This window comes from Rhinatrema bivittatum, chromosome 9 (assembly GCF_901001135.1).
Source record: "Rhinatrema bivittatum chromosome 9, aRhiBiv1.1, whole genome shotgun sequence".
Taxonomy (NCBI): Eukaryota; Metazoa; Chordata; class Amphibia; order Gymnophiona; family Rhinatrematidae; genus Rhinatrema; species Rhinatrema bivittatum.
This window is the reverse complement of record NC_042623.1, coordinates 10,729,705-10,801,233: the sequence shown is the minus strand read 5'-3', so window position 1 is coordinate 10,801,233 and position 71,529 is coordinate 10,729,705. Positions and strand designations below refer to the sequence as shown.

General features: G+C 48.0%; 1 protein-coding gene across 1 annotated transcript; it reads right to left on the bottom strand.

Annotated features, from left to right (window-relative positions):
- Positions 1-18,679: 18,679 nt before the first annotated feature.
- CCDC3 (coiled-coil domain containing 3) lies at positions 18,680-68,406 on the bottom strand. Its single transcript, XM_029616702.1, has 3 exons — positions 67,973-68,406; positions 62,520-62,694; positions 18,680-20,300 (listed from the first exon to the last, which is right to left on the bottom strand). The coding sequence occupies exons 1-3, from the start codon at positions 68,347-68,349 to the stop codon at positions 20,043-20,045; spliced, it is 810 nt and encodes a 269-aa protein (XP_029472562.1). The 5' UTR covers positions 68,350-68,406; the 3' UTR covers positions 18,680-20,042.
- Positions 68,407-71,529: the final 3,123 nt, after the last annotated feature.

Genomic DNA, 71,529 nt, shown 5'->3' with positions numbered 1-71,529 from the left:
GCGCTATTAGGTTGGGGGGGGGGGGGTTGGACGCGCGTTTTCGACTGTATAAGAGGTAAAGCGCGTCGAAAACACGCGTCCAACCCTGGGCTATCAGCTCCTGCTACTTGGGAGCTATTCACAATGTACTGAACGTTAACGCCCACCGCCAGCCCAGGGGTCCCCGTATTTAGTGGCCCCTGGGCACCCCCATTTAGTCTTCCTGTTGGCTGGTGAGCTGCTGCCCTTAAGCCGCGACACTGCCTACCCCGGTCACTTTGCGGGAGCGGGCTACTGTCACTCCCGGCCTTTCCTACTTCCGGTCACCCCCACCTTCGTAGCTTTCTGGACTAACCCCTCCCCCACCCCCACCTTTCTCAGGCCCAACCAGACTTTGGCTACTGAGTGCCCGGGGCAGGCCACCCGTGACTTGTGGCCACCCAGCCTGGTTTCCCTAGCCCAGGGATTCCAACAGCTAAGCCTTGAGACCCCCCCACTAGGGCAGGAAGACCGAGGGGGGGCAGCGGCTGCGTTATCCACCACTGGTCACCAAGGGCCATGCGTGGTAAGGAAGCTGGCAGTGCCCATCAGTCACAGTCAGTGCAGCAGCAGGTGGAAGGGTCAGGGGCGTCCCTCCTTCAGCACGCGGTTTAATAGCGCACTCTCTCAGCTCAGCGCACGCTCTCAGCTCAGCACTCTCTCAGCTCAGCACTCTCTCAGCTCAGCGCACTCTCTCAGCTCAGCACTCTCTCAGCTCAGCGCACTCTCTCAGCTCAGCGCACGCTCTCAGCTCAGCACTCTCTCAGCTCAGCGCACGCTCTCAGCTCAGCGCACGCTCTCAGCTCAGCACTCTCTCAGCTCAGCGCACTCTCTCAGCTCAGCGCACGCTCTCAGCTCAGCACTCTCTCAGCTCAGCGCACGCTCTCAGCTCAGCGCACGCTCTCAGCTCAGTGCACTCTCTCAGCTCAGCGCACGCTCTCAGCTCAGCGCACTCTCAGCTCAGCGCACTCTCTCAGCTCAGCGCACTCTCAGCTCAGCGCACGCTCTCAGCTCAGCGCACTCTCAGCTCAGCGCACGCTCTCAGCTCAGTGCACTCTCTCAGCTCAGCGCACTCTCAGCTCAGCGCACTCTCTCAGCGCACTCTCTCAGCTCAGCGCACTCTCTCAGCTCAGCGCACTCTCAGCTCAGCGCACGCTCTCAGCTCAGTGCACTCTCTCAGCTCAGCGCACTCTCTCAGCTCAGCACGCTCTCAGCTCAGCGCACTCTCTCAGCTCAGCACTCTCTCAGCTCAGCGCACGCTCTCAGCTCAGCGCACTCTCAGCTCAGCGCACTCTCTCAGCTCAGCGCACGCTCTCAGCTCAGCGCAGTCTCTCAGCTCAGCGCACTCTCAGCTCAGCGCACTCTCAGCTCAGCGCACGCTCTCAGCTCAGCGCACTCTCAGCTCAGCGCACGCTCTCAGCTCAGCGCACTCTCTCAGCTCAGCGCACGCTCTCAGCTCAGCACTCTCTCAGCTCAGCACTCTCTCAGCTCAGCGCACGCTCTCAGCTCAGCGCACTCTCTCAGCTCAGCACTCTCTCAGCTCAGCACTCTCTCAGCTCAGCGCACTCTCTCAGCTCAGCGCAGTCTCAGCTCAGCGCACTCTCTCAGCTCAGCGCACTCTCTCAGCTCAGCGCACGCTCTCAGCTCAGCGCACTCTCTCAGCTCAGCGCACTCTCAGCTCAGCGCACGCTCTCAGCTCAGCGCACTCTCTCAGCTCAGCGCACGCTCTCAGCTCAGCGCACTCTCTCAGCTCAGCGCACTCTCAGCTCAGCTCAGCGCACTCTCAGCTCAGCGCACTCTCAGCTCAGCGCACGCTCTCAGCTCAGCGCACTCTCAGCTCAGCGCACGCTCTCAGCTCAGCGCACTCTCTCAGCTCAGCGCACTCTCAGCTCAGCGCACGCTCTCAGCTCAGCGCACTCTCTCAGCTCGCAGCTGCGCATGCTTGTATCCCAGGTCCTGGCTCTCGCAGCTCATTCAGTCACTAGCCAGATCCTTTAACCCATCACCGCCTCATTACTTCCCCTTTTTTTGATCCCTCGTTTGATCTTATTCCTATCATTTTTTGAGTGGAGGAGTAGCCTAGGGCTCCAAGCAGATGTTTGACAAGCGGGGAAGCTCCTACTGACCTTGGGCAAAGTCACTTCACCCTCCATTATCTCAGCTACAAACATTAAACTCCCTTGCTCGCCTTGCCAACGTTTGCTCAATGTAACAAGCATCAATAAATGTAAAATATTAAAAATCTCATTCAGTCAGCAAACTAAACACCCTCTGGGGAAGGGACCTGACCCTGTAAATCCCATTGATCTTGAATTTCGAAAGGCAAATACTGAAATAGAAAATTCAATCCCATGCGCTTCCTTTCTGTCTTAATATTTTGTATTCTCAATTTTGACTGCAAGCCCAATTTAAAAATATTCTCCAGAGTCAATATTGTATTCACGCTTCACCTGTATCAGTGTGTCACCTGAATAGGGGTCTGATTTGGATCTACACTTCATCTGTCCATGCTGTATTCATGCTTTACCTGTTTCAGTGTGACACCTGCATGGGGCTCTGATGAAGATCCACTCTTCAGTTGTCTGTGCTGTATTCATGCTTTACCTATATATGTGTGATGCCTGCAGAATGCTCTGATGAGAATCCACTCTTCAGCTGTCCATGCTGTATTCATGCTTTAGATGCATCGGTGTGATATCTGCATGGGTCTGATTAAGATCTTCAGCTGTCCGTGTATATTTATGCTTAATGTGTATCAGTGTGATAATGCATAGGACTATGATAAAGATCTGCACTTCAACTCTCTGTGCTGTACTCATGCTTTAAATGTATCAGTGTAATACCAGTATGGGACTCTGATGAATACCTACTCTTCAGCTGTCTGTGCTGTATTCATGCTTTACATGAATACAGCATATTTTAAATATTTTAAATTTTAAGTCTTCCTCAACTTTATCTATAAGTTCTCACGAAGTTAGCCTTGCACCCTCTTACTCAATGTAATTATCTTGTTTCTCAATTTTCCTGTTCGATGTAATTTTTCTAATTTTCTTGTTCGATGTAATTTCCAACTTTGGTTCTATGTAAACCGACGTGATATGTACCAGTACATGAACATCGGTATATAAAAGCTCTTAAATAAATAAATATATATATCAGTGTGTCAGATGAGGCTCTGATGAATACCTGCTCTTCAGCTGTCTGTGCTGTATTCATGGTTTACATATATCAGTGTGACATTCTATGAGGCTCTGATGAATATCAGCTCATCATCTGTCTGTGCTCATCTTTTACATGTATCAGTGTGACTCTGCATGAGTTTCTGATGAAGATCTGCACTTCAGCTGTTTGTGCTGTATTCATGCTTTACATATATCAGTGTGACATTCTATGAGGCTCTGATGAATATCAGCTCATCATCTATCTGTGCTGTATTCATCTTTTACATGAATCAGTGTGACTCTGCATGAGTTTCTGATGAATACCTACTCTTCAGCTGTCTGTGCTGTATTCATGCTTTATAAATAGAGGTGGCAGAGGCAGCAGTAACAGAGCAGGTGAACCTTGGGGAGTGGAGCAGTAGAGGCTTCCACTGCTCTGAATCTCCGTCTGGGCTCCTTGGCCAGCACCCAGGGCTTTGGGTCTGTGCTGTATTCCTCGGAGTGCAGTTGTTTGTAAAAGGAGGCTCGTGACTCTGCCTTTTTTTTTTTTTTGTAGCTGTGACCTGTTGCCCAGATCTTGTCATGAGATGGAATTGACGGGATGTTAATTTTATTGTGAGTTATATCACCCTATGGCTGGTGAGGGTTATTTTATATTGTTTTATTATGTTTATTTACCTATGTTTTGTTGTGGGGCTGCCTCGGATAGGGGCAGCATATAAATACATTTTAACCACAGCCGTAACCAGGTGTCTCCTGGAAAAGCAGGTGCACGGATAGGACGATGCCCACAGGCTTTTCCTCCCCTCACCTGGGAACCTCTTTTCCCAACGGGGCTACAAGCTCCTGCCCTGTGGAAGGCGAATTTCAGAGCTGAGCAACAGCCCAAAGCGCGTTGAACAGGGCCCTGCCCATGACTGCACCCAGCGACCTTCGAGCCTTCGAGCCTCCCGTGCAGCGGTCATCCCCCCCCCCCCCCATGTGCATCCCTTGAGAGGGGGGAGGGGTCGGTTTACAAAATTCTTTTTTGGTAGAAGGGGAAAAGCTGAGGTCTGAGGCTGAAAATACACAAAACCTCCTCCAGAGTGAACACCGGGCAGGGCTGCGGCAAAAACAGCGATTGGATCTTGTTCTTAATTTCATTAAAAAAGAGTAATGGATGGCAATAATTCTTCGGCGTCAAGGCCAAGCACAATAAACGCCAGCATCTTGCTGCGTAAGCAGAAATCTTACAGTAGATCACAAAGCGACAGCCTTACAAGTAAAGTCAACTCCGGCTGCACTGGCTGAGGTTGGCCCAAACCGCGAAAGCGAGAACCTTTTCTGTTTTTAATTTAAAGCCTTAGGACTTGCCGCAGAACGGGACAAAAGCTTTGGTCATTTGGCCAGGCTTCCAGACTCCCGGTTAAACATTCACAGCTTCACTAGCAGCAGCAGGGCACCCCTTACCCACCTGAATTTTCTGCCCTTGCCTTTTTGGCCTTCGCGCATTCTCGTTTAAACAAAATATACAAATTCTCAGCATTTGTTTTCCTGCCGCTACTGGACAGTACTTAGTACCGGCACCATGTTTTTCCCTCTGCTGCACTGAAATGCAAATTTGCCCTCGAGCATGACTTCACAGTAGCTTAACATTCATATTTATTCATAATTGCTCTATATGCAAATAACTGGAAAACTCCCGCTGAAGGGACTGGAATCGCCCTCACATCCACCCAAACCGTGACTGGTCAAAAGGACCCGAGTACCGCGTCAAAGTAGCGTTCCGCTAGATCCTGCACTTCAAGATCTCAGAGGGGTCATTTCCAGCCGCCCCAGGGATTTGCCCGGGTAGCGCTCTCTCTGAATACTGACCTCCCCGACAGCGCGGAAAGAACTTGCTCAGCTATGCTGCCAAAGTCTGAAAACAAATTATACATAAAATGACAAACAAGGAGAAGCACGTGATGCGGTGAGCCTGATGAGACGCACGTCATGGGGGCTCTTGGGTGCCACCCTTCGTGAACATCTTAATCTATAATTATCCCCAGGGCTCGATTACAGAATTACAACTATTCTCATGCTGCAGGGGATGTTATCGCTGCATTTTGGGAAATGGCCATGACAACGAAGCCGCTTCGAAGGAAAGAGAAAAAGGTAAAACGGCAGACCCCAGAATGGCGGATAAGCAGGACTCCCTAGGTATGGTCAACAGGGAGGAGCAGAAAGTGTTGAGACGTACCCAGGCGGTGGAGGCAGCATTACAGCACAAATTCCATACTATTAATAACTTCTTGGAGCTGAAGGAATCAATGGCGGATGATGGAAGACGAATGGACATAGCAGAGGGCTGGTTTTTGGTGGTGGAGGAAGATGACCCCCATGTGCTCCTTGGAAAAATATCTTGCAGCGAGTGAGGCAAAACTTGAAGATCAGGAAAACCGCTCATGTAGGAACAATCTTCGCTTCCTCGGCCTACCCGAAAAGAATACCAGAGAACGAGTTGCTGGAAACGCGCGAGGTACCCAAGTTAGAGGGGAAAATCATTATTGAGAGAGCACACCGGATCGGGCCTAAACAAGATCTAGAGTCACGCCCAAGAATTGGTATTGCCAGATTTCTAAACTCGTCCCAGAAGATGGCTGTATTTACAGCCTATAACAACCGTAAAGATTTTAAGTATAAAGATCAGAGACTTAATGGTATTTCAGGACTTTTTGACTGCCGACTTGGCTCCCTGGCAGACTTTCTCACCTGTCTGTAGTTTAATCACAAAGAAAGACGTTAAATGAAACTTTTCCACCTTTTATTCGTGAGTAGTTGAATGAAGGTTTCAGTCCCCCAACATGGACCGTGTTTCGCCACGTGGGCTGCGTCGGGAGGGACAGAGGCCCAGAAAATCAACTTATAATAATGGCAGAAGGTTTCCAATGCATAAACCATGTGCTGCAGTGTTGTCGATGACACTGACTCGCGGTTCCAGTTTCCTCTTTATGTTATCAATGTCGGAGCCTCCCCTCGCTTTGAATATCTTAGTTTGAAAGGTTAGCCTGATAGCCCGATACAGTGATCGGAAACTGTTTTTTTGTTTTGTTTTCACTACGCTTGGAAGCTCTCTCTACCCTGGATAACCCTCCGCAGGGCGCCCTGCACAAAGCACCGACGTTTTCTCCTGCAGCACACGGACACTATCAATGGTTCATGCATTGGAAACCTTCTGCCATTATTATAAGTTGATTTTCTGGGCCTCTATCCCTCCCGACGCAGCCCATGTGGTGAAACACGGTCCAGGTCAGGGGATCGAAACCTTCTTTCAACTACTCACGAATAAAAGGCGGAAACGTTTAATTTAACGTCTTTCTTCCCTTCATTTTCTCGACTAATTCAGTCTAAGGATCCGTGAACTCTCAGCGCTATACCATACCAACTGTGTATACCGCTCAGCATCTCCACTTCCTATTTGCTGTAGTTTAATCACAACATTAGATTTGCCATGATTTTCCCAGCAAAGCTAAAGATTTGGAAAGATGGCAAGGTGTTCACATGAGGCTTTCCAACCCAAGTAAAAGAGTTGTTGGCGAAATGAAGGCAACCTCGGAGAAACTTCGGAAACTGACGTGATGGAGGATCCTACTTAATTCTAAGAGTATGGGGAGAATTTCCTTTTTTTTTTTTTACTGCACCACAAAGATGATGAAAGACTCACGTGCAAGCAGTTTCTTTGGGAAGAGTTTCCCAAAGACTTAACGGCTCGATTTAAAGATTGAAAACCTGGTTCATGCTTGGTGGAGATGACATCAACATATGGAAAGAGTGGAAGCTTGAATATTAAGAAACTTGTCACAAGTGCCAGTTCAGTTCCTCATGTTGATATATTCGCAGTGGTTTCAGAGGTGTTGAAATCTTAAGTACTGAGTTTCCATTAGATACTACGATAATTGGGTCTAGGTGCTGGGGTAATGTTCTCCTACAACACTGATATCAGTGTTCATTAAAAATTTGAGAGTCAGCTGCTAAAGTATAAATTTGGATTTGTGATAAATTCATGTCACCAATGTATAATGCCAGTTCAAGCTTAATAATTAGAAGATATAGGATTGGGATATCAAGTTAGGGTAGAGGGGGTGGCACCCGATCGCAGGAAACACAGATCTCGGTCCCCAATCTTGGGGCAGAAAAAAAACATGACTTGGGGGAAGGCAGTTGGGGGGGGGGGGGAATGGAATTTGGATGAGCAATAAGAAATTAATCTTAACAGAAACAAGGAATAGAAGATGTTACAAACGGCCTCGAAAGGCCTTGCATTCTGTTACGTGACGGGGCGGTTTTAGTGTGCCCATGGGCCTCAGCTCGGGCCCAGACCTTCAGGACCGAGCCAAGTGTTGACAGTGGCTCTGCATGGCTGACGGTCTGACCCTCTGCCAGGCCGGCAAGCTCCCGAGGCCAACATCTGAGGATGTTGGAAGTTGAATGGTCCTCCGACCATTCTGAGCCCTTTCAGACCTGCTGTGAACAGCATGGAGCAGCAGGCCTGGCCTGAGGTTGATGGCAGACGGCCTTGACACCAAGACAGGACAGGGATTGATGAGACAGCATCTAGACGAAGACACTGGGTTGATGCAACGGCATCCTTGGACGAAGACAGAGGGTTGATGCAACGGCATCCATGACAAAGACACATGGCTGATGCAACGGCATCCATGACGAAGAACTTGACATCCAAATAGGCAAAACACAAGGCTTGGACATTGGCACTGTCTCTCAGGGCGCCCTACTCAGGCCACCCACGGGACAGCACAGGAAAGATCCAGGACATGACGGCTCGAGAGCGCAGGACACCAGTCCACCTGCAGGCCACTCCAACCCGGGAAAGATGTCATCCGAGGGAGTCCAGCCCACAGGACCAGAAGGCTCAGGAGCGATAAGACGAGATGCAGGAACACACATCAGGACGTGGAGGAACATGGCGAGACATCAAACATGGACTGGGACCTCAGGCGGAACACCAAGATATGAAGACATGGAAGAAGGCAGACGAGACGAGGAGCTCCACGAAGACAGAAGACCCTACAAGGCTCTGGCAGGCAGGAGCCTCCAGCGGGATGTCACCACGATGCAAGGTGAAGAACAGACTGACGAAGCAGCCCTATATAGGGCTAGAGCAGGACGTCCACTTGAAGGTGGGGCCAGCACACTTCCGGTGCCTGGCCCTTTAAATTCTGCAGAGAGGCGCACGCCGGCGCCTAAGGAGAGCAGCAGGGAGCTGTGCAGGACCGCGGACAGCGGCCTGCACAGACGCACAGCGTCAGAAGAGGCAGAGCTGAGCCTGGTCACAGGCTCAGACGTCGGCAGCGGCTCCAGCCGCTGCAGGAGGCCCCGGGGGCAGCTCCAGCCGCTACTCCAGCCCGGGGCTGCGGCCCTAGCGCCGCAAAGATGGAGAGCAGTGTCGGGGCGGTCCCGAGCCCCGAAGAAGGCAGGAAAGTCCGCGGCTCCGGCAGAGGAAGACCCAGGGCAGCCTCCAGGCCGTGAAGGGCAAGACCGCGGCTCCAGCTGCGTGGAAGGCCCGACGGTGGCGTCCTGCCGCGTCGGGTGAAGAAACACAGCATGGGGTGAGTGTCTGCTCGCGGGGAACCCGCGGGCAGCGAAGTCATAACAGAAGATTTGGTAGCATAGGCAGGTTGTTATTGTGGTACGATGCACAAGAGAGTAAATATGGGCAAAGGCTAAGGGCTCACCAGCATTGAGATCCAAAATTTTTTTCTGAAAGTATCAGATTCCTCTAGGAGGCAATACAATGGCAGATATATCCGGTGTATATCTCGGACTGTGGATGGTTTAGGGTCTCCTATTAAAAGGAAAAAACTATTAACGGCTTCACAAAGAAACAAAGTGGCTATAACTCAAATCCAAGAAACACATTTCTCAGAAGGAGAATGTAAGAAATGTAAACGCACTTGGGTGGGACAGGGTTTTTATGTACCTGCCGTAGGGAGCAATTCTAATACACAAAAACCTAATGTTTCAGCTAACCCAACAAGTGAGGGAGGCTTCAGGTAGATTTCTCATTCTGGTTGGGAAAATTAATGGGCAAGAGGTAACTATTTGCAACGTCTGTGGTCCAAACAACTACAGACATGTTTTTTTTCACAGATCTACTCAATCAGGTATTGCTAGTTTTGAGAGGGACTTTCAACTGTGAACATGATGTTTTAATGGATCGATCAGCCTCGTCACAAATGTCTAGGGGTAGAAGAAACAAGGGGATAAACTTCTTATGCAAAGTGCTTCATTTGATTGATATTTGGCGCACAGTCAGAGATTATACACATGTATCTACAGCACACTGCGCCATGTCTAGGACTGACTATATATTAATCTCTCATTCTTTTTTCCCAAAAACAATGAAGACTGAAACCGGACCCACTGAGGTTTTGGATCATGCAATGACCTGGATTAATTTCCAATTGACCACTGATTCCAGAGGGCCTAGAATCTGGAGATGCCCAAATTCACTTATTAGAAGATAACGAATTTAAAATATTTTTACAAAATAAATGGGCAGAAATTGAAAGTAACAATTCTATCCATAAAGATAATATGGCGTTATTCTGGGATATGAGTAAGGCAGTTATGAGAGGAGAAATAACATCTTTTACAATTGCTAAATCAAAAGCATTACTCAAAACAAACTGAACGAGGCAAAGACTAACTCAGACAGCACTAGGAAAGAATATAATTCTATGTGCCCTCAACTCTCATTTACATCAACGGGCTCAGAGACGATACAATATGATGCTCACAGGTATTTCCAATTTGGGAATAAAGCGGGGAAACTCCTGGCAAATTTGGTACACTTAGGCAGAGGGAAGACATATTGAAAAGTTGAGAGGTAAAGATATTTGTGTGATATTCCATAAATTTTATGAAAGATTACACATAGAATTTCAGATAAGAGAATGAGTTCTTCAAGAATTTAGAGAGTCCAAAAATTACAGACCAACAATTAACAATGCTTAATAAGCCTTTCTCATCCCAAGAAATTCTCAATATCATCAGGGCAAGTAAAAGTCACAAAGCTCCTGGCCCAGATGGTCTAAATGCTGACTTTGATAAAGTTCCAGCAAATCAGGTCTTGGGGGCCTTGCTTGACTTCTTCAAAGAGGCTCAACAAAGAGGGGAGCTCCCAGACGACTTCACAAAAGATTACATTACTGTATTGGAAAAGCCTGGGAAAGACCCGTTGATCCTGCCTCTTACAGACCTATATCTCTATTGAATTATGAGGCAAATCTTTACGCAAAGTTAGGTTCCATATTAGGAACTACCACCCAGGAAAAAGATCTAGGCATCATAGTGGATAATACTTTAAAAACGTCGATTCAGTGTGCTGCAGCAGTCAAAAAAGCAAATAGAATGTTGGGAATTATTAGCAAGGGAATGGTTAATAAAACGGAAAATGTCATAATGCCTCTGTATCGCTCCATGGTGACACCGCACCTTGAATACTGTGTACAATTCTGGTCGCCGCATCTCAAAAAAGATATAACTGCGATGGAGAAGGTACAGAGAAGGGAAACCAAAATGATAAAGAGGATGGAACAGCTCCCCTATGAGGAAAGGCTTAAGAGGTTAGGGCTGTTCAGCTTGGAGAAGAGACGGCTGAGGGGGGATATGATAGAGGTGTTTAAGATCATGAGAGGTCTTGAACGAGTAGATGTGACTCGGTTATTTTCACTTTCGAATAACAGAAGGACTAGGGAGCATTCCATGAAGTTAGCAAGTAGCACATTTAAGACTAATCGAAGAAAATTCTTTCACACAACGCACAATAAAGCTCTGGAATTTGTTGCCAGAGGATGTGGTTAGTGCAGTTAGTGTAGCTGGGTTCAAAAAAGGCTTGGCTAAGTTCTTGGAGGAGAAGTCCATTAACGGCTATTAATCAATTTTACTTAGGGAATGGCCACTGCTATTAATTGCATCAGTAGCATGGGATCTTCTTAGTGTTTGGGTACTTGCCAGGTTCTTGTGGCCTGGTTTGGCCTCTGTTGGAAACAGGATGCTGGGCTTGATGGACCCTTGGTCTGACCCAGCATGGCAATTTCTTATGTTCTTATGTAAGATTTTAGCAGACAGGTTAAGTTTAGTGTTTCCCATGATTATCTCCCCAAACCAGGTTGCATTTGTGAAGGGACGCTCGATCAGTATAAATATGACTAAAGTTGATCACAACAATTCAGGAAAACAAGAAAAGACAAAGCCCTGCTATGGTGGTTGGATTTGACTCTGAAAAAGCTTTTGATAGGGTATCATGGCCTTATTTATTTTGGATTTTTTCGAGGGGAGTGTGTATGAAATATATCCTTAATAGATAAGAACCCGAGATCTGCCGTTTTAGCAAATGGTCAAATATCTGAGGATTTTTTTCTTCCAACGTGGGGCGAGACAGGGCTGTCCACTCTCTGCTCTACTTTACGTTATTTCCATCGACCCGCCGTGAAGGAAAATTGATTCAGATAAATGGGTGAAGGGGTTTAACATACGTTCTGAAGAATTTAAAGTGGCTGCATTCGCGGACGACGTCCTCGTATTCCTTTGTGCTCCACAAGACCCATTAGAAAGAGTTCTTAGACTTCAGACAGAGTTAGGAGCATTCCCAAGTTTAAAAATTAATGTGGAAAAATCTGAGGTATTGGAAATAAGTGGAGACATTCAGAAAACGTGGAAAGGTCATTTGCCTTTGAGGTGGGTTGCACGGGAAATGAGGTACTTAGAGATTATGCTTTCCAAGGAGATAAAAAAAACCTGTATGAAGTAAATATTACACCGTTACTTAAAAACATGGGCCAGAAATTAAATAATTGGGCCTCCTTACCCTTGATAACTGGGAGACCTCTGATAACATTGATGGAATTGCCTAATTGGCTGGATCTTCTACAGCAACTTCCTCTATGGTTGAGAAAGTCAGATGTAATTTCAATTCATCAAATTTTGAGGAGCTTTTCCTCAAAGAGTTCTCCTTGATGATGGAGGCCTGAGCTGCCCAAACTGGAGGGATTACCATTTGGCCTGTCTGTTACGACACATTAAAGACGGGCTGTCAGATACTGGTTTCTTTTCCCCAGAGGCCTTTATAAAGCAATGGCTGATCCCATATCGGCCGGGCAATATCATTCAGATAAAACGCTTGGAAGTTCTCTCACAATTCAAGAATAGTTTATTAATACAGTCAGGGATAGTTGAATAGAGTAGATACTTGTTCCCCTTTTTTGACTCTGAGAGGTAATCCCCAATTATTACCAGGTTTAGAGAACAAGTTGTTTCGGAAATGGGAGAATAAGGGCCTCATAGGCCTACATCAATTTTTCATGGAGAACACTAAACACCATCAGAAATTTCAGGGATTTGCAAGAGGGTAAGAATTTAGATTCTAAAGATTTTTACGCCTTTCTACAGGTACGGCATTATATACACAGTCCCTATGTCATCATAACAGAATGTTCCATAATTTTGCAGATGTGAAGGAAATATTTCTATGGAAAGGGAAGGCAAATTCTTGAAACATAGAAACATAGAAATGACGGCAGAAGAAGACCAAATGGCCCATCCAGTCTGCCCAGCAAGTTTCACACATTTTTTTCTCTCATACTTATCTGTTTCTCTTAGCTCTTGGTTCTATTTCCCTTCCACCCCCACCATTAATGTAGAGAGCAATGATGGAGCTGCATCCAAGTGAAATATCTAGCTTGATTAGTTAGGGGTAGTAGGGGTAGTAACCGCCGCAATAAGCAAGCTACACCCATGCTTATTTGTTTTACCCAGACTATGTTGTACAGCCCTTGTTGGTTGTTTTTTTCTTCTCCCCTGCCGTTGAAGCAGGGAGCTATGCTGGATATGCGTGAAGTATCAGTTTTTCTTCTCTCCTGCCGTTGAAGCAGAGAGCCATGCTGGATATGCATCGAAAGTGAAGTATCAGGCACATTTGGTTTGGGGTAGTAACCGCCGTAACAAGCCAGCTACTCCCCGCTTTGTGATTGCGAATCCTTTTTTCTTCTCCCCTGCCGTTGAAGCTATGCTGGATATGCGTGAAGCATCAGTTTTTCTTTTCCCCTGCTGTAGAAGCAGAGAGCTATGCTGGAAATGCGTGATGTTTCAGTCTTCTCCCCTGCTGTTGAAGCAGAGAGCTCTGCTGGATGTGTGAAGTATCAGTTATTCTTCTCCCCTGCCGTTGAAGCAGAGAGCTATGCTGTATATGCATTGAAAGTGAAGTATCAGGCATATTTGGTTTGGGGTAGTAACCGCCGTAACAAGCCAGCTACTCACCTCTTTGTAAGTGCAAATCCTTTTTTCACATTTCCTCTTGCTGTTGAAGCTTAGAGCGATGTTGGAGTCACCGTAAGCCTGTGTATGTTTATTGAATAAGGGTATTGTGTCCAGGCAGTAGCCATCATTCTGGCGAGTCACCCATTCTTCATTGGCGGCCTCTTGACTTTATGGATCCACAGTGTTTATCCCACGCCCCTTTGAAGTCCTTCACAGTTCTGGTCTTCACCACTTCCTCCGGAAGGGCATTCCAGGCATCCACCACCCTCTCCGTGAAGAAATACTTCCTGACATTGGTTCTGAATCTTCCTCCCTGGAGCCTCAAATCGTGACCCCTGGTTCTGCTGATTTTTTTCCTACGGAAAAGGTTTGTCGTTGTCTTTGGATCATTAAAACCTTTCAAGTATCGGAAAGTCTGTATCATATCACCTCTGCTCCTCCTTTCCTCCAGGGTGTACATGTTTAGATTCTTCAATCTCTCCTCGTACGTCATCTGATGAAGATCCTCCACCTTCCTGGTCGCCCTTCTCTGTACCGCCTCCATCTTGCTCTTCCTTCAGTAACGATAAAGCCTTGGATGCACTGGCAGCCTCCATAATGTTCAGAAATCAGGCACAGGATCACCCAAGTATTTCAGAAAACGTAAAATCTAAGGGAAACAGGTTATAAACTGTTAGATTGCATGCAGGTGGCTAGAACAGGGCAATCTGCGCGAGAATGACTAATGCTTAAATTGCCTTAGACAAAGGCACTGGACATGGGAATGCGTGAAGAGAGTTTCATTTGGGCCTGAGATTCTTGTGGAACTGGGCTCGGGTTTGCTTGCTGGGATTATTTGATACTTTGAAGGAGGACGTAAGTGAATATAAAAAAACCTTTTCTTCACTAAAGCAGTCCAAACTATTCTGGCCGTATGGATGTCTTCCGAGGATGCGACGGTTACACAGTGGAAGAAACGCTGGCACCCGTTACTGCGATTTAATCAAATCGGCTGAATACGAGCAGAGGCTCATGAGCGTTTGGCAAGACGACTGGTCTACTCTACCTATATCGGCACAAGATCGTATTAAATAGCTGAAAAATCCCTAAAGATGATGCATGTAGATAAGGAGATGTGGGGGAGTGAGGGTGGCTGAGAGAAGGGGAGGGGTGGACTGTAAGAGCCAGATTGATGCTGCATTAGAAAGAGGAGAAATTTCAGTTATTATTGCTCTGAAGTTATTGTGTCCTTTCGTTTGTGAAAATGAATAAACACGATTGAAGAAAAAAAAAAAGACAAAAAACATACAGAAATCAACAGTGCAGCCCGCAAGCGTTAGTATTTTGTTCATTCTCTCCCGCGCCATAGCAAGCAGAAAGCTCCTGCCGTGATGTTCTTACATGTAACCGCGGTTCTCCCTGGGATCCAGCCCGTGTACCTGTTCTCCCCTTCCCGCCGTTCTGGGAGCTGTTACCCTGCAGTCACATCAGGCAAGGAGATGCTGCAGTAATTCGGTCCAGATTAAGGAGCCGTCCCCCTTCCAAAAAGGTCAGTCAGAATGAAATGCTTTCTTAAAGGCCAGATTCAAAACCAGTTGCTTCAAAGGGGAGTCATTTTCGGCCACCTTGTTACCCTCGCAGGTTAAAATTAAGCTGCATTGCACCTTTTGTTTCCATTTGCACCTCAGAAGCAGAGCTAAATGGATGGCGAAGTAAACCTAATTAGGAAATGGCCAGCACTGAAACAGTTTCTTGGCTTAGTTTTCCATAGGTATCCAGACCTTATAGCATCAATGAAGTAGTTAATGTTCATACAATGTTAGCACGTTATTATAGAAATGACCAAAATAGCTGCATTTGCAAACCAAATCATGAAACGTTGTTTGTGTTGGAAAAAACCAACCCCTCGGAAGTTTCAACCATAAACCGAGGCTGGTTCAGTCCGCTCTTGATTACCCCAAGCCACCTGCTCTACTTAGATAGAGCGATAGATGAGCAAGCGACTTGTGATCCAGTGGGGTCAGAACCACACCAGTGCTGGGGCCAAATCTTAGCCTCCTCAGATTTACCTCGGCTGTAAGAGATGTAAGGTCCAGTTGTCACCTTCCATTCTTCAACTATCAAAAATTCCCAGAGACGTCTAGAGCTGAAGGTTTGCAAATCCTTCTAGAAATTGCAAAATGGGATGACCCTGCTCAGCACAGCCAGATAGATAAATTCCAGACAAAACCCAGAAATGTCACAAATTTATTGGGTCAAATTTATGGTCCTTGACTGAAAGCTTTGAGGTAAGTGTAGATTTAATGACTTGATGGTCCCTAGTTAACCCCATCCCTCCTATTTAGTCTGATCTGCTTGCGCATGTGTGTTGAGGAATTAAATGCCTGTACAATAAATCCTGCCCCTTTCCAGACTTTACACAGTCACAGAGGAGGTGATGGCCCAATAAGGACTAATCGCCTCACCCAGTCTGTCCATTTGATCTCAAGGTAGGGCTCTCTCTCAGCTCTCAGCCATATGAGGTTCACCACCCGCTTCTTATCTAAGTCAGTTTTCTTGTCTTTCCCGTATGACCTACTCTCACTCTGGGCTGACAACCCTACGGGTTCCCATAATTAAATACTTATTGTACCTGACTAACTCGCCTTGAGCTAGCAATGAAGAGGGGCGAGCTATGTACACAATAAAATAAACCAAGTCCCCCCATTTCTTGTACCTGTCCTCTTACCCCTAATTTTACCACTGCCCTCCCTATCTGTCCCTTGCAGATTTAAATCTGGCACGGAGTTGGCTTCCACCATCTCTCTACTCCTGGCATCCACCTCCTTCTCTCTACAGACGTATTTCTTGCAGACGTATTTCTTGCTAATTCCTCTGACCTCCCTCCTTCCACCTTGTCCTTGAGTTGCCTTTCCTATGGAAAGTTATCCTCTCTCGTGGTCTTCTGAAACCTGCTAAATACTTGAAAGTTTCTGGCCTAATCCCTCGTTCCTCCAGCGAGCACATTTTGGGTACCTTAAGGCCCTGTATAGGGTTGGTGTCGTGGGCCTTGTCTGAACTGCTTGCGTTCTCTCGATATCCAGACCTAAACGCAGCGAGGCGAGACCCCACTCACCACTCAGGCGATATTCTCTCTCTCTTCCTGTCGAGTTTAATGAAAGGATAAATAAAATCAGCCCATAGCCCCCCCTAACACTCTGCTTGTCTTGTCCTATACCACATAGGCCTGCTCGTCCACTAAAACCTGCTGCCTCGGCAAACGCTTTTAGTGAATAGCCACATTTTCTCTCTCGGACACTTGTGTTGTATCTTCCTTTATTATCACTTCCAATCTTATAGCTATAAAATATATCAATGCCTTTTACAAAAGTTTACAGTATGTACACACACACAGACACACACAGACTATGAAACTGCGGCTCAAAGCTTGCTCCCACTCCTTCGAGCAGTGCTTTCCAGCGAAAGCGTTGTCTTATTAGACACGGAATCCCTAACAGAAGCAGTCATAAGTTAGTGATTGTCCCTCTGCTCCTCGAGACACCCCCCCCCCCCCCCAGCCAGTCTAGTTCTCAGATACCCACAACAGAATATGCACGAGACATGTATTCATCCCGTGCAGCCAGTGCGTGTAAACCTCTCTCATGCGTATCCTGAAAAGTCGCCTGGTCACAAGCAGCTCCAGAGGATCAGAGGTCTGACTTAACGTAGAACCCGTCGCCTAGGCCGGACGTGCTTCAGTGCAGCGGCAATGCAGGGGTAAATGAACGGTGCTCTCGCCTGCAGCCAGCTTTAGGTGTGCAACCCCAGGATTATGCAGCACCCATCATCCCTGGTGAACACAGAGGCACAATTCAAGAACTAAGTCTGCAGCGTACGTCAAAGGTTAGAATGGACCTCTCATCCCCACAAGATCCCTGCATTCTTTGCAGTGGAATATTCTGGAAACGTGCATGCAGCTAGTGTTTGGGCTGGGACAACACAATCCTAGGACCTGAAGTCCATGAGGCTATCCCGCTGGGCAACCAGAATGCAGGAGAGGCTAGTCTTGGTAAACAGAGGTACGGGGAAATAAAGCAACTTGTAGGGCGGCGTAGAGGGGAGGCTTGGATTCGCATGGCAGGAGAGTTCCTGCTTTTGGGGGCTGTGGTTTCCTGCTCTGAGCACTAGGGCCAGCGCTCTACTTACTGGATCCCAGTTCTCCCTTACTGGGTCCCAGAGGGTGCACTCTAGGCTAGGGAGAGCGAGGGAAGGAAAATGAGACATCAGGCAATGAGACGCATGATTCTGAAGGAAGAAAGGAATATGCATGGAGCAGGTTTGCATATATTGATGTGTGCAAGTATCTCATGCATATTCATAGGGGCTGGAGGGTGGGCACGGAACCTCTAAACTTTAAGAACATAAGAACATAAGAAAATGCCATACTGGGTCAGACCAAGGGTCCATCAAGCCCAGCATCCTGTTTCCAACAGTGGCCAATCCAGGCCATAAGAACCTGGCAAGTACCCAAAAACTAAGTCTATTCCATGTAACCATTGCTAATGGCAGTGGCTATTCTCTAAGTGAACTTTATAGCAGGTAATGGACTTCTCCTCCAAGAACTTATCCAATCCTTTTTTAAACCCAGCTACACTAACTGCACTAACCACATCCTCTGGCAACAAATTCCAGAGTTTAATTGTGCGTTGAGTAAAAAAGAACTTTCTCCGATTAGTTTTAAACCTCAGGGTTGAAAATAAAGTAAATTCAACGTAAATGCACCAATTCAAACGTAAACATTTTCTCTTCTGAAAAGGTACAGGAGTGTGCTGAAGGGTGGGGGTGTGTGTGGGGGGGGTGATTGTTTAATCCATCTCCTCTCCTGCCGGGGGCCAGCGTTTACATTACCCAGCGGCCCGAATTAGGATCCACGCTAGTCCGGTTCCAGAGAAAGCCCTGGTTTGCACGGTTGCTGCCATGGCTGGGGTCGTGGGCTGGGAGAAATACATTCTCCGGGGGAGCCGAAAAGGAAGGCTCGTGGCCGATCTGAGGCAGGGAAGGCAAAATAAAATCCACCCCCCACCCCTCCCCTCTATAAAAATATAGGGGCAGTCCTGCGTTAGGCTGGGGTAAGGCGCACCTCTCGTTGGGTTGTTCCTTCAGCCTCGCTGTTGGTGCTGTGTCCGTGCACGCTTTATCTCAGGTCATTAGATCGTCTCGTGCTGGGGGGAGGGGACTAACTGCGCATCGCTGACCACATTTTGAGATTTTTTTTTTTTTCTTTTTACTATTTTGTGAAGATGGGGGGGAAAAAAAATCTTTGGAAAACAGCTCGGACGAGTAGCACCGTTTCGGAGCGCCCAAATTTGGTTCTGAAGGCCCGTTCCCTCCATTCCCAACCTTAGTGGCAGCGACCATTTGTCCTGGCGAAGGTGAGGGGGACAGAGGGCAGGGAGGCGCTCCCAGGGTTACTGAGCAGCCGCGGGACACCTGCTCTTCAGACTTCCTCCCTATCTCTGCTCCACCCAGGACCTTCCCTGGGACCTGCAGAGACGAAAAACGCAGCCCGGCTGGCCCCTCAGTCCCTCCCCAGCAAAGAGAAAGTAAAAACCCCCAAATGAGACTAAAGCAGCGCTGCCTCCACTCTCAGCCAGAGGCAGGGCCACGTTTCAAAGGGGATGGCCCCCGAAGTTGGGCTCAGTGCCAAAAACCCAGGCTCCTAGTTTCACTGCCCTCCTAAACGGTGAGTAACGCTGAGGTGGAGTTAGGGCAGGGGGGGGAGTTAGAAACTAAAGCCCAGGTTTTCGGCACCAGACACCCAAGTTTAGGAATTGCAGGCTAAGGGCTAGGTCCCTAACTTTAAGGCAATTTTCAGCCAAAAATGTAAACGCCTAAGTTTGGCTGAAACTGTTCCTGAATGCAGGAGGACTCTTAGCTGCAGCGCGGAGCAGAACATTTTCACTTTCTAAATGGGCTGCACCCTGCTCTTCCGACGGCGTGACCCAGACATCGCGCGCAGCTGGCGGGAGCAGCAGCACAAAAATGCTTTCCAGAAGCCACGGTGAAGATTTCGTTCACAGCGGCCCTGCCTGTGCGATTCTCGCAGTTTTGGGATTTGTACCCTAACCCCACCGGGGCTGGGGGGGGTCAGGTCGTCTCCTCCCCACCCCCCCTCGCTCTCCTGGCTGCTGGGATCAAAGCAGAGGCCCACGTCTGCATATTCTGATTTAGGCGACACACCGTGTTGTACGAATCTTACCAGGAATACAGGACAAGGATGTCCGTGAGAAACAAACCGGGGCTGCGAGTGGCCGTCGAGGCCTGAGCCAGCAAGCGCTACTGAAGTCTCTAATAATCTACTTCGGCCAAGCCTTGAAAGGTAAAGCGGAGTGAAAAAAAAGATTAACGAGACGTGTCGCATCCATTTCAGGATCTCTGGGTTACAGTGTGTAATAAATATATCAAAATATATACGTATACTGCATATTCACGCCCTCCAGCGTAACATTGTAATGCCCACTGCCTGGGGTTTGTGCTTATGGAGTGGAGGATGCCAGCAACCTCTGCCTTCCTGCCAGCGCCGATCGGGCTGGCGGTGGCTGGGGGTCACACTTTCAGGTAGGTAGGGGGCGAGTTCCAGCGAGGGGCAAGACCAGCGCTCGCCGACAGCTTCTCGTTCAGCTTGCGGTTCAGCTGCCCCAGGTGCCGCCGGTTCTTCCGCGCGTGCCGCAGGGACCGCTTGACCTTCTTGAGGCGGTCGCGCAGCTGCTGGTTGCGTTTCTCCAGGGAGGCCACCTTCTGCTGAAGCTTCCGCCCTCGCTCCTCCTCCTCGAAGAGCGCCTTCTGCACCGAAGAGCACATTAGCTGGGGGAGAAGCAAAAAGGGCAATAGCGTTACAATCGGGATTGCACGCGGGCAGGTGAGCCAGACACACAGGTTCACTTTTAGCAAAATGCATTACAATTACAGCAGAAAATTGTTTAAGTTTAGCACAGGACTGACAGCTTATATTCGTGTGTGGCCCAAGGGACGTCAGCACTTACATAGAAACATAGAAATGACGGCAGAAGAAGACCAAACGGCCCATCCAGTCTGCCCAGCAAGCTTCACACTTTTTTTTTCTCATACTTATCTGTTACTCTTGGTTCTTAGTAACCTTTTGGTTCTATTTCCCTTCCACCCCCACCATTAATGTAGAGAGCAGTGTTGGAGCTGCATAGAAGTGAAATATCTAGCTTAATTAGTTAGGGGTAGTAACCGCCGCAATAAGCAAGCTACACCCATGCTTATTTGTTTACCCAGACTATGTAATTCAGTCCTTGTTGGTTGTTGTCTGTATAATAGATCCACTTTTCTTCATTCCCCCTGCCGCTGAAGCAGAGAGCTATGCTGGATATGCATGAAGTATCGGTCTTTCTCCCCTGCCGTTGAAGCAGAGAGCTATGCTGGATATGCGTGAGAGGGGGCAATCGTGCAAGCACCGAACACTATGCAATGCTTGGAAAATAAAATAGCAAGGAGGTGGGCCAGGCCGATGGCTCATCGGCAGTGCAATGGAGAAGGTCTCCACTCTCAGACACTCAACCAGAGTCTGAAAGCCAGAAACCTGGCACTTCTTCTGCCTTACTTTGGCGAGACCGTCCCTAAATCCTCCACAGCCCGGGCCATTTAAAAGCAAACTTTAAATGCAAACTTTAAAAGCACTGTAAGTACTAACATAACACTTCCCCGCCGAGCTCAGCAAGCACCCACAGTTCTCCAGGGAACCAGGGCCTGGGCAGATGATACCTGCAGAAACCCAGGACGGCCAAAGAAATTAACAATGGCACCAAGCACCGCCTGCCAGCTCCATTTATAAGCTACCTCTGGTGCCAGCTGTATTCTTTTGATTATGGCTGGTTATATTTGAAAATCAGCGGTTAGCCAGATAAGTTTGTCACGCCCCTTTTTCAGCCGGATCGAACTGACGGGCCGATACAGTACAGTGCGCTCCGATGGATGCAGTAAAAACTGCTTTTCTGTGCACCCTCCGACTTAATATCATGGCGATATTAAGTCGGAGGTCCCAAAAGTTAAAAATCGGCCTGCGGCTTGCAAACTGGACGCTCAATTTTGCGGTGTCCGGTTTCTGAACCCGTGGCTGTCAGTGGGTTTGAGAACCGTCGCCAGCAAAATTGAGCGGCGGCTGTCAAACTCGCTGACAGCCGCCGCTGCCCGAAAAGAGGCGCTAGTGTCCCTAGTGCCTCTTTTTACCGCGGGCCCTCAGTTAAATACTGCATCGCGCGCACAGGAGAGTGGCCTGGGCGCTCTCCCGCAACTTTTACTGAATCGGCCTGTGAGCTGGACAACTGAATATCCCGAAACGTTCAGTTGTCAGTTTAAATGGCTTTTGCATATTATCAACCCCTTGATTAATAGTGAATGGGAGCGAAGGCAAAACCTTTCTGGCAGCAGGGAGTGGCCAGATTAACAGAAGGACGGCAGGCCGCTCGTTTCCATTCTCCTAACCCTACTGATTATTCCGTATGAGAAAACAAAGCTATTCCGCACGCCTCGTTGTCTTATTAGTATCGTACAATGCACAGAACAGGCACAGGCTTGGGCCAGGTCTGTGCAAAACTGTAAAAGGAAGCAGGACGGGGCAGGAGAGGAGTTTCTGGTTATCAAAGGTTGCCCTGACATCCACACCTACTTACTCCGAGCTGACCTCGCCAATGGCCACTGCTGGCTCCACTCTTTTTACCTTCAATGCTACATAAACCAACCGCCCAGCGGCCATGGCGGAGCACCCAGAACACCCCCTGCGTGCCCCTTCTCTGGCCATACTGCCTCAGCTAGACGCGGGGATTTTATTTTTCCCCTCGGACACCTAATTTTTCTGTTTTGATCGCCCTGTAGGCTCTGCTCTTATCTTTGTCCTCATCATGAGCTCTGTCCATCCTGATGAAAATAGGCAGCCAGCTTGGTGATCCCTTTCTTTTAATCGTTTCATTTTATTTATTTATTTATTTAGAGTTTTTCTATACCGGCATTCGTGATTAAAAATCACATCATGCTGGTTTACATATTACAGGGGGTGTGAACACAGAAACAGAACATTAACAAGTGCAAAGAGTTCATAAAGTTACATTACAACAGGGTTCATATAACTGGGGAGAGAATTAGAGTAAGATAACTGAGCAGTTAGGATTAACTATTTACATTATATTGTGAAGTCTCTTATAAGATGTTGCTGTCATTCAATTGGGACCAGGGAAGGCTTGCTTAAATAGCCAAGTCTTAAGCCTTTTTCTGAAAGTAGGTAGGCATGGTTCTTGTCTCAGATCCGGGGGAATAGAATTCCATAGTGAAGGTCCGGCTGTGGAGAAGGCTCGGTCTCTGAAAGTTAGGTAGTGAGTGGTTTTGGTTTGGGGAACGAGGAGTGATCCTCTGTAGGCTTCTCTGATGGGTCTAGTGGATGTGTGTCGTCTAAGTGGGATTTGTAGATCAAGTATAGCATGGTGATGGATAGCTTTATAGATGATAGTGATAGATTTGTGGATAATTCTAAAGTGTATTGGCAGCCAGTGTAAGTTCTTAAGAGTGGGAGAGATGTGATCTCTTCTCCTGGTGTTGGTCAGAATTCTCGCAGCAGAGTTCTGGAGCATCTGAAGGGGTTTAATGGATGCGGAAGGGAGACCAAGTAAGATAGAATTACAATAGTCTATCTTAGAAAAGATAACTGCTTGAAGGACCGTTCTGAAGTCTCGCACGTGAAGGAGGGGTTTGGTTCTTTTCAGAACCTGTAGTTTATAGAAGCCGTCTTTTGTAGTTTGTTTGATGAAGGATTTTAAGTTAAGACGGTTGTCGATAATTATTCCTAAGTCCCTTGTTTGAGTAGTAAGTGGGTTGGTTAGAAGACATGGAGAGGGGTTACTATTTTCTGGTGAGATAAGAAGTTCCATCTTAGCCGTATTTAATATCAAATTTAGACTAGTGAGAAGGAGAGTGATTTCTTGAAGGCAGATTTCCCAAAATTCAAGAGTTTTGGTGATGGTTTCTTTGATGGGGATCAAGATCTGCACATCGTCGGCGTATAGGAAGTGAGTTAGTTTCAAGTGGGTTAGCAGTTGGCAAAGCGGAAGAAGGTATATATTAAAGAGCGTAGGGGAAAGGGAGGAGCCCTGAGGAACTCCTAAAGATGAAGTGTAGCGGGAGGATTCTTTATTATGGATTTTGACCTTATAGCCTCTATTGCTGAGGAATGTATTGAACCATGATAGTGCAGTTCCTGTAATTCCTATGTTTGCCAGTTGATTGAGGAGGATGGAGTGGTTAACGGTATCAAATGCGGCCGAAAGATCTAAGAGAATAAGTAGAAAGGATTGGCTTTTGTCAAGACCCATGATGATATGGTCTGTTAGGGATATGAGTAGAGTTTCCGTGCTTAAAGCTTTGCGGAATCCATATTGGGAGGGGTACAGTATTTTGTGATATTCAATATAGTTGGAGAGTTGGGTGTTGACCAGCTTTTCCATGATCTTGGCAATAAATCTTGGCAATAAATAAATTTTGTTAACACTCGGTTCTTTGTTCTGGAAGAGCGAGCATTTTTTATTTAATCAGTACATCAACGCTGTGGATCCACAAAGGCCCATGGATGGGAATGAAGAGAAGAGCCATGGGGGTGGCTTGCTGGAATGGAGGCTACTACCTGGTGATTACTACCTTTACTCAATAAGCCTTCACACGGTTAATGCAACTCCAACATTGCTCTCTGCTTCAACAGCAGGGGGAAATGTGGAAAAGAGGATTTGCATTCAGACAACCAACAAGGACTGAACTACACAGTCTGGGTAAACAAATAAGCGTGGGGGTAGATTGCTTATAACGGCAGTCACTACCCTAAACCAATTAAGTCTGATACTTCACTTTGAATGCATATACAGCGTTGCTCTCTGTTTCAACGGCAGGCTGAATGAAGAAAAGAGGATCTACATTCAGACAACATCCATCAAGGCAATGATCTGTGCAGTCTGGGTAAACAAGTATCGGGGTAACTTGCTTGATGCGGCAGTTACTACCCTTAACCATTAAGCCTTATGCTCACCTTTGATGCAACTCCAACATTACTCTCTGCATCAATGGCTGGAAATTCAAATCAAACAGTTACCAACAAGGGCCCTGAACTTGGTGGTTGGTGAAACAGATAAGTATGGGAAAATAAGTGTGGGAGCTTGCTGGGCAGACTGGATGGGCCAATTGGTCTTTTTCTGCCGTCATTTCTGTTTCTATAAAATTAATATTCCTGTCATGTTAGGTTTGGGGAGAAACTACTGGGGGTACTGGGCCTAGCAGGTGAAGTCAGAGGTCTCTTCCTGCAGCGAGGCGCGGGTGCTCTCCACTGCCGGCATTTCCTGTCGTTTCATTTCATGCTGGCCCTATCCATGGAAGGGATCATATTTCTGCCTCCCACGTTAGAGGCTCAGGCAGATTTCTTGCTGTGTGACGGAGTCTCGGCCCCCTGCTTTGTCTCCCCACCTGCTTGTTCATTTTTTCATCGGGCCAGGAGAAACGGAGATGTTCAAGCAAAGATTTGGGGCCGGGGAAGCACAGAAACAGGGGCTTGATCTTTTCAGCGTTAGTCCTTCCCAGGTGGCTGTCTGTCTGTCTGTCACAGGAGCTGTTCAGGACATGGTGCTGAACAGCAGGGGAATGCACTTCCCCCACGGCCGCCCTGCAGGTCCATTGTTGTTGTATTCTTAAAAGTAAGCACAGATAATGGCAAAAGGTAAGGGCTGTAACCACCGTAAGTGCACAGCGAGCACAGGAATTGGGCAGATGTGCCCGTGTGGCGACCCGAGTGCTACGCCATGAAAAAGTCAGATTTAGAACATAAGAAATTGCCATGCGGGGTCAGACGAGGGTCCATCAAGCCCAGCATCCTGTTTCCAACAGTGGCCAATCCAGGCCATAAGAACCTGGCAAGTACCCAAATACTAAGTCTGTTCCATGTTACCGTTGCTAGTAACAGTGGCGTAGCCACGGGTGGGCAGCTGCCCACCCAACTTAGACCCAGGCCCACTCATTTGGCACCGGAACTGCAAGGCTGTCGCGGGATCCCATCTCCGCGACAGCAAAAAGAGAACCCACGCCTCACGCACCATCACTACACACATGGGGAAGCGCTGCTGCGGCCGTATGGCCAACCGATCTTCCTGTTTGGGGGGGGGGGGAGAGCAGAAGTGCAGCGCACAACTTTCGCTTCTTCCCCCTCCCCCCCAAGCAGGAAGATCGGCGGGCCGTACGGCCCGACGATAGCAGGAGGCCGGTGGCAGCAGGAGAGGCCAGCTGATCTTTCTGCTTTGGGGGGAGGAAGCGGAAGCTGTGCATGTGCTTGAATATGTATATGTGGATGAGAATGGGAGTCTGAGTGTGTGTGTGTGTGGGGGGAGGTGAGAATGGAAGCTTGAATATGTGGGTGAATGGGAGTTTGAATGTGTGTGTGTGAGGGTGAGAATGGGAGCCTGGGTTTGTGTGGGTGAGAATGGAAGCTTGAATATGTGGGTGAATGGGAGTTTGAATGTGTGTATGTGTGGGTGAGAATGGGTGCTTGAATATGTGGGTGAATGGGAGTTTGAATGTGTTTATGTGTGGGTGAGAATGGGAGCCTGGGTGTGTGTGTGTGTGAAAATGGAAGCTTGAATATGTGGGTGAATGGGAGTTTGAATGTGTGTATGTGTGGGTGAGAATGGGTGCTTGAATATGTGGGTGAATGGGAGTTTGAATGTGTTTATGTGTGGGTGAGAATGGGAGCCTGGGTGTGTGTGTGGGTGAGAATGGAAGCTTGAATATGTGGGTAAGAATGGGTGCTTGAACGTGTGTATGTATGAGAATGGGAGCTTGAATATGTGTGTGTGTGGGCGAGATTGGGAGCATGGGTTTGTGGGTGAGAATGGGTGTCTGGGTGTGTGCATAAGAATATAAGCCTGGGGAGGGGTGAGAAACTGAGAGCTTGTATGTGTGTCTGCAGAGAATGTGAGTTTGTGTGTGGCGGGGGAGAGCATATGAGAGTGAGAGCATGAGTGTGTGAGGGGGAGTCTGTGAGAGAAAGCGTGTATGTGTGTGTGGAAGGGAAGAAGACAGTAATAGAAGAAAGACACTGAAAAGGAATTAGGAAATGAGCTATAAGGGAAAAAATGGGAAAAAGAGACCAGGACCAACCGATTAGAAAAATACAAAGATCGGACAACAAAGGTAAAAATATATATCTATATTTTGAGATGTTAGCAATTTAAATATAAGCAACACAACCGCTCTCTCAAAATTTATGGACAGGTAGGAGCCGTGTATAAAATTGTAATAATAAGAAGGCTAAATTACCACAAATCACCGTGAATTATGTTTGTATCATTAAGTAGACCTCACCCTTAGGCGTAGACGTGAATGCTATGCTGCATAACGTTTTACACCAGTAGTACAATCATGGGTCAGAAATGAATTTTATATGCTTAGTGAGTCCAAAGTGAAAAGAATTCAGAGTTGATGTAGCACGACATTTCCCATTGAATTCATTGTTGCAGAATTTCTTAACTCATCATAGTAATGACAACATTCAATTTCTTAAGATAATGTAGCTACTTAGCTTTTTTTGCATGTGAAGAAACGCCTGAGAGTTAAAGATCTTACAAGGCTCGAGGTACTAGCCCGACACGGACCGTGTTTCGGTGTCTGCCTTCATCAATCTATGTGAGATGATTTTCGTGGCATTTTCACCAACATGGAAGTAATGCGTTTCCTCACATTCCTACTTTATCTTAAGAAACTGAATGTTGTCATTACTATGATGCGTTAAGAAAGTCTGCAACAATGAATACAATGAGAAATGTCGTGCTACATCGACTTTGAATTCTTTTCACTTTGGACTCACTAAGCATATAAAATTCATCTCTGACTCATGATTGTACTACTGGTGTAAAACGTTATGCAGCATAGCATTCACATCTGCGCCTATGTATGAGATCTACTTAATAATACAAAAAAACTTAATTCACTAAGATTTGTTTTGTTGATAATCTGTGGTACTTTAGCCTTATTATTACGAGCAATTTAAATATGTCATCTTTGGGAATGTGCATTTCTTATATTTTTGTATTTTGCTCTTTCTTAAGTATTCAGAAATTTTAGTTTCTCAGGCTATTTTGGTTTTATTTGCATGTTTCTGTTTCTAATTTATATTCTCTTATTTCTATATTAGGTAAGGGTCGGTCTCTGGTTTGCCTGTGTGTGACTGAAGTGCAGTATTTCTGCTCACATGTAGTTTCTCTGTACTAGTCCAGCTTGTTCTGTTATTCCAGTAGGTGACGTATTAATGTTCTAGGGCCTGGTGTAGTATTTGCATTGCTGCTTTTTCATCAGGTTGCTGTTATGTGAATCCTGAGAGTCAATGCTGTGACTGTATGGTATGGCAAGGTTCTAGATGCCTCTTTCTTTGCAAGAGTTTGTGTTACTTCACAAAAAAGCAGTGGGGGGTTATTTTTTGCTGAGGTGACACCAGAGTTTGAAATTTTTTCTTCATGTTCGTTGTAATGTGAATTGCCCTAGCTCTGTGCTGCACCTGTTCTGATGATTAATTATATTGTATTTATGAATATTTCTGGTTTTCTGCAAAGATGGTTCATGAAAGAATACATTAATTTTTGTTTTATTACATGATTGGATGTGATTGTTTTCTATACTTGTGCATTTATAAACTGCAATAAATATAAAATAAATTCTGATTAATAAGGAATTTTTAATGCTGGTAAGTGCTAGAAATAATTGAAGTAAATTATTTTAAAGTTTCATACATGATGCATAATAGCTGTTGCAAATTACTTAGAAAGCCAATCTAGGGTGCAGTATATGGCATTATTTATCAGAAAAAAAAAGCAACTAGTACTTCTGCATGCCTACAGCCCACCCATGTTAACCTTGTGCCCACCCAAAAAATCAATTCTGGCTACGCCACTGGCTAGTAATAGCAGTGGCTATTTTCTAAGTCAACTTAACTAATAGCAGGTAATGTACTTCTCCTCCAAGAACTTATCCAATCCTTTTTTAAACCCAGCTACACTAACTGCACTAACCACATCCTCTGGCAACAAATTCCAGAGTTTAATTGTCTGAGTTTAAGATTTCTTTCGGTATTCACAAATGTTCGATAGCACCAGGCAGGAGTACGGCCCTCCGATGGAAACAAGGGGTGTACATTAAGAAAGAAAGGCGCTGGAAGCCATTTGCCCAGATAAAAGATTGGAAGATTGCCCGCCTTAGCTAACAGCACGGATTAAAGAGAGGCGGAGGAGGAGGAGGAGGACGCGTGTACTGGGCGCGCTCTTCCTCTCTCCCCCGTGTGCCACACACAGGTTTCTAATAGGCCGGTGCCATGCCCTGCGCTCGGCCCAGCGCACAAGTTAAGCCACGGTTAAGGATTAGCGCGTCCAAACCAGCGCAGAGCTCATAGCGCTTATCGCATGTAAACGCCATGTTGATGAGGCTGTTAGCTATTACCCCCTTGTGCAAAAAACAAAATGTATGCCCGATGCGCACATTTTTACTCTCAAAAAATAAACGCCAGCCTGGGAACTGGCACCAAGGCTTGAGGAGCCCCAAAAGTTTGCAAAAAAAAGCAGAAAATACTGCTTTTACCCGATTTCTCAGACTTCGTACTCTGGTGATATTAAAAGTTGGAGGAACCACAGAAAGCAGTAATGGCGGCGGTCAAGTTAGGGAATTTACCAGCGTCCGTTTTCAGAGAAGCCCGTAAAACTGAGCGACCGTTTTTCTAAGCCGCCGCTCCTGGGCGCCTGATGTCATGGACGCGCTAGCGCCGCGCAACGTAATCCCCAGTGCGTCCTTTTTTTTTAGCGCGGCGGCTCGTTGGCCTTACTGCGCCGAGCGCCCAGGAGAGCCGATCGTGTGCGCACTGAAGGAGAGCGCGGCCAGTTTGCTCGCACGTTTTTAGCGCACGGGCAGTGCCTCGTTTACTTCAGGCCTAAGCCTCAGAGTTTAATTTGTAGATGAAGCAGCAGCAGAAGCGGTGGGGGCTGGCCGGCACTCATTCGCCTGGGGGAGCCCTTCCTGCTCTCCCCCCTCCTCTCTCTCAGGGCCTTTCAGTTGCCCTTGCTTGGCTCTGCCACCTCTGCTTCGGTATCGCTCCCCCCTTTTTCTCTCGCTCCCTCTAGGAGGGGAAGAAGAGGGAATGGGGCTGGGTTAGAGGGACTCTTCCCTGCTGAGTCTGCTCCGGCCTCACCCTCGCAGGCTGCCTGGAGCACGCACCCACCCCCCCACCCCCCGAGAAGAGGTGGATCCTCCGTGCTGCAGGCCGTTCCCCCTCACATTAAACCCTGCTTCTTTTTAACACACTGGTGAACATGTGCAGTGCTGGACAATGCTGATCAGTGTTCAGCCGCAGCGAGTCCCTGCCCGAAGAGCTTACAATCTACGTGGCTACATGAGGCACTGGGAGCTGACGCGACTTCCCAGAAGGCACAAAGAAGAGTGAGGGGGGCAGGGGGGAGAAGCAGAATTTGAGGCCTGGCTTCCCTGGATCGCAGCCCATTTCTCTAACCCACTACACCGCCCTTAAAAGGTCCCACGAGGCAGGCACGGAAAAAAAGTCTCTGCCTATTTTGCAACTCTGCGGCCTCTCTGAAAGTGGCCCCTCAACACTCTGAGCCAGAACTTGGGCCTGGATTTCTTGCAGCAGCCGAGACTTGCGTATGGCAAAAGAAAAAAATAAAATCTCCAGCCACCGACCCCAGCGCAGTAACAGGAACGACCTCTGTCTGGGGCAAGGAGAGCCAAGATGCACAATCATCTGCCTCGCCAGATAAAAAGTGCACAGAGCAGCTGCAATCTCCTCTGCAGTCCCAGTCCTGCTTCCAGCCGTCTCGTCCCCCGGCTCTCTGCACGGAGGCAAAGGAGAGAATAAAGGAACAGAGGAACAAAGAAGAACCATGGAAGAGAATTCTTCATGGAGCGAGTTTCTAGTAAGACCGTGTCAGGCTAGCGCAGGTGGATCACGTACGCGAGGATCACGCCAGACAGAAAACGCTGTCAGACCTCCGATGCGCTCTTTTGGCAGGTCCAGTGGTTAAATAAGCCGAAGCAGCATCCCGGGCGCTGAAGCAGTGCAGTTTTTAGGGAAACGTGACCGAGAGGACATTATTATCCAGGCCAGAAGAACATCCAGGTCATGGCCCCTCCCAACCTGTCTGGCTTTAGGGAGCGGTAAATCCACAGCTCGGGCGTAAAGCACGGTCAGGCACAGGGCACACAAGCCCGTTGCAGTTGGACAGGGTCCAGCTCCTGCCCATTTCTGGCTCCTGTTTTCCCAGCAAACCAATGTCAGATTAAGTAGAAGCTAGAATTAGTGTCGCAGACGCCATGAGAGCAGCCGCGCGCCCAACCTGACTGCTGGCCTGAGGCAAATTTTCCTTGCGCCCCCAGGTCAGAGAGATCATCAGCTCAGGCTGGATCCATCCTGCTTCTTCTGTGTGAATGTGAGTGCGTGGTGCTGCTTTTCTCGGAGGAGTCCTGCAAGCCTCACAACAAGACCCAGACTGGATAAGCCATCTCGGCCTGACCTCATCAGGTAACCTTGCTTTCAAGCATTCCTAAGCTGTAAACTTTCCTTCCACAGAAATCAGAGTTACAAGATTAGAAAAACAATTCCAGGGTGGATGCGGGACAAGGGCTGATCCCCCCCCCCCCCATAAGGAGGAGCTGTGACAGTGTTTGGCCTGTCGGTTTCCTACCGGAAGCAAAGCCTCATCCCCAGATCTCCACCCACAACCTGCTTCAGAGGGAAAGCACTGTTGTGTCCGTCAGTTCCCGACGCCCTCATCGCCTCTTTGGCACCTCCTTCTTCGCCCGCAGGAAGATTGGCTGCCGCGGCGTTCCTCCTGCCGAGCTCCTCCGGCGTCCCCGGACCAGCTCCACGCTGCTGACCGCCATGTTTCTTGGAGGCCTAGGGGCGGGCGGGCGCGCGCGGCGTGGCCCCTGACTGAAGTACCAGCAATGGTGCGAACCTCGGGGGCGTCACCGCTGCCTACAACACCAGTGAGTTACCATCGCTCTCTCAGAGCCTTCCCTGGAACCAGGTACTCACTCCTCGAGGGCCTAATCCATTCCAGCTCCTGGGCTGCTTCTATGAGACATTGTGTGAGAGTTACCATCAGGTTCTGTTCCTGAACTCTGCATATCCTGCCTCCTCACTATATTCAGTTTCTCTACAGCTCAGTTATCCTGGGATCGCTGTTCCAGTGCCTGAGGGACTACAGCCCAGCCGGGCACTTCCAGCTCACTACTGCCACCTCTGGTGGTTCAGTATACTGTCTAATAACAGAACTAGTGTGCGTCTGTCTCCCAAATCCGAGCCTGACCGGTGGTCCCTCTCGGGATCTTTCCCCGGGGTCGTGGTCATCTGCCACCGGCCCAAGGATCCACCCACAACTCCTAAATACTACAGATTGCTAACTCCTATCTGATTGCTCCTCCCATCAGATAGCGGTTTCATTACAGATTGCTAACTCCTCACGGAGAATCATTACAAGCACCTGAAGTTGGGACCAGGGGTAAGTTAGCCAGAAGTATTAATGTATTAGCGGGCCAAATCTGTAAAGTCTGCTCGGCTGTGCACACTGATTAACACGCGGTTGGCCGCGCGTTTGTCGCATGTCTATTACCCCTTATACTGTAAGGGGTTTAGTGCGTCACAAATGTGCAGCCAACCCCCCTGGAGACTAATAGCGCTCATCACATGCAAATGAGGCTATTATTAGTCAGTCAGTCACCTGGGATACTGAAAGTAAAATGTGCGGCCAATCCACACATTTTATGCTCAAAAATTAACGCCTGCCCTAGCAATCCTAGCGATATTAAGTCTGAGGAACCAAAAAGGTTAAAATTAAAAAAAAACAAAAAAAAGTGCCAGCAGGTCCGGAGCACGGACGCTCAATTTTAATGGCATCGGTTTTCCTATCCGGTGGCTGTCAGTGGATTCAGAAAACCCGGACACTCGTAAAACTGAGCATCGGTTTCCTGACCCCGCTGCCAGAGCCCCTCTCCTGGACTATGGAGGCGCTAGGGGCGGGTAATCATCCCTAGCGCCTCCTTTTAGTGCGACCCCTCGTTTAAATACAGGATCGTGCGCCCAGGAGAGGTGGCTGGGCGCGCGTTGGGGGAGCGGGCGCTGAACACGGAGCGCTCGTTCTCCCGCCGTCTTTACTGAATCGGCCCGTGGGCAGGCTAAGGCTCATGGCACGTTTGAAACCTTCTTTAGGATAAACCGGCGCTCAGTGGCAAGGATGCTGGAGATACGTGTTATGTAGCAGACAGGACCCTGCATCCCTAAAACTTACTTACAAACGCACGCTCCTAGGATTGCCTCGCAATGCAACCAGAAACGGATGCACGCTGGACTTCTTGCTGGGTTTTTGGGGGGGAGGAGGGGCTTTTTACCCTTATAAATTATCTTCTAATTTACAAGCAAAAGTTTAGAAGGGAGAAAGGTGCTTTAGGGAAACCCTGAAAAACTGGCTGAGGCGGAACAGCAGGCAAGCACTGCAGGCTTAACTCGTGCAAGGCCGAGGTGCATTTCAGACTGGAAACCCTAGAAAGGCAGGCTGGCACCTGAGCAGCCCTCTTAGGACCTCTGCCTTGCCTCCGCTGCACGTGTCCAGCGAGTTGCATGCTGCAAAGGTGCCAGACGCCTCCCCTCCTGCTAGCGAGGCCCGCGACCTTCTGCCGGGTACACGGGGAGCTGCGTACGCTCCAGAACTGAAGGTCAGTTTGGAAAGCTCTCCACGTGTTAAGTTGCCTTTCCGTCTGAACAAAGCTTTAATGTGGGTCCTCTGCGATTTGTTATTGAAGACAGAACAGGAGAAATGTTTCCCCTCTCTGCAGTCTCCCTTGGCACCAACATGCTGCTTTCATATCTTTGTACGGGTTTGAGTTGGAGGACGTTAGGTAGGCCGTTAAGGATTGTTCCTCCCTGACAAGTGGCCAGCGCCGGTGGGGTCAGAGTGACCTTGACGGCGGTGCTTCGAGGACGCTGTTTGGGTTTTGGACCAGACAGCTTCCTGGATTGCTTTTTTTTCCCCTAGCGCCCGGTTTATTTACTCGGGAAGCCTCCTCAGTGCTGAGCCCGCGCGTTTCACATTGGCAAAAACGCAGGAGCGCGGTTGCTGCAGATGAAACCACCATGAATGACCTACATGAGTTGTAAAAGCGGTTTATAAACATTTTTAAATAAAATACATTTTCTCTTAATGCTTGGGCGATTCGGGCTTGTGCGTGCGCCGTTCCTCTGTAAGCAGAGTCTTTCCCTCGCGCTGTGCGTCCCGTTACGCGCTTTTGAAGGATAATAATTCAGGATTCACTGGCTACAAACAAAAATTGCTGGGGGTTTTTTTTTTTGCTTCCGAATAGCTCAGCCTGGGATAATTTAGGGGCATTAGAAACAGATCAGAGGGAAAGAAGCCAGAAGCAGTTGGCTTTCCGTTTCACGGGAGCTGTTACTGCAAGTTCCCCATCGCCCCTGCCTTCCCTGTTGTCATCTGGAGAAGAACAAGACCTTAGGAAAGATGAAGTCATTTTTTGGCTACTTCGGGCGTCCTTGGATATTGCGGCTTGAAAGACCGGGAGAAGGAATTTACCAAAGGAAGAGTAGGGGGGAGTCGGAAGCGCCAGTCTCTCTCCCACCTCCCAGGAAGGAAAAGCAAAAAACGGTGCCAGGAGCCCCCCAGGTTCTCCTTCGCCAGGAGCACAGCGGGATGGTGCAGATAAGGGAAGAGGGGCAGGCTCTGAGCCTCTGCTGGTGCCAGACACAAAAAATAAAAATCGCTCAGCATTTCAAACCTGGCTTTATTCAAAACCACAACAACATACCAGTAATATCCTGGGTTACTCAGAGCAGGATGTGACCAAACACAAGGCCGATCACATCAAAGGACTCTGCGCCACAGGGGCTTCAGCTCCAAGCAGACGCAGACCAGCCCAGCTCCCGTTACTTCTGTGGAGCCGGTCCAAGGTCAGAATATCCAGGCACTGCTCTTCCACGCCGCTTACTTCAGAAAATAAAAAACCTCAGAGCTCTCCTGCACGGCCCAACAGTCCTTGAACCGCTGGGAAGATGGCGTCGCTCCTCAGGGGCGGGGCTGCAGACTCTCAAACTTAAAACAAAAGAAAGTTCACCAGAGCCACTCGGAGGCTCCAAGGCAGAGCTCAGCCCTCCCATGCTTCGGACACGTGGCAGCGATTTTCAACCGTCCGTGGATGTTCAAGGTCCATGAGTACCCACGTGCTTTCCCTTTGAAAAACTGCAAACAAGTCACTTACCGCTTATTTTACGCCTGCAATCTCTGCCGGTGGCAGAACGGGGTAAATTTGAAAAGCAGATCTGCACCGGTTTCCCTCTCTTCCCCCAGGCCAGCCCTCTTATCGCAGGTAAAGATACCCCACTAAGGAAACTGGGCAGGGCAACACTTTCAGAGTGGGGGATTTTAGACAGGTAATGCCATTGTCACCTGGCTAAACACCTTTCACAATTCTCCTCCAAGACCACTGTCCTCCCCAGCCCTGCCGCTCACAGCCCGTAGCGTGGGCTAATAAGAGTTTTGCAAGACCGTCTTACGTGAGAGCAGGGATCTGGCCCCCAGCTCAGTTCTTCCACACTCTGGGTCAGCTGGGGATGCTGCGGAGGCAACGCGAGGAGCCACGCGAGGAGGCCTCCACCCTTCCTCTCCACCCGCAATAGGGAAAGGAAGCTCCGGGTCGAGGCCTGGGGTTCTGGCACGAGCCCCGGTGAACGGCTGCCGCCCTCAGGCCCCTCACTGCGATGAGCGGAGCAGGCACGGAGGGAGGGGCGAGTGCAGTACGGGGAAAGGTGTGGGTACTTCTGAATGAAGACTCGTGGGACCAGGGTCACAGCCCATCTCCTGCGCAAGCTAGAAAAGAAGGGAGGAGGGGAACCACCCAGCCAAATAAGGCCAAACATACAGAGCACAGGGTGTTACATTTGGATGCATCAGAGTCACTTTCTGATAGAAAATAGGTCTTGATAATAGAACAAGTTTTCTATTTCACCATGATTGTTTAAACATTGCGGATCCCTAAAGGCCTGAAGTTGGTAATGAAGAAAAGAGGTAACATATGTTAACTTTAGGTGTAACATTTCTGCATGGGGGTAACCTGCACAGAGCGGCAGTTTCTACCCTTAACAGAAACATGGGGGTAACCTGCACAGAGCGGCAGTTTCTACCCTTAACAGAAACATGGGGGTAACCTGCACGGAGCGGCAGTTACTACCCTTAACAGAAACATGGGGGTAACCTGCACGGAGCGGCAGTTTCTACCCTTAACAGAAACATGGGGGTAACCTGCACGGAGCGGCAGTTTCTACCCTTAACAGAAGACATGGGGGTAACCTGCACAGAGCGGCAGTTACTACCTTTAACAGAAGACATGGGGGTAACCTGCACGGAGCGGCAGTTTCTACCCTTAACAGAAGACATGGGGGTAGCCTGCACAGAGCGGCAGTTACTACCTTTAACAGAAGACATGGGGGTAACCTGCACAGAGCGGCAGTTTCTACCCTTAACAGAAACATGGGGGTAACCTGCACAGAGCGGCAGTTACTGCCCTTAACAAATGGCATGGAGGGTAACCTGCATGGAGCAGCAGTTACTACCCTTAACAGAAACATGGGGGTAACCTGCACAGAGCGGCAGTTTCTACCCTTAACAGAAACATGGGGGTAACCTGCACAGAGCGGCAGTTACTGCCCTTAACAGAAACATGGGGGTAACCTGCACAGAGCGGCAGTTACTGCCCTTAACAGTAACATGGGGGTAACCTGCAGGGAGCGGCAGTTACTACCATGGGCCACTTTCTGGGCAGACTGGATGGATCACGTGGTCTTTAGCTGCCATCATTACTATGTGACTCTTAGGTTACTGATATTTAGACCAGATTTGAACTAAAGATCTTTAGAATGTTAAATGTCACAGGACTAATTTTTTTAAAACTTTTCCTCATTATTATTCCTCACCAAATTAAGCCTGGTAAAATAATAAGTAAAACGGGATATTGTTGCCAGAACATAACCTTAAGAAGTATGGGACATGAAGGGTAACGCTAATTAATGGAGCAGAGAAGATTGCTGAGAGCACAGAATGGAAAGCGTTTTAATAAGAGCAGTAGTAATTATTGGAGGAGTTTAGGCAATTAAAATCCTGCCTGAAATGCAGTTTGCACGGAGCCATAAAACCGCCGAGTACATTCCCATCCGTCTGATAGTTTCCTCGTCTGCTGCTTTACATTAGACCTAGAAACATTTAGGAGGATCCATGTGCACCTGCGATCAAGCAAGTAAAAACAATGTCACGGGAGGAGGAGGAGGAGGTTATTACAGCAGTGAGTAAGCAGAGCATGGCTGAGGGTAGAAGGAGGTCGGCTCAGGGGATGACGATCCATGTACAGGACTGACCTTAGCAAATTAGGTCTTTCAGAAGAACCACACTCGAGCACGAACGCCAGACTCCCACAAGAGCACCTGGGAGAAAGCTGTAAAAACAGCACTGATGAGCCTCCCCTCTCCCTATCTGGTGCTGCAAACCATTCGTTTCATCCATTCCCCTTCCCTGAACCAGTGGGGCGTGGCTTAGACCTTAAGAGAGCTGCATCCTACCTGCTCCCAAACTTGCTGACTCGCTTTCCCACTGCCTCTTTGGAAGATTGCCCCCATGCCAGACCATCTCAGTGGGCAATGAAGCAGTGCAATGTTCGTCCACTTGGATGCACAGAAATAAGGGGCCGTTAACGAGTTGTAGGCAAGACCTTTTTACTAGACTGACTTCATACATTTGTGCCCGAGAGAGAGAGAGAGAGAGAGAGAGAGAGAGAGAGAGAGAGATTGGCTTTCACCCGATGAAGAAAGTGTAGCTCTTGAAAGAGCATCATAAATACATTGCATTAGCCCAGTAAGGGGGTCACCACGCTTTTTTCGCTGGCCTGTGTGTCTAGTAATGAGCATTTAGGGGGAGGGGTCATCCTCATCTCCTCCATTCTTGCTCACATCAACCACAGGCCACACTCCTCAGCCTATAGGGGGGGGGGGGGGGGGGGAAGCGGAGTTAGCAAAGGTTAATTCAAAATAAAATACTTGGATTTGTATTTGCCAGAACAAAAGTCTCTGGTGGATTGCTAGTCCTGAAAAAAAAAAAAAAAAAAAAAAAAAAAAAAAAGATTATTTCAACCAACAAACATGGTCTGGTTTCATTAATTCCTTACCAGCAGCTCCGCACCATGAGGTTTGCTGAGATCTCTCTCTCTAAAACACATTTAAAGTTTGGGACTGGCCATACGCGTTCTGTGTTTAAGAGGATTTTATACACAGATTGTTGTGCACAGCAAAACCGGGAGGATCCCGCGCGCGACTCAGCCGCGTGACCACGGGCATATCTCCCAGTACGCAGATAAAAAAGGTTTGCCGAAAAAGGGCGGGGCGAGGGGGTGGGGTGGGCTGGGACTGCACCGTGCAGTCAGTTACGCGCACTAGTGCGCGACGGGATCCTGCAACCGTGTAACTTGCTTCTGCCATGGGCTGCGCGGAAGTAGATAAATTGAAAAAAAAAAAAAAAGTAGTTAGCGGGGTTTTAAGGGTCAGGGTTAGTAGGGGGTTTAGGAAGTCCTCTTTTACCAGGGCGAACCGGGAGGGAACTGGGAAATAGGCCTAATGCGTCACTGTGTGCATCTACTAAAATCCGCTCGAGACGTGCACCTACACGCCTCGATATAAAATCGTGCATGCACACGTCTGCGTGAGTAGCCGATTTTATAGCATGCGCGCACAAACACACACGTTACAAAACCGGTGCGTCCGTGTGCGCGCCGGCGAACGTGAGCGCACGCGTCACTCTGAAAGTTTCCACTTAAAAGGTAAATTACATCAACTCAAACCCTTAAGTTAAACCAATTAAACTTTAAATTGAGTTCTGATGACGTCTGTATGAAACATGTTGCCGGTATAATATTTGTGTTATGTAGATTTTCTAATGTATGGGAAAAGTATTCTAATAAAATTATATTAAAAAAATGCTGTTCAAGGTTCATGATGTTTTGTTTGGTTTTTTTTACTCTAATCCCACCGCTCCCCTACCTCACTGTACAGATAAAGTCGTACTGCCTATGGGCACTGCTACCTACACTTAGGTCCCTAGTGGGCCTGGATTGTGCCAATCTCTCTGCCAGCTGCTACCGTCTCCCACCCTCTCAGGCACTGGTTACTTGCTGCAGGATCTGCCTATGAGCAGGTGCGGAAAACCGGGAGTCTCATTCGTGCTTATGTTGCAGCTCCCCCTACTGGTAATGCAATACCCAAACCAGGAATTATCAGGTTGTCAACTTACTGAACATTTTTAAAAAAATTGTGGTCAGGGATACCAGTGTTTCGTTGCAGCTGATTTTTGTTCTAGCAAAGTGTTACAGTTTCATCGTCATGGTGTGATCCATATTCAAAAGCATCTAGCCGGATAACTCAGGATGTTATCTGACTATAGGAAGAGTTGGGCACTTGCTAGCCGGCCGATAACGGACATTCCAGGGGCGAGACAGCTGGCTATCTTATCCGTCTAAATCTAGGGCAGCTCTTTGGTCTGAGCAAAGTTAGCAGCTATATTCAATAGTGCGGCTAAAGTTTTGAGGTCCCTATTCAGTGACTAATTCTAAAAGGTTATGTAGCCTTTTGAAACTTGTCCTCAGCGACGGGTGAAGTTTAGTTATAATACTAAAACTCCACTATTCTTCATTACAATTTGACACAGGAGCAAAATATTTGCAAACACAATTACTGTGTAACTAATCCTCAAGCATTTATCAACCAAATGCCTCTTATAAAACGGACAACTCGTCATCAACTCTGACCACGCATTACCGAGGCATTGATAAGGACGTCAATTATTTCCAAATGGGAAGATCAGGTTTTGCTCTGCGCTGTCTCTACACAGATTCCAAAATTAATGTAAACTGGAACCTGCCACAAACTTGTTCATTTGACCTACGTCTCAGTTGTCCCATTCATTTTTATAGGATTCATCATTTCCCGGGTCCAGAGCCTGCCACCTGGACTGGCTGGAGTTAAGGCCCATGTGACCATGTCCCAGAGACAGCCTGTGACACCCCCCCTCCCCGGGGGTAACAGCCAGACTAATTTGGGAGGAGATAACAAGGAGGGGGGGGGGGGGGGGGGGGGGGGGGGGGGGGGGGGGGGGGGGGGGGAGGAAATCCCTGGGTTGTTGTGAATGATGGCTCAGGGCTCCGGGATCCCAAAGGACTGGGTTTCAACAGAACTCAAAGCCCAGAGGAGCAGGGGAAAAAAAACCAAAAAACTTAAATCACAATTGCTGATTTAGTTATTATGGAAATACAAAAAATAAATAAATACATAAAATAGCAGCGTAATTAGTTGAGGGCATTGTTACATTAAGAGGGTAATTTTCAGATAAGTCCCCATAAGAAAAAAAAAAAAATCAACCAAACACACGTGGACGTTACACCAGATGGCTTCCGTCCATGCGTCCCCTTCCCAGCACACGTTACACCTGATAGAGCAGCCACACACGGGTTTTCCAATCCATCAGTACGCGCAGAGGTCCGCCCCGGGGCCCCGCCTCCGCGCAGCGGGCGCCGGCTTGCGCGTGTACGTGACAGACACCCGACGCCGGCTTTGGGTTACCCCGAGAGCTCCCTGTGGAAAGTTGTAGCTGGCGTACGGTCGCGCCCGTTTGCATCATGCAAAGTAGAGGCCTGTGCGCTCTGTTCCCTAGAAATCTCTGTTTTAAGAACACAAGAGGTTTGCCCTCCATGAGCGCGGGCCAGAAACGATTCCCTGCACCGGACCCCCACCCCCCGACAATCCTCTCTTTGTCTGTTAACAAGCAGAATTCATCTGCACCCAGAGACTACTAAAAGCCGACCCTTGACAGGAGGAGAAGGAATTTGCATTAATGGCTTTCAGCGGATTGCAACACTGAAGTCCTGCTGAGTTAACCTCACCTCCCGGGCACGATTGTAAAAAGACAAATATTCCTGGTATTTCCATTCAGTCATGTGGAGGGCATCTAAAGATGACAAACTGGTCCAGGCTCACGCGATTTGATATTTAGGTCAAACCAGAAAATTAAATGAAAGGAAGCCATGGGGAAACGTTGCAGCATTGATCAGGCAGCCGTAAGAAGCCTTCCCCGGGGAGTTGGGCTTTGCGGCTTCTGGTTACTGCTAGTCCTCAGGGCTTGTGGCTTCTCCATATGCACAGGAAATCACTTCAGTCACGTTTGACCACTCTCGGCTCCTAAGCATGGATCACGCACTCTGCTCTTAACACATGGCCCGCACCAGTGCTGGTGCCACCCTAGGGAAGGCAAGGTCTGTCCACCCTGGTTCCCTGCTCCTCCTACCATCTGCAGGGTGAATTCTGGACCCTCCCCATTCTCCACCACCAAGCACCCTGCACCCCCTCCTCCCCATCAACTCTTCCAACACGGCAATGGCTGCCATCAATGGCGTGCCCTCACCCCCGTATCTCCTCCTGCGGGCTTCCTGCCCCAAAATAAGAAATCTGTGCCAGAAGAGGCGGCAGCTCTACTGCCTGGAGTAATTTCTCTATCAAGCACATCACTGCACCACCCCCTTCAGACCACTTCACCCTTGCAGAATCTTCCGGATGCACACAACAGCAGTACAGGACAGAACTTAACCGTATCTAACGTGCACATCGGAAGAGAGAATCTGCACACGCTTTCAAGACTGATGTGAACATTAAAAAAAAAAAATCTATTTTGCGAGTTGTGAAAATACAGCAGGCACGAAATGCTCATGGGCAGTGCTGAGAAGAAGTTTGCGAACCCCAAGTGTAACGCGAACGACACGTTCTTTCCACGACAGCCGCTCTCTTCCCATGCACTGGAAGGCTGTAAAATTAAGCAATTCAGTGCCCGAGACAGAAAAATGTTCCTACTCTTGTGCAACGAGTGTCATTGTCAAAGGGGACAGGCCGCTAACTGTCCTAGGTTCACCAGGCCCTGAATTTAGGAGCCTAGAAGGTGGGAGGCTACAGCGGAGTTAGAACGGGGGGGGGGGGGGGGGGGGGGGGGGAACGCGGGATCCTTAGCATTGATTTTCAGCGCTAGGCACCCAAATCTCGGTAAATGAATGGCGGTCGAAATTTAAGTGAAAATCCAAAGCTTCTAGTTTCGACTGAAAATAAGCACCTGACATAGGAACCTAAATTTTAAGACCTCAGGTTTTGTTTTTTTAAATATCGGCCTCTGCAAGACTAATTCAGATTCGGCGTGTGATGGAGTGGGACAATCGGCCAGTTAGAATCAGGCGCTTAAATCATTGCACAGGTAAACCCGCATAGCAAGAGTTGGGGCCGCCTGCCCTACATAAAGGTCAAAAAGGTGTCTAGTTTCGGATTCACCTCTAAAAGTTATAGGGAACTCGTCACATGCAAGAATTTTCAGAGGACCTACACAAAATTAAAAAAAAAAAAAAAAAAAAGGAGTAGTTGATGATCATCTGTCTGGACAGGGTTGGAGTTGAACTCCAGCCAGACTGTTGGACATGCGGTCTACAAAAACGGAAAAAGCCGAAGACTACAGTGACTCTACCCAGGAGTGATCGTCCTGCCAAGAGCACACAAAAAAAGAGTCACAAAGAACACCAGAGCCCTGTCTAAAGATCCGCAGACCTCTCGCTACGGCTGACGCAGAGATTCATGCGTCAATCAGAGAAGAGCTGAATGGAAATGGGAGGATAGCTAGCAAGAAACTACTGATGCCTGAAGGGCACTTCTGCCCACCTCAGGTTCACCAAAGTGCTTCTGGATGACTCACATGAATTATATTCTCTGGCCAGATGAGTCAAAAATTGAACTTTTCGGTTGCAAATAAAATTATTATTTTTTTTTTTTGCTAAACATGGTCTTCTGAAGTAACAACCACATCTTGACTGTCAGGCATAGTGATGGAGGTTGCTTTGCTGCATCAGGACCTGGATGTATCGCTGCCACTGAGGGAACCATGAATTCTGCTTTATATCAGAGTAGAAGGTCAGGCCATCCATCCTTGAGCCAAAACGTGAGTTCTGCAGCGAGACAACAGCCCTCGGCATTCAACTAAGTCTACCTCAGAATGGCTGAAGAGGTTTAACATTTTGGATTGGCGAAGCCAACCGTCCCGACCTAAACCCTACTGGAATGCCATGGCAAGACCTAAAGTGAGCTGTTTGTGGAAGGAAGCCCTCAAGTACCACAGAGCTGACACATTTCTGTATGGAAGAGTGGGCCACAATGTCTCAAGAAATTGCCATGCTGGGGCAGACCAAGGGTCCATCAAGTCCAGCATCCTGTTTCCAACAGAGGACAAACCAGGCCACAAGAACCTGGCAATTACCCAAACACTAAGAAGATCCCATGCTACTGATGCAATTAATAGCAGTGGCTATTCCCTAAGTAAACTTGATTAATAGCCATTAATGGACTTCTCCTCCAAGAACTTATCCAAACCTTTTTTTGAACCCAGCTACACTAACTTCACTAACCACATCCTCTGGTAACAAATTCCAGAGCTTTATTGTGCATTGAGTGAAAAAGAATTTTCTCCGATTAGTCTTAAATGTGCTACTTGCTAACTTCATGGAGTGCCCCCTAGTCCTTCTATTATTCGACAGTGTAAATAACCGAGTCACATCTACTTGTTCAAGACCTCTCATGATCTTAAAGACCTCTAAGATCTAAGGGCATTGAGAGAGACTGATCTACAGCTACAGGGAAACGTTTCACTGAAGTATTTCCTGCTCAAGGAGGGGCCACCAGTTCCTGAATGAAGGCTTCACACAAGGATACTTAGTGTTGAATAAATAATCACAAATATCCTTTTTGACCGAGTTATTTATTTAGTGGGATTCGCTCTCTTATCAGGGTTTAGAATAGGCTCTAACCACGGGGGTTGTTTTTTTTATACAATTGTGCTAAAATACAGATCATCCTCGGAGATTCACTAATTCTTGGCTGGCCGGGGCTGATTTATTAAGGCGTTTTTTCCTCATTCTGTGTCTTTGGCAAAAAAAAAAAAAAAAAGCAGCATAGTAAATCAGCTCCATTAGTCTTCAAGTCTAAATAATGCAAAGCAGCATCAAACTTCATCATAACCCAAAAACCACTGAGCCTGGAGTATTTACGGGATTTGGAAAGTGGGTGCCATGCAGCGGTAACGTCACAGCCTCTTCCTGGGTAACCTCTGATCTGAGTTCTGTAACCAGAGGAGTTTAATGATTTTTACCTAATTATGGAAGAGGGGGCGGGGCCATGCTGAAAGTCTTGCAGTCTGCTCGTCGTTCCCATCCTCGCCAACCTGACCAGCCTCAGTGAAACCCCTCAGCTGAGAAACGTGTCTGCTAATTAACGGCTTGGCCATAGCTGACCGGTCTTCTCTGGTCGCGGCGTGACCCTGGCGGCCCTTACCAGCCACTATCTGAGTGTGGCCAAAATCTCCGAATCCCCTCCCTTGGTGGCTGCCCCACCGAGAGCCTTCCTGAACCCGGCCCAGCCTGCGGGGAGTTTCAACACCGCTCGCTTTTGTGGGTCACGTACTAGTTGTGGAGTTTTGGTCTCATTTTCAAAATAAAATAGGATTGGGTGGAAGCAGAGAGCTGCCAGGTACCCCGGTTCCATGAAGATCTGACCACTCTTTTTTTTTTTTTTGTTAAACTTACAGCCCAGTGTATTGTGGTAGCTGTAGTTCCGCAGCTTGGCCACTGGTCAGTGCACTGTTAACCCTCTATTGGACGCGCGTTTGATGCGCTAGCGTTACCCCTTATTCAGTAAGGGGCTTAAAACGCGCGTCCAACCCCCCCAAACCTAACAGCACCCACAACATGCAAATGCATGTTGATGGCCCTATTAGGTATTCCCGTGCGATTCAGAAAACAAAATGTGCAGCCAAGCCGCACATTTTGCTTTCAGAAATTAGCGCCTACCCAAAAGGTAGGCGCTAATTTCTTCGGGCACTGGGAAAGTGCACAGAAAAGCAGTAAAAACTGCTTTACTGTGCACCCTCTGACTTAATATCATGGCGATATTAAGTCAGAGGTCCCCAAAGTTACCAAAAGTAAAAAAAATAAAAAAAAAAATATATATATATATATATATATTTGAAGTCTGCCCGTGGCTCGCGGGTTGAAAACCAGACGCTCAATTTTGCCGGCGTCCGGTTTCCGAACCCGTGGCTGTCAGCGGGCTCGAGAACCGACGCCGGCAAAATTGAGCGTTGGCTGTCAAACCTGCTGACAGCCGCCGCTCCTGTCCTAAAGGAGGCGCTAGGGACGCGCTAGTGTCCCTAGCGCCTCCTTTTACCGCCGGATCTAATTTGCATAGAGAATCGCGCGCACAGGAGAGTGGCCTGTCATGTGCCAGGAGAACGGGCGTTCGCCCGCTCTCCTGCGGACCTAACTGTATTGGCCCGACAGAAAGGTGCGTCCAGTCCAACGCACAGGTTTCTTTACTAGTTCTTGAACACTCGTGGCCTAAACACGTGTATATGGGCGGGCGGGCGGGCAGGCGTGATAAGTTATCCGCTTTGCTTTCCCCTCTCATAGACAATGGAGAAGAGACCTTGATGACTCTGGCAGCCAGATACTAAAATCTAAGAAAAATTGGCATTGCTTCTCTGCTCAGAGGCAGATAATGCTCGTACATTCCTTCCGGAAATAGGCTCAGTTAAAAAATGTATTTTTAAAACCCTTGCAATTTTTGTTCTTGAGTGCAGTTTGGATGAGCCTGGTGGCTTAGCGGTGCCCAGCCGGCCGGCAGATCCAGGTTCACAGCCTCCAGCGGAGCGAGTTCATAGAAACGACGGCAGAAGACGACCAACAAGCCCCTCCAGTCTGCCCAGCAAGCTCTCGCACTTATATTCCCCCTCGAGCGAGCGATGCGGGCTCAGGTCCCAGCCGTGAAGAGCCGGGAGAGTTTGCAAGTGAAGACTCCTGGCACCGTGGCACCTGCGAGTCCGTTCTGCGTGAGCCTGAAACCCAGACGGTGCCAGGCCACCGATAAAAGTTAGCTGTTAACAGAAAAAAGGTTTAATTTCCCTGCCTGGGATTTGTTTGTCGCTAAAAACCTACAAAGATAGAAAGCGGTACAGGTTTGATCCCCGCTCACTGCTGCCGTTTCAAGTCTGAGCTAATCTGATCTTTCCGTGTGCACAGGTGACCTGGGCCCAGTACTTCCACATGCATGAGTCTTTGCTACCAATAACAACGAGTTTGCTTTTGCTGAGCAATTACAACAAATAAGAGCCTCTATTCTATCAAAAGGTCCAGCAGCTGTCTGTCTGCATGGAGGAGCAGCCGCTGTGAAGCAGGAAAACCAGAGCTGAAATCCTGCTGCCGCTCCTCGTGACCCTCCAGCTCCTCGGTTACAAACCGAGGAGCTGGATTTACTAAGGCTCGTGGCCCGTTCTCTGACTACGGGAAAAAGTGCTCAGCAAACGAGGCCTTGAGATTGTTAAACGCTCTGGGAACAGGGAAATCCTTTTGGTTTTTTTTTCTTCAGGTCCTTCAAAGAGGCAACAAAACATAAATACATTTGACCTTGCTACTATCAGACTATGGTTTAGATCCCAGAACTTGGGGCGAGTCACAGAGAGGTGTGGGCGCGGTGGGGCATAGTAATAACTTTCTACTGGAGAGAAGGGGAGCGTTGCAAAACCCGGAAACCCTCACCAGCAGCTTCCTTAAAGGAAAGTTTAAACTTGCTGTGCCCTGGCCATAGACTGCTATCATTCCTGGCTCCCACTATGCAAACTGGTAGTCCCGACCTGGCAGAGCATAGTCACTAAGAGGCCATGCCCTCTCTTCAGGGGGGAGGTGACCTATGTCCTGGGCTATAGCTTGTGGCCTGCTCCAGCCTGCTGCACAGGTGGAAGAGGGGAGGAGTAATGGATGAAAGATGACATAAAAAAAAGACAGGAATGAAGGTGGAGAGGACTACAAGAGGCAGCATAGAAAGGAGAATCTAGAAGAGGAGTTTGCTGCCGTTTCTGGTGCAGGTACGATGCATGGGGACAGCATTTGCTGATTTCCAGAATCCCAGGACGCGGGCAGGTTTGACTCGGCACCCCCATGCCCCCTGCAGTGTTGCTATTACAACAGCCCAGAGGATGGAATCTGCCTTCACATCTGGAAGATGTTTTTCTTGCGAGGCCCATTTAGAACGCGGGATGCATTCCAGCGCCGGGAGATTACCAGGAACCGCGAAGCTTTCAAGCTCAGGCAGACGGTTTCTGCTTTATGCCTCCAACGCTTTTGTCATCCGTTTATTTCTGGACGCAGACTAAAAGCACAAAAATCTTAAAAAAAAAAACCCAAACAATTTCTTGGGATCTATCAAAGCATCTGCATTAAGCTACAGCAGCTGTTTCTCCTTCTATAGGAAAGCGATCCCATTTAGCGCACACAATATCAAATACGGAAAGAGGCATTTTGCCAATATGAATGGTGTATTCGAGCAGAACGTGTACGGCCCTCAGCTGTACAGATGTTGAGCTGCTCCTTCGAGCTTCCTTCAGTGTTAGTACAAACAAGAGGCGAACGAGAACGTCACCTGTCTTTGTATTCGGAAGGTCACATGGACAACACGGAGGCTGAAGCCCCTTACTAATAGCACCCAACAGGGTAGTCAAAGTGCAGGTGAGAAATCATGGGATTCTCAGGAGAGGCTCCTAAAATGAGGAAGAAAATCACTCTTATAAAATGATTCTCGCCCTTAAAAAGATATCGTGTGTCTCTGGTGTATTCAGTACAGTCTGATTTATTAAGGGCATGATAGCAACAACCGAGAAAAGGTGGCCATCAACTATAAAACTGGTGGATAGATGACGAACGGGACATTAAGTCCAGGGTAGAAACCCTACTGAACAGATGGTGCCACTCACCCACCAGTTTGGCCTGCGTTATCATCAGTTAAGGATGGCAGAGTCAAGCAGGAAGAACTGTGCTCTGGAATCTCTTATGGACAGGATCCCAGCAGACATGAAATTAGCACTTCACATCCTGGCCAGGCAGGTGTTAACAGGTTAGACCGGCTAATAAAACTGGGACATTTCGATTCCCTCAGTATTAATTGGGGATATGTTACACTGGGACTTGCTAGGGAAGAAATGTTCCTAGATGCCATTAATGGCTGCTCCATGGAGCAGCCGGGTCCTGGAGCCAATGAGAGAGAGAACTCTTTAATCTACTTCTTAGTGGAACATTAGAGACCTAGTGCTAGGGATAAAGGTCAGATGGAACCTCTTGGCATTAGTGATCATTATTTAAAATTTGATTGATTGCACTAGGTAGATAGCAAATAAAACTACTGCAGTTGTAACTTTAAAAAGGAAGACAATAATAAACTGAGGAAATTATAAAGAAACTAAGAAGCATTTGTGAGGTTTAAAACTTTGCAAATGGCATGGAGGCTATTTAAAAACATCTTGGAAGCCCAGATAAAATATATTCCATGCATTAAAAAAAGGCTGAAGATAGATCAAACAGCCAGCATGGTTAAATGGTGAGGTAAGAGCATTAAAAAAAACCATCTAAATAAGGGGAATAGGAAAGGACATGTACTGGCAAGTTAGGTGTAAAAAATATTAATAAGGCACGCCAAGAAAGAATTTGAGAAGAAACATGTCAGAGACAAAATCTAATATGTTTTTCCAAGTACATCAAAAGGAAGATGCCTGTGAGGGAGTCCGTTGGATTGCTAAATAGCCAGGGGGAGAAAAGGGACTTTTGCAGCTCAGGGAAGACACAGCCGTAGCAGAAAAACAGTTATTTACTTCAGTGCTTATGGAGGATGCTGGACAGATACCTAACACTGATAGCAATCTTTGAAGGAATCATTCATAGAAACTGAAGTAAATCACTTCAAAACTGAAATATGTATTAGAGCAACTTGATAAACTCAAGATAACAATCACCAGGCCCAGATGGTATTCACCCCAGAGTTCTAAAAACTCAAATATGAAAAGTATAGACCCATTACTAGCAATCTGTAACCTATTGTGGCCAATGTAATGCCAAATTTAAAAAGGACTAAGAGTGATCTGGGAAACTACAGACCGGTTAGCCTGATGTCAATGTCAAGCAAAAGAGTAGAAACTAGTCTTAAGAGAGTTACTGGGTATATGGCTTAATGGAAGAAGAGCCAACACAGATTCAGCAGAGGGAATACTTGACTTACCAATCTATTAGAATTTTTTGAAGATGTAAACATGTAGATAAGGTTAAGCCAGTTGAAACAGCTTAAAGAGATGGCTGAGGGGAAATATGATAGAGGTCTATAAAAATGTGAGTGAAGTAAAATGTATAAATGCAAATTGGTTGTTTATGCTTTCAAAAAAAGATATAAAAACTAAGTAGCACATTTAAAACTAATTGGAGAAAATTATTCTCACTCAACGCACAACTAAGCTTTGGAATTTACTGTAGGAAGATGTGGTAGAGGTGGTTAGTGTAGCTAGGTTAAAAAATATATATATTTGGACAAGTCCCTGGAGGAAGAGTGCATAAGCCATTATTAAAGGAAGACTTGGGGGAAAGCCACTGCTTGTCCCTGGGACCCTGCACTGGCCATTGCTGGAGAGAGGATACTGGGCCTGGTGGGTCTTTGGGTGGACACAGTATGGCAGTTCTTATGTTCACAATCAAGCTGTGGAATTTGTTGCCAGAGGATTTGACATTGTTGGGTTTAAAATAGGTTTGGACAAGTTGCTGGACAAAGAATCCATAAAACATCAGCCAGCTAGACTTAGAAAGCTACCGATTACCCCCCCCCCCCCCCCCCCGAGAGTCAGCAACGAGGAGTTGGATCTGCTCCTTAGGATCTGTCGGGTAATTCACAGTGACCTGGACTGGCTATTGTCAGAAACAGACGTTGGTCTTGATGAGCCTATGGCCTGACCCAACATGGCACATCTTGGGCTCAAAATTCAAAAATATCTGGCCAAATTATATGGATATAAAAAACAAAATAAAATGTATCTGGCTAACTTAAAAGAGGTATTCAGTGATATGACTATGCCACTGAATTATACCCCAATAAGTTCTAGATAGCCGGATAAGTTATATCTGGCTAACTTTAGTCTTGCTATCGAGCAGGTCTAACCTAAGTTAACCTGATAAGTCTGCATATTGGCACTTATTCGGTTAAGGAAAACAGATAAGTAGCCATGCCTATTGCCTGCCCCCAAGATATCCTGTCTACTTAGATAAATTCCAAACCATGCGCTGCTGAGTGACTGTCGCCTTTCCCCTTTGTTCTAGTTTAAAAGCTGCTCTATCTCCTTTTTAAAGGTTAGCGCCAGCAGTCTGGTTCCACCCTGGTTAAGGTGGAGCCCATCCCTTCAGAAGAGACTCCCCCTTCCCCAAAAGGTTCCCCAGTTCCTAACAAAACTGAATCCCACTTCCTTGCACCATCGTCTCATCCACGCTCCGGAGCTCTGCCTGCCTCTGGGGACCTGCGCGTGGAACAGAGAGCATTTCAGAGAATGCTATGCTGGAGGTTCTGGATTTAATCTTTCTACCTAAGAGCCTAAATTTGGCTTCCAGAACCTCCCTCCCACATCTTCCTATGTCGTTGGTGCCCACATGTACGACGACAGCCGGCTCCTCCCCAGCACTGTCTAAAATCCTATCTAGGTGACGCGTGAGGTCCGCCACCTTCGCACCAGGTAGGCAAGTTACCAGGCGATCCTCACGCCCACCAGCCACCCAGCTATCTACATTCCTAATAATCGAATCACCAACTATGACGGCCGACCTAACCCTTCCCTCCTGGGCAGTAGGGCCTTGGAGACACATCCTTGGGTTGCCACTATTTATCCTGGTAAGTGACGGCTGCCGGCAATTACCTGGAGACTTCCTGACTTTTTTTTTCTTTTCAACTTTAACCTTTTTTTTTCATAGTGCTGGAAATTTAACTCCAGCTCTGACCCAGGAGTTAAGTTTCCGGCGCTGAAGAAGGTGCGCTGGCCAGATTAAGTCTCTCTGCATCTGGAGTACTGCTTAATGCTCTCATTTACGTGGGATTTCCATGCATCTTCTGTGTGCAGAGCTCCTTGCTGCATCAACAGTACGTTTTGCATACAGAAAATGCACGCTCAAGAGCAGGCGTAAAGGTGCGTTCGATTGACCGTCTAGTGCGCCTCAGTATATCACTGTGACAACAGAGGTGTTGCAGCAGCACAGGTGGACTTCTGCTTAACACAACAACATTTGCTGTGTATTTGTATTATTTGCGTTTCTAAGCGTGGGTGAAACAAAGCTTGGACGGGCGGCATATGGAAGGGAAATTACTTAGGATGGGATTGGAACGTGTATTCATTCACACAGAGAAGCCAGAGTTTTAAAGTCCTGTCATTCCCATCAAAGGGCCAAATGATGTCCCAAGAACGGCTCCAAAGCCCATGGCGTGGGAGCCGTTCTGTCCCTGTGCCAGCCAAGTCTACCTCTCTCCAAAAACAAAACCCGAGCCATATCAAAGCAAGCACTGAACACTCAGTCAACGAGTGTTTGCAGTTTCCTGGAAAGCAGGATGGACCATGGGCCTGCTATGCCATTCCTTCCTGGGCTTCAGCCTGATCCAAATGTTGGCAATTTAGATTCTATTGCTCTCTCGGTTCCTTGTGTGCATTCGTTTTGGGTGGGGGATGGCAGCTGCAGTTAAAGCATTGATCCTATGAATCTGGAGAACACTTTAGAGCCAAATTCAACCCTCCGAGTCACCGTGCTTGAAAACTACTGAAATAACGCATCAAGCCTCAATGTCCTGCATCTTCCGAGAGGGCAAAGCTTCCACGGAAAATGATAAAGGGGAAAAAAAAAAAAAAAAAGCATTGTAGGACTTACGTCCTTAGCAGCCAAATTTTAAGCTTAGGGGAAAAAAAAACCCCCAAACTGTTACAAAAATTTATGTCTATCAGAAGCCTCCATCCCCGCTGCTGAGGCACCTCGGGTTTCCAGCTCCTTCACGCTGTGCAGGGGATGAAGAGAGTCCCAAGGCTGGTTTAGTAATTAACCATGAGACAAAGCTTTAAAAAAAAAACCCCACATGCATTGTTGGAGACATTTTCAGTTCCTGCACAGGGAGCTGCCATACTAGGAAAACACGGGAGGAGATTAATGTCCTGGCCAATAGCCGGGAATGAAAGGAGCCATTCTTATTGCACTTTGCGACCTGGACGCCAGCCGGCAAACTTCCAGCAAGATGGAGCAGGACGGATCATGCAAGGTGGGGGTCCCGTTCCTGCTGAAATAACTCGCCTTAAAACATTTAGAGAGAAAAGGAGTTTGGTGCTGCCTGTTAGATGCACTGGGAGCTGTTAATCAAGTTACTGCCTGCAAATAAAAGGTTTCATTAGCAGCGAGTGTTGCTCACTTTTCTAGATCATAAAAAAAAAAAGGGGAAAAAAAATTGTAGCCAAGATTAATTATGGAAATTGCAGACGAAGTCACCTGTGAGATACACAAAGAACAACTGATGGTCAACTTACAAGCATTAAAGCTCTGATCGTAAGATGTAGAACTGCTCATAGTGGGTTAATTTATCTTGCAACCTGAGGCCTCACCGCAGGAGCTTCTCCTACTCAGTCCGGTTTGCATGAAAGTCGGATTCCAGCAGCACAGAAGCGCAGTCCCCTCTGCTGACAGCTGGTGGGCATCATCCAGGGGTTTGTGGACATTCCTGGGTGGCTATGAGCAGTCAGAAGACCACGAGTCAGCCACAGCTGGCCCATGGCCTTATCTCACGCTGTCTCACCTACCCCCACAAGGTGGTTCTAACGCTACCTGCTAAACTGGTTTTCATAGAAACACGTTACAGGAGAAATCCTATCAGTCTCGGGATCCAAAGGCTATTTAAGATGGAGACTACAGCCTTCCACCTGCCGCCAGGGATGAATTCAGGCTCCCTCCTGCAAGGCAAATAGGAAACGCCCGAAGAATTCCCCCAGGTATTAAGGGCATATTTTCCCTATTCTGGGACCATTAACTTATTTGGCATGAGAGTCACGGACTTAAAAAACACCCCACAACCTTCATATACTTGAAGACAAACGGTAGAAAAATGGACTTGGAATGAGCAGATGGCCGGAAAAAAAAAAATCGATCTGCGCATCTTGAATGCGGGTTGCGTTCGTTCGGGTTTGCATTCTGCCTCCCATCCCCAATCTGCTCAGGAGCTGCGTGGAAGAACGCGTTGCTGGGGAACTATTCGTCTTAAGTTATTTTTTACCTTTCTTGCCCAGATTTTTTTTAATTTGATTTATATTCTGCCTTTCAGACACTTCAAAGCAGATTACATTCAGGCACTGCAGGTATTCCTGATTCCCACGGGGCTCGTAGTCCAAGCGAGCACCTGCGCTATTGGAAGGCAAAGTGACTTGCCCAAGGTCAGAAGGAGCGGCAGCACGAGTCGAGCCCTGGGCGTCCCGTGCATTGCTCTAACCACCAGGCTACTCGCGTGACTAAAAGTATGGAGCTCTGTGCACAGCAAGAGCCCAAATTAGACAATCTGGATCGTGATTTTTTTTATTATTTCTAGTGCATAGAACCCAGATATCTGGTCTCTTACTTTTAACAGTGTGACCTAGGTCCTACATAAATTATCGAAGACGGCCGTGCCCACATCGCATGGTTCCCGCCCTCCTGATAAGTGACTCGTTTCTTTAACTTAGGTGCATGACCTTACAGTTTACACGAGGGCACTTTTGTACCCTCGTGCGCATGAGTAAGAGGTTTCAGAGCAGGCTTGCATTTCTGTGGCACTTTTAAAATTAAGAAGCAACGCACGCAGGTCCCGACTCCTGCCCTGGAACGACGAGAGAGGCAGAGATTCTCTCGCAGAGTTTTCTAAAGAGCTCTTTAAAATGTCTGCTTTGCCCACAGACGTCTCCCTCTGAAAGTTTCCCTGCCTACGCTCATCTGCTCCCAGGCGGCCTCTCTCGGGTCCCCTGCTATTTTGCCTGTGGCCAGCAGGAGGCGCCCTTTGTGATGATACATGCACGTGTTGCAAAAAAAAGCAGCACACACAATCCCAGAGTCTACACGCAGTCACTCTCAAAGTGGCACCGAGGGGCACAGAGCCCGAGGGGTGCCCTCGACTCCACTGCACCACCAGGGCTATTAAGATAATGAATGGGGGGGGGGCGGTTTACAGAGATCCGATGCAGCCTCCCCAGTTTTCTCTCCCTTAGGAATGGCCTTGTAGTTTCTAAAGGAGTTTGCTTCTGTCTGCTGTACCAGCAGAGATTCACGGGCAGGGAACACCTTCGGCACGCGCTAGTTAAGCGTGGGTAGGACACGTAGATGGGGCTTTTGGGAGCACCCTCCCCGCTCCACATTAACTGACCTTAAAAACCTCCGAGATGCCGTGTTTTCGGAGTAAGGCGGTTACGGCGTGTCCCGTTTCTAAGAGCGCCGCTGTCAGTGCCCTAGGGGACTCTGAAGAGATGAAGTGACCCCTTCTCCCCCCCCCCCCCCAGTGGTTCTGGAAGGTTCAGCGGAAGCAGCCCCCGAATGCAGAGACCTGAAACCTCGCCATCTCCCAGGGAACAGCAAAGCGGGAGCTTTCCACTCTGAAAAATACTTATTGTTGTGCCAAGATTCCCCTAGAACTGGAAGAACGCTCTTACTCTACGAGCAGGAGAGCCCCATTCTGGGACGTCCGGAAGGGATCCGGGACCTGCACAGCAGTCTGCTGGAATCTTTGGAGGCTCGTCCGGTCACAAGAGATGCAGTCAGATATAGAAATGGTCCCAGTCCTATTGAGTGCCGTAGGCCTCATCATTAAGAAGAGTTTCCACGTTCCTCTTGATAGGCTTCCCATAATTTTTTTACAGCCTACGAACACCAGAGGGAGGCTCTCTGAAGGTTGAGAGACTGAGATCGCTCACCATACCCTGGCTTACAAATGAAGTTAGTTTGTTGAGGTTTGCATAAAAGAAACATTTGGAGATTCTGCCCCAAAACGAGTCCATTTGGCTGAGGTGCAACTGAACAGGATTTCAGGCACAGGAGTTCCCTGATCAGATTAAATAGGAGACACTGCCACAGCGACGTAAGGAGATCCTGCCTGTGAGAGAACCGATGTGGGAACGGAAGTGCGTCGGATCGTCTCCACTGAAGTCGTGTTACGCACAATTGTTGCATCACAAGGGCCTGGAAGGGACGCTCCTCCACCTGCCTGGAAACAAACAACCCCCAGCACCCCTGCACCAGCAGGAAGACGTGGGCTCTAGGAATAAGAGAACTGATTATTTATTTTTAACTTTTATATACCGACATTCTTGCATTAAATGCAAATCATGCCGGTTTACAGTGAAACAGAAAAAGCAGGAAAAAATTCCTTAGTCGAATACAATGAAACAGCTTAGTTAACAAAGGAAACATTAATATAAATTTTTACATATACACAAAGGTTTGCACGAAGGGGTGCACAAAGGGGAGAGCCCCTTTGTTGCGCGACGCCTGGTGTTGAGGCTGTCTTAACTGTCCGATGTTAGTGATGTCATGGGGGGTGGGTCTAATGATCGCAGCACTTACATCGCTGCTTCTTTCCAGTTCCAGGTGAAGATCAAGCTGTTTCCTTCACTTCCCCTCCCATGACTGTGGGGTGAGAAGTGCTGCAGGGTGCCCCTTGATGTTATCTGGCTTCCCAAGTAGAAGACACTGTAAACCCCAACCCAGTGCGTCATGGATTTTCACAACTGCTACTAACGAGCCGCTGGCTGAACGGGTGCACTTCAGAGACCTTCCCTGCTCCATGGAGCTTACAATCTAGTCACGACAAGAGACTGTAGGAAGTGTCTGTATGGTAGAGTAACGCTTAGGACCGAAAAGCAGCCTCAAAAAGGGGAGGTTTTAAGACTTTGATGCTTGGCTAGAGGGGGGGGAAGAGCGTGATGCATCGAGTCGGGAAGTCTGTTCCAGGCACACAGCTCAGCAAGTTGAACGCGCAGGGCCGGGAGATGGCCGTAGAGAGGGGCATTGATAAGAACAACTTGCCCCATGAACGAGTTCACGAGGAAGGATGCAGGGAGAGAGAAGAGAAGAGGTAGCGAGGAGCTGCAGAGTGAATGCATTTATAGGCGAGTAAGAGTAGCTTGAACCGTGTACGGAAGCGGACGAGGAGCCGCCGTAATGACTTGAGAAGAGGGGCTACATGGTCAGAGACGTAGGAAGATACGTGGCGCAGCTGATTTTTTTTTTTTTTTTTTTTTTTTTAAAGACTGCAGTAAGGAGATGATGCAGCAGTTTAAGTGGGAGGTGCTAAGAGTGGCCTGGAGTTCCTCAATCCTTCACGACCCCCTTCCCTTCCTGTAAGAAGGGCAGGGCACATGACTTGATAGGACAGATACACTTCCAGTGTGTAATTAATTTATTAGCCACCAGCCAGGTACTAGTTCTTGTCTGGATATCTGGAACATATTTTGTAAGAGTGGATATTTTTGCATCAAGCTCTGTTTCTTAATGCTCCCTGGCGAGTCTCTCTGTTACAATAAAATCGTCTCTTAATTTAACGCAGATCCCAGGTAAAGAGTGGCTGGAGGCACTGAATCCTATGTGCTGTCTGGGAATGCTCATCTTGCATTTAAGAGGAGCCTCAGTCCGGCCATCGTACAGGAGGAGGAGGAGGAATCTATGCTGGGTTAAAGATGTCTCTGGGCAGAGTGCCTGGGATGAAGCGCTCCCTCACTCTGTATCCCGGGGGTGTCTTTAAGGAGGAGTAAAGAGTGCGCACAGACCCACACCACCCGCAGAAAGAGCAGCGGCAGAGCTCCACGGGGACTTCCTACCTGCAGACCCTGTGGGCCACTTTCATAAAAAGGCAGGGGCGGGTGCAGTGCATTACGATCTTCTGCATATTATGGGATATTCTGAATACCTGACTGCCCCCCTCCCTGCACAGTGGGATGGGGTGGGGGGGCTGAGAAGAGTGAACCAGGCTGCAGGAAGGCAGAGAGAAAAAAAAGTTTCAGTGAACCAGAAAGCTGATGGATGTGCGACAGCTGTTTGTGGCAGAGTCATCTTGGAAAATATGTCGACTGGGGATTTTTTGGATTTGTACTTGACCTGTATGAAAAAAAAAAAAAGCTTGGCTTGCGAGAGCACTCGGAGGAATAATTAATGCGCAGACAGAAGTAAAATACACAAAACGGAGTACAGCCGACAGGATGAACGAGGGGAAGAGAACCCCCCCCAAGCACAGCTCAGCCCTCCCCGAACGTCGGCAGTAAAGAGTCCGTGAAACAGCCGTTCCCCACGTCTCCGCGGCTATGCTAAAGGCGATTACGGCAGCACTGGAAGACGAGAAAAGCCTGGGATTAGGTTTAAGAAAACGCAAGAGCCAGCAGCAGGGTCCTGAAGCGCAGTAAATGGGGACAGGAAGACCAGACTGGCCCATCCAGCTTGCCCAGTTAGTATTCTTCCACTCGGGATAGTTAAGTGCAGATTCCCATCTGCAACCCTCCACCAACTACTCCCACACCCCCAATCTTGTCTTTTACAGGACCTCTCAGCCCTTTTCCCACCCTCTCTATCCCAAGTGTGCCCAGAATACTGCCCTGCACTGGCAGGCCAGGTCAAGCCTCATCTTCCTCCGCTTCTCATGAGAACAGCACCAAATCTAAACAGCCAGGGCTCCTTCCATGCCTCGCTACCAAGAATTCCTATCATCCACACAGCCCCCCCAAAACCAGCAACCGCCCCATGCTCGCTGAGGTTTGGGTTTTAACCACGGTCACGCTATGCACATTACCCACACGAGTCCTGATGCAGTCGTGACACTGCTGCCAGGCTCGTGAGCACCACTCCATGCAGGCTGGTCCTGGGCCATGCTTTCGTAATGTTCTCCAGCCATCAAACCAAGAGCCCACGAGTCAGCTAGAGAGAGAGAGAGAGAGCGCGCAAGACAGGACGATTCCACTCACCAGCCCTGGCACAGTCTGAGAAATGCAATATTCTCACCAGACCCAGCAGTGGCTTGTTCAAGTTTGGAAGCTGCTGCCACTAATTTAATTTAAACACCATGTATATGCTGCTGATCCACAGTGCTAGGCACCTTACAGTTTTAAGTATTCATACTTACAATTAAAAAAATAAATAAATTACAAAATGTAACAATTTCACAGAATTCTCTGCAGCAATGGGCATCACCGAGCATTTATACTTGATGCTTTAAAGCTTAATTTAGGTTTACAGAAAGCAAATGACAGATTCATATACCAACTACTGTAGATTAAATGTGTCATGATAAAAAAGTTTTGGTTTTTTTTTTTTAAAGTGTGTGTGTGTGCACCCAGGAAGTCAAATAAAAACGTGAGTTACAGGCATGGGGTCTGCCACTTATAACCTGGTCAGTGTGTATGAGAGCAGGACCCATCCGACCAGTCATGTCTTAAGATGTTAGGCAGAGAATCCAGGCGATCCTGTGATAATGGACGACAGTCAGCGATGTGCTACCAGTTCATCCTTTGCTAGGGATACACTCTTAACTCTCTCTCTCTCTGTCAAATCTGACGGCAGTTTTCTAGAAGCAGTATTAGTCCAAGAAGTGAAGGGATTCATGCATCCTGTGGCACCTCTCATTCTCTAGAGACGTTCATGCAGCACAAAATCTTCCTGTCGGTCCACATGAAAGCTGCTGCCGTTTGCACAGAGCCCGGTTATCCTTCCTCCCATGGACATGCAATCACAGCGTTAGCCAGCTGTTAGTGGCAGCCAGATTCCAGCTAACTAAAGGATCCGATCAATCTGGTTTTTGCACCCTGGTCTGTAAAACCCTTCTTGTATTTGGTAGGTCAGAATCTAAAAATCTATGGACTGTAGTTACATTTTATTTTTAGCTGCAAAATAAAAAAAAAACTGTTATCTTCATGCTCATGAAAGGTCCTGCAAACTGAAGCCCATGTTCCATTGATCCTTCAGCTTTCTGCAAGGCTGGTCAGAGTCTTCATTGCCCGTTAACATTGGACATCAATGATGTATATTTGCCAGCCCTAAGGATTTTGACAACCACTGGCACTGTATGTCTAATTATTTCTCTAATAGCTAGGTCATGTTCAAGTTATGACTTATCTGCGGTAAACATACGTGATTGCAATAAGGAGACAGCCTCGTATACTGCAATACCTTCATAGCCCCTGAAGCAGCTCATAACAGAGCGAAACTCGGCCTGAGTTGGGCTTTTACGACGGTTTGTGCTAATAAAGAATCCTTGGTGTTTTACCGATCTTCTGCTTTTGGTCGCTGCTTGCGATTTTGGATCGGTTTCCGGTTTGTTTCTTTGGACCTTCCATTAATCCAGGGAACATGGGCGACCGCATCGCCTTGCCGGCATACGCAGCTCTGCCAGAGGGAGGGCAATTCACTATTCATGGCCTGTGAGCCCTGGCTGCCCAGCCAGCGTGCTACAGGATCCAAAAGCCTCCCAAGTTCTGGGCAGATCAGGAACTTTGGTCAGTGATCCAACATCCCAAACGTCAGGGAGCTCCCAATTATCCAGAAACATCCAGGCCCTAACCATTCCAGATAAAAAAAAGAAAAAAAAAAGGTGCTCTACTGAATTGGCAGCAGCTCGGTCGAGGATGAGGGCACAGTTGTGGAACGGTGATGTTAGCTATAAGGATGTTCATCTTGTACTTTTGCTTAAAAAGGAAAGAAAACAAACAATCTCCTTTATAAAGCCTTCCCCTTGGAAGAAACTGGGAACCAGCAGCAAAGATATGCAGGCTGAGCCCTAGCAGCAGGGCTGGCCGACGAGTCAGGCTGCACGGCTTAAACGTCCCTCTGTGGTGCTGGGGGAAACGGGGCAAGGAAGGTCACCCATCCAGCTAGGACACGCATTTAGTTTAAATTTAAAAAGAAATCTCGGGCTAATTCAGAACCACAGCTGCTTTTTTTTTTTTTCCTCTCTCATGGTGCAGCAGCAGAAATATGCAAAATCGAAATGAAACGAATCGGTCCAGCGTGCCGAGCTCCACGAAAGGCCTAAAGAGCGAACGAGGATCGGTCGCCGCAGCGAGGCTTGCGCAGGAAGTAACACCTTCAAATTCACATTATAAAAAAAAACAGACAGCAACTAAAAGCCAATAAAAACGGGACAGCATCGCTAAAGTCATCTAAACTGAACCCAAGACGTTGGGGGTGCAGGAGAGCTTTGCTAGCGGATGGTGCGCTGTGCGACGTCGCCCACACATTACTGTACAGGAAGGTCGCTGAAGGCGGGAGATCTCGTACAGCCTCAGCTCAGCGGCGCCGAGAGCCAGGCTCATCCTGGCCCTCAGCGCCACCAATCCCAGCCTTGACACGAAGCAGCGCCGGAGACAGCACGTTTGGGGTGGACACGGACACAGCAGGCGGAGACCCAGGAAACAAATCTGCGTTTCTAGGGTCTTGACTTTACACAGAAGGATATTAGGATTGGAGCTCCGCCACCAGCTGGAGCTTAACATAGTCCCCCCGGGTTAAGTTCCTCATGTAAACGAGAACTTCTCCGTGGCTCACGATTCCAAGAACAATCCCTCTCTGTCTCATGTCCAGTAGGGATTTACAGACACCGACAGAGGATTAGGGATAAGTGAACACTTTCACCTCCTAATAGAAAAAGAGTGTCAGGAATGGAGAGGTCACGTCTTCCAGGGGGAGGTTCCTGCAGGCAGCACCCTCTCACCTCAGTGCTAGTGCAAGCGCATTGTAAGTAGCCAAAAGCCTCTGTCCTCCACGAGAATGCGTCATCAACTGTGGTTCCCCCTTACTTTTTAGACAGCAAAGTGGAAAGCATGGAGTCTGGGCTGGAGGGAGGGGAAGGGCGCAGACAAGACCAGCTTGCTGAATGAAGAGGAGATCTCAAGGAAGGCTGTGCAGGCAGAGGTAGTGAGGAGCTGCAGAGTGCATGCATTTAGAGGAGAGCAGGAGAAGCCTGAGGTGCACAGGGAAGCAGACGGGGAGCCAGAGTAATTAGTCGAGAAGAAGAGGGCACGGTCAGAGTGACACTGAAGATAGAGAAGTCATGCAGCTGAAGTTTGAACAGATTGAAGCGAACATGGTTCAGCGGAGGTGATACGGGAGCGGATGTGTGTTTTGCTAAGGAAGGGATGGTTTATAGTGAGGTTACAGGAGGAATTCGTGGCACACTTTAAACAGGGGAGAATGAGAGGCAGGCATGAGAGATGCCCCTCAGTTTTACTAGCCAAGGGAACCAGGAAGGTGAGCGTTGCATCCACAGAGGCAGAAGCAGGTTTGGGGAAATGACAAGAAGCTGTCTTGGCCATGTTAAGGTGGCTGCGGGACATCCAGGCAGCAGCGTAGGTAACATAGTAATGATGGCAGAAAAAGACCAAAATGGTCCATCCAGTCTGACCTGCAAGCTTCCCAAGGTAGTGACTGCCGCTCCCTGCAGGTTACCCCCATGTTTCTGTTAAGGGTAGTAACTGCCGCTCCATGCAAGTTACCCCCATGTTTCTCCTCAGGGTGGTAACTGCCTGACAGTGCTGCCACAGCCTATTAAGCCTGGCTTATGGGAGGAAGGATAGCCTCCATGAGAGAGAGCAACAGAAGCAGAGTCTACAGAGGAAAGTCAAGCCTCGGTCAAACCAAGAACATGGAGGGCATGAGAGATAGGACTCATGAATGTAGACAAACGTACTGAAAATTGCAGTCTATTGACGTTATAACCCCAAACACAGGAGCAGGTGTATGGTGTCTTCTGCCTCTGCTGGCCACCATAACCTCGGACTGAACCCTCTGGTTTTGGTGGCCAGAATGGCTTGGACAGCAGAAACAGGAGACACATGGAGACCTAGGTAGGCATCAGGAAGAGTAGTGGAGCTGTGGTAAGTAGAGGGCAGGAGTAATCTTCTGGTGTGCATTGGGAAATGTTGGCTTTACGGCCTACTTCATGGGTGGGCAACTCCAGTCCTCAAGAGCCATAAGGAGGACCTGTTTCCAGGATATGCAGAATGAATATGGACGAGAGGTTTGCATACAAATCTCCTGCAGATTCACTGTGGATATCCTGGAAAGCCCTTGAGGGCTGGAGTTGGGCCTCCCTTGACTTACTTGGTGAAGGAGTGTGACGAGGCAGATGCTCATTGGGCTTGTAAATTGTTTTGTCCCATGTTAAGATGTTGGGATTGTGGGTTTGGGTAAATAGGAAGGAGGTGGGGGTGAAGTGAGGCTGGCATAGGTGGGAGGAGCTTAAGGAGCCACTGAAATGACTTAGGAAGAGGTGGTGAAGCCCGTGCTCTCTTCCGAATGCAGGAGCTAGGACTGAGCTGCCTGCCGTTACCACAAGCTGTGAGTGCACCAGCCTAGAACATCCTTCTTTGGATATTGCAGCTGTAAACTGAGACTGCTTTGTATTCATCATTACAATCGGCATTTCCCAAACCTAGCCAGGCAGGTTTTCAGGACTGCCGCAATGCATGTGCAGAAGGAAGATCTGCACACACCGGGTCTCCAATGTTTGCAGATCTAGCTCATGCCTATTCATTATGGATATCTTGAAAGCCAGAGTGCCTCCAGGAGAGGGTAGGAATACAAAATCCACATAAACCAGTGTTTGTGCTCTGAAAGTATTCCTGGTGAGGGTGCCCCTCAAGAGAGCTTGTTCAAGGTCACACAAGGAAGTAAGAGAGAGTATCAAGGTAACCGTGCTCTACAGCCTTGGCTGATTAGACGTTTCTGTATACAGAGCTCCCAATATCTCGTGCAATCGTACAATCTCCCAGCTCTGGCTCACCAGTAATCACTATTTCTGCACAGGGTAGTTTTAAGGCAGCGAGGCGAGAAGCCCTACTATCAGATGAAAATTCTTTGCAAGGAAAGAGGATTCTCACATTGTAGAAGGGCTGAATTAAACCACTCCCAAGTCATCCGCCAACTTCTCACCCCTCGAGAGAGCGCGGATGCAGAAAGGGTAAGGGAAGCCTGTGTGACGGCAGGCATGGGCCTTACCCGGCTGTCCTCCAGGATCTCCCAGTCGCTGGAGAAGGCGGAGATTTGCTGGCCTTGAGTGCAATTGGAAAACTGGAAGAAGCTGGAGAAAGTCCTCCTGTTGTCCTGCGTGTCTGCAAAGATGGCATCCTGGAAGTGGACTCCATGGGGAAGGAGGTTGTAATTCTCATCCATTCTGGAAAGGAAAGACCATGCGGACATCCTTAAAGCAGGACTAGAGACAGAATAGCCAATAATGACCACAAGGTCCATCCAGTCTGCTTTCTCCCTTCCTACCACAATGTGGCTGACCCTCCCCTCTGTCCAGTCAAACCCCTCTCCCCTCCATCCCACTATAAAGGATCTGCTGCGTTGGGCCCATAGTTTCCCGAATCTTGTTACTTTTGTCCCAGCACCTCCGTCGAGAGGCCGTTCCAAGCCTCCTCCACATTATCTGTGAAGAAACGTTGGTTCAGCTAGGTCTTCCCTGCTGGTCTCTTTAAAGATGAAATCCTCCCCCAGTCAGAGGCTGTCCTTGGACAACTTTGGCAATGGCAGATGGGCACCAACTTTCCTAGGCCCTCTCTCTCAAAACCCTGCTTCTCAGGGTGTAGGATGGACTGGGCCTCATGATTCCAGGAGTGGAGGCCACGGTGTTGAATGACAGTAAGGTCCATCCCCAACAGGGAGGGTCAGCAGCGACATCTGCCTAAGGGACTGGGACACAGGGAGGCGCTTCATCCCCAAGGAAGAGGAGGCAAGGCCTCTGGCTCCCTTAGCTCCCGGCGGGGGCAGAGGTATCCTCTTAGAGCAGGTGGAGGTGGCCCCATAGCCTGCAGAGCTCTGGAAGCGGTTTGTCCCCAGGGCTCAGAGAGAGAGAGGACATCATGGCCACACTTCTGCAGTTTAGTGGCCGTGAAGGGAGAACTTAGGCCACTGGGAGCTGGAAGAGGACCCAGGATCCTACCTATTAACTGATGCAAGCAGCACGAGAAACTAACTTTGTGCTAGACTGAATTTTCTTTAGACCTACTTTTGCACTGGTGAAACCCTTGTGTTTTTGGTGTCAATAAAGTGTGCACGTTTTGAAGTTACACCTGGCTGTGGACATTGATAATTGCCCTTGGGCAGGGGTGGTCCTCAAGAGCCATGAACAGGCCTGGTTTTCAGGATCTCCCACAATGAATATGCATGAGTGGAGTAGCAGCGGGTTCAAATTCCCATCTGCCGCTCCCTTGTGACCCTGGGCAAGTCAATTCACCTTCCATTCCAGAAAATAAATCGAATGCATGATGAGGTTTGCACACAATGGGGGCGGTGCCTGCAGACCTAGTCCATGCATATTCATTGTGGATATCCTGAAAGCCAGGCCTGTCTGGGGCTGGTGAGGACTCTGCTCTGGCTCTTCCAGCTTTGCTGTCCCCCGCTCTGGAGCTGCAGCCTGGTTTTCCCTCAGCCCCTGCAGCAGATCCCACAGTGCCTGACATATGTCATCTTGCTGTTTCCTATCATATTTTATTTAAAGGTTCCATTGCACTGTCCCATAATTTAGAGATCAAGACTTGGAAACAGACACCAAAGTAAGACAAGGTAACAGTACATGTCAAAAAAATAAATAAAAACCGGCTCATTCAGTTTGCTTTCTTAATCCTAGCCACACTGTGAAAGATCTATCCATGCTGCCCGCACGCCCGCCTGTTGGGTATTGCTCCATATCCAGGACATCTTGGGCCCATGAGCATATGAACACCTCTTCCCTTGTCAAACTACAAGGCTCCCAATACCAGTGTGTCCCAACACCCAGCCTCCCAGGGCCCCTGACCCAGCGATGTAAGCACCCGGGTTTCCGCTAGGGCTTCCAGTGATTGCTGCACTTGCAGCCTGCCGGGCAGACCCAACACTTTCACCAGTTCTGCCGTTTGCTATTACTTTCCGTTCATTCTGGCAGCCCCATCGTTCATGGTTGAATTGTGTAGGGCACCTTCCAGCAGGCACCACTAAGTCATGTTTCTGTCATCCCTCCAGCTAAGCATCCTCTCTCGATCCTATGGCCCTCTTGATCTCTGCTACAGTTTTAGCTTCTACCAACTGCTCAGGGAGGGCCTTCTACACCCACTGTCATTTATGTGAAAAAACATCCCCGTGTGAACAAGCGATGATTCCCACAGGCCTGTGGGGGGGATATCAAGCACTTTTATTTTTTTACAAGGGGTGGGGCTTTATAATATTATCAGATTGAAGCGCAGGTTGGGGGGTTCAGAGAGGGGATCCTACTAGACTCCCAGAGACTTTCAGCACAAGGTGGTGAGGGGGCATCTCATTTTGGGAAGTGGCATGGGCCAGTGGCATAGCCATAGGTGGGCCATTGCCCGCCTGTGCGCACGCGTAACTGTAAGCCTGTAGTGGGTGAGGGTATGAATGGGAGCCTGCCTGGGAAAATGTATGAGAGACATGTGGGAGTGGAGAAGCTGTGTGTAAGAGAGAGCAAGAGCATATATGTATTTGAAAGAACGCATTTGGGAGTGAGAACCTATGTTTGTGCGAGTCTGCATGTGAGACAGTGTGTGAAAGCAAACCTGAATGAGACAGAATGTAAGCCTGAGAGCTTTTGTGTCTGTGAAGGGGAATGGGAGCCTGCGAGTGAAAGACATGTGAGAGAAAGCGTGTATGTGAGAGAGCTTTGTGTGTATGAAGGAGGAAGAAACAGAAAAAATAAAAAAAAAAAGAGACCCTGAAAATGGAATTAGGAAAAGACAGACAAGGGGAACAAAGGCACTGGGACCAACCAATTAGAAAATAAGATCAGACCACAAAGGTTAAAGAAACAAGTTATTTTGACTTTCAGTGATTGGAATATTCCATCTTTGGCGATGTGCATGTCATATATTTGCATTTTGCTGTTTCTTCAGTGTTCAGAGTCTGGTTTCTCTGACTTTTCATTTCAGTTTTGTCTGCATGTTTCTTTCTAATTTGTAGTCCCCCAGTCTGTATTCGGTAAGGGTCTGTTTGTATTGCGCATGTGTGACAGTCATGCAGTACTTAGGCTGGCGTGGAGTTTCTCTGTAGGGATTTGTAGCAGTTCAACTTGTTCCATTTTCCCACTAGGTGGTGTAGAAGTGTTCTAGGGCTTGGTGTAAGGCTTGCCTTTGCATAGATAAGGTTGCTGCTGTTTGAGTCCTGAGAGTTACTGCTGTTATGGTAAGGCAAGGTTCTAGGTATTTTGTTTTTTTGTAGGGATTTGTCGTATGTCACAAAATGTTTGGCAGTGGAAGGAGTTTATTTTGTTGTCACTGAATATATTTGTTCTGCATCTCCTAGTTCTGTTCTGCACCTGTTGCAAATCTTAAGTTCTTATGATGAGTATTATGATTATTGCTGTTTTGTTCTCATTATCATATTCTCTGCATTTTTGCAAAGAGGATTCATAAAAGAATACATTTATATTTGTTTTATTATATGACTGGATCTGATGATTCTGTTAAGTGGTCTTTATTTACTTTTTACATGATGTGTATTTAGAAACTACAATAAATATAAACCGGGTTGATGTGATGCCTATCATGAAACTCGGTATAACAAAAACAATAAATAAATAAATAAAATATAAAATAAATTAATACAGATTAATGTATTTGTAATGCTGGTATGTGCTTGAAATAATATATTTTAAAAGCATCACTCATGATAAAACTACTTAGAAATCCATCGCCAGGTGCATGCTAAGGCATTTTGTTATCAATAAGAGCACAACTACTAAAACCTAGACCTCTATGTCAGCCTCCTACCCATATTAACCTTGTCCCCCCACCGAAAAAGTTCATTTCTGGCTACGCCACCGGCATGGGCTAATTCCAAAATGAATGGGGAAAAAATGAAATGCGACTGGGAGTGGCCCACAAAACCTTTTTTCCCCCCCCGCACACCCTGACCCAATACCAAAGTGCACCTTTGCTCCCCGCGTCCTCCTTACCCGTTAATTCTTCCCTCCCCTCCTCTTCCTCCGAGGAGACCCTGTGTCTCCTCACTGTCAGTCTCGCCTCTTACTGCAGCTCCTGTACAGGAGGCCTACCCGATGCACTGTCCTGGCTCTGGGAACGGGCTCGGCACGTCTGGCCCACCAGCATTTGTTACATTTTCATGGAGATAAAAAAAACAAACTCAAATGTAGATTCTGGGAGCAAAGAGGAGCGCGTGCAGGACACATTGGGTCAGACTGATGGGTGCAGTACACAGCAAGGAAGGGCACTTTATCCGTTTCCAGCAGGAGGAGAGGATTGATCAATGGGGTTGGCTGGCGGGGCATTAACCCTCTGCATGCCCCCCTCCCCAGATGCACTGCCAAGAGACACTGAGAAAGCGTTGCCCTGTGCGGGGGTGGGGGCTTCAGGCTCTCTTCCAGTCCTCTCAGACACTAGGAAGAGAAAGTGCATTCTCCGCCCTCTCTTCAGCCAGCCCAGGCCATTGCAGAAGTCATCGATGTGTTCCCAGGAGACAGGGTAGGGATCTTTGAAGGCTTTGCTTGTGCCCGCGATGCTGCTCAGAGTACGAGAGGGGCTGCGGGAGGAGGCACCACACCCGTGGGCATAAAACACAGATAGTGCAGCATCCGATCCAGCAAGAGAGGTGCCGCCTTCAGAGCCAGGGCTGTGGCCAGAGTGCACGCCCCCGTGCGCCAGGGAGTCCTGGAGACCCGCACAGCCGCTCGGGCTTTCAGCACACAAACATGACCTTTACACACATTGCATCCTGACCGGGGGGTCTCCAGGGCAGCTTTGGGAAGGAGGTAATGGAATAAAAATTACCCCAAGCAAAACGTTATCAGGCCAAAAGGAAGAGGAGCCCAAAGCCCCAGTAATGCAGGGGGGAGGCAGATACCCCAGCCCTGAGGCTCACAGAGCGATGTAGGAAAGGGCCCTCCTCCTTCTGCATCCACGGGAAGGTTACTCGGTGTCTCTGCTCCCAGTTCCCCTCCTCCTATAGTTCTTGGTTTACCTTGCCAAAGGCAGCATGATTCATAGGCACAATAAATCCCTTCCCCAAAGAGCTTACAAGGAGATGACATGAGTTGCCCAAAGGAATTGCAGAGGCAGGATCCGCTCCCCACTGCTGTAATCCCTGGCCTGCTCCCTCCCACACCTCTCCTGCAAGTTACCCCAGCAGAACCTCTCCGGCCAGGTCAGTCGTTTCCCAGGGAACAGTGGCCAAAGGTAGCCCGGGAAGATCATGAAAGGCGCACGCTCCCACCCACCACTTTGCTGTTGTGAGTACGTGGGAGCCAGCAGGGGGTGCTAAACTCAACCCAAACCAAACCACCCTTCCCCGGGCACCGCCAAGGGGGTTCAGTGCCCCCCACCCAGAGCCGATGCCCGGCAATCCTTCCCCTCCTAGGCCCTTTCCAATGCATTGAGCTCTGCCGGGATGCACCGCCGGCAGCTCTAAGCGAGCCCTCCCCGAGGGGCCCCCGGGGTCCTCACCTGAGAAAGAAGTAGTAGGCGTAGCCCTGCACCACGGTGTGCGAGTGGCAGGAGAAGTAGCCCAGGCCGGTGAGGTTGAGCCTGGAGCCGGCCGGCACTTCCAGCATGCTGCCCCAGGCCTGGTCGCACAGCAGCTCCACCTCGGCCGAGTAGAAGAGGTCGCCGCCGGCCGGCGCCCCCTGCTGCCAGGGCAGGTAGTTGTAGAGGGCGTAGGGCTCCCGGTGCAGGGCCAGCACCTTGGCGTAGACGATGATCTCGGCCAGCTCGGCCCGGCAGCCCTCGCTCAGGGGCCGCCAGTCCGACGGCAGCTGGCAGCCCCAGCTCGGCCGGCCCTCGGTGCCCAGCAGGCACAGGAGGGCCAGCAGGAGGCGCGGCATGGCCAGCACGGGACGATCCTGGGCTCCCGCCGCCGCCTTACAGGCATTTAAAGGAGTTCGGGGGGCGGGTCAGGGGTGCCAGGCCCCGCCCCTTAAAACTTCTGCGATGGGGGAAGGGGCGGGGCTTGTGCGGGAGGCGGGGCTCCGGGCTTAGAACGCTCCGGGCTGGCTGGGGCTGGGGCGCCACGTGGGGGGGAGGAGCCGAGGATCCGGCGTGGGCACCGCGCTCCTGAGGGGGGATGGGTGACCCCCGCTCCCAGCCCGTGAGGGTCAGCGGACTTGCACGTTGCCTCGGCGACAGTCAGATCTTCCCTCTCCGTGGCCGCAGGACCGAGCTGGATCCTCCTTCCCGGCAGCCCGGTGCTCACTGCTGGGCGAGTCCAGCCTGGGGCTGAGTAGCAGCTTCCCGTGCAGCCAGATGTGCTGAAGGGGTTTTCTTGTTTTCGTGTCTTTGGGAAAACTGCAGGAAGCAATGCCCGGAATTTGAGAGTGGGCTTTAGAAATACAGGTCAGCAACCAAGGTGACGCTTATGACATTTGTGACCAACTTTCGAAGACTTCTGCTCCGTTTATCAGGGCAGTGCAGAATAAGCCCAGGATGCTTACTGGATGTCTGAATGTAAAAGGCAATCGGAGTGGAGGGTTAGGCTAGGGATTAGAGCAGGGGTCTGAGAGCCAAAGTAGTTTAGGGTTCAAATCTGTCACTCCTCCTGACCCTGGGTAAATTGCTTTGTCCTCCATTGCTTCCGGTACAAATTTAGGGTCCTGATTTACTAAGCATTTGTCCGGTAGAGACAGAATAGGAGAAAAGTCTTCATACATCAGGCCCTTGGATTATGAGCCCTCTGGGACTAGGGAAATACCTGCAGTACCTTAACTGTGATCAGCCAGAGCAGTGGCATAGCCAGAACTTATTTTTTGGGTGGGAACAAGGTCTCAGATGCAGGTGCTGTTGGCACCTAGATCTGAGACCTACTAATTGCATTCTTATTGATAAATAATGCCATATACTGTATCCTACAATGGCTTCCTAAGTAGTTTGCAACAGCCATTATGCATCATGCATGAAACTTTAAAACATTTTACAATTATTCCAAGCACTTACCAGCATTAAAATCGCTTTTTAATCTGTATTAATTTATTTTATATTTATTGCAGTTTATAAATGCACAAGTATATCATGTAAAAAAGTAAAGGAAACAAACAGATCCAATCAATCATGTAATAAAACAAAAATTAATGTATTCTTATTAGACGATGAACCGGCTCATGAGCAATGGAACCCAGATCCTCTCTAAATACTTCACAAGCATCAGTACTTTCATAACAGCTCAACTAGCACTAGCACGGACTTTTAGGTCTTAGTTTCTTAACTTACTACCCTTTTAAGCCTTCTTTCCAGCTGTTCTAAGCTTCCAAGTTTTGCAGTCCTTGTTAAATGTAACTTTGTTTTTCTCCTGATTATAATAAGTTGTTTATGTTTACTGTTTATGTCCCTGTTCGATGTAAACCGACCTGATAAGGTATTTAACTTTGAAGGTCGGTATAGAAAAAAATGCTAAATAAATAAATAAATAAATGAATGAATCCTCTTTGCAGAAAGCCAGAAATCATGATAACTACAATAAAATAGCATTAATCATCAGAACAGGTGCAGAGCAGAGCTAGGACAACTCACAACTAATATGAAAAAAAATATTCAAATTCTGGTGTCACCTCAGCAAAAAATATTCCTCCATTGCTAAACATTTTGTGAAGTAACACAAACTCCTGCAAAAAGAAACATCTAGAACCTTGCCATACCATACACAGAACTGACTCTCAGGATTCAAATAACAGCAACCTTATGAAAAAGCAGCAATGCAAATACTACACCTAGAACATTAATACATCACCTACTGGAGTAACAAAACAAGCTGGACTACTACAGAGAAACAGTCAAACTGGGGTGTGTGATCTTGCAGCCCCAGGAGGAGTACAATTAGTGTAGCTGGGTTCAAAAAAGGTTTGGATAAGTTCTTGGAGGAGAAATCCATTAACGGCTATTAAACAAGTTTACTTAGGGAATAGCCACTGCTATTAATTGCATCAGTAGCATGGGATCTTCTTGATGTTTGGGTAATTGCCAGGTTCTCATGGCCTGATTTGGCCTCTGTTGGAAACAGGATGCTGGGCTTGATGGACCCTTGGTCTGACCCAGCATGGCAATTTCTTATGTTCTTATGGAACCTAACATTGTGTAACTATAGCATGGGTTATTTTTCCCTATATGCATCACCTTGCACTTGTCCACATTAAATTTCTTCTGCCATTTTGATGCCCAATTTTCCAGTCTCACAAGGTCTTCCTGCAATTTATCACAGTCTGCTTGTGATTTAACTACTCTGAACAATTTTGTATCATCTGCAAATTTGATTACCTCACTCGTCGTATTTCTCTCCAGATCATTTATAAATATATTGAAAAGTAAAGGTCCCAATACAGATCCCTGAGGCACTCCACTGTCCACTCCCTTCCACTGAGAAAATTGTCCATTTAATCCTACTCTGTTTCCTGTCTTTTAGCCAGTTTGCAATCCACGAAAGGACATCACCACCTATCCCATGACTTTTTAATTTTCCTAGAAGCCTCTCATGAGGAACTTTGTCAAACGCCTTCTGAAAATCCAAGTATACTATATCTACCGGTTCACCCTTATCCACATGTTTATTAACTCCTTCAAAAAAGTGAAGCAGATTTGTGAGGCAAGACTTGCCCTGGGTAAAGCCATGCTGACTTTGTTCCATTAAACCATGTCTTTCTATATGTTCTGTGATTTTGATGTTTAGAACACTTTCCACTATTTTTCCTGGCACTGAAATCAGGCTAACCGGATCGCCCCTGGAGCCAGTTTCCCGGATCGCCCCTGGAGCCCTTTTTAAATATTGAGTTTACATTTGCTATCCTCCAGTCTTCAGGTACAATGGATGATTTTAATGATAAGTTACAAATTTTTACTAATAGGTCTGAAATTTCATTTTTTAGTTCCTTCAGAACTCTGGGGTGTATACCATCCGGTCCAGGTGATTTACTACTCTTCAGTTTGTCAATCAGGCCTACCACATCTTCTAGGTTCACTGTGATTTGATTCAGTCCATCTGAATCATTACCCATGAAAACCTTCTCCAGTACGGGTACCTC

Coding starts and splice junctions, on each gene's coding strand:
- CCDC3 (XM_029616702.1), bottom strand. CDS start 68,349: ATGCCGCGCCTCCTGCTGGCCCTCCTGTGCCTGCTGGGCACCGAGGGC. Junction 62,695..67,972: donor GCCTACTACTTCTTTCTCAG/GTGAGGACCCCG, acceptor TTTCCTTTCCAG/AATGGATGAGAATTACAACC. Junction 20,301..62,519: donor AGATCCTGGAGGACAGCCGG/GTAAGGCCCATG, acceptor CTTCTCCCCCAG/CTAATGTGCTCTTCGGTGCA.